General features: G+C 40.2%; 2 protein-coding genes and 1 pseudogene across 9 annotated transcripts; 1 reads left to right on the top strand and 2 right to left on the bottom strand.

Annotated features, from left to right (window-relative positions):
- Positions 1 to 11,868: 11,868 nt before the first annotated feature.
- Positions 11,869 to 52,528, bottom strand: Plag1 (PLAG1 zinc finger). 6 transcript variants are annotated; one of them, XM_040741496.1, is made up of 5 exons: positions 52,323 to 52,528; positions 29,153 to 29,256; positions 21,639 to 24,978; positions 18,459 to 18,817; positions 11,869 to 17,948 (listed from the first exon to the last, which is right to left on the bottom strand). In XM_040741496.1, the coding sequence occupies exons 4-5, from the start codon at positions 18,698 to 18,700 to the stop codon at positions 16,691 to 16,693; spliced, it is 1,500 nt and encodes a 499-aa protein (XP_040597430.1). In that variant the 5' UTR covers positions 18,701 to 18,817; positions 21,639 to 24,978; positions 29,153 to 29,256; positions 52,323 to 52,528; the 3' UTR covers positions 11,869 to 16,690. The 6 variants fall into 6 exon arrangements, with proteins under 6 accessions (XP_040597430.1, XP_040597431.1, XP_021079479.1 ...); XM_040741497.1 differs by having other exon boundaries at positions 18,668 to 18,817; XM_021223820.2 differs by having other exon boundaries at positions 21,639 to 21,737.
- A 376-nt stretch (positions 52,529 to 52,904) lies between these two features.
- On the top strand, positions 52,905 to 57,959 carry Chchd7 (coiled-coil-helix-coiled-coil-helix domain containing 7). Of its 3 annotated transcripts, XM_040741495.1 has the most exons (6): positions 52,905 to 53,046; positions 53,462 to 53,605; positions 54,200 to 54,315; positions 55,464 to 55,529; positions 56,932 to 57,030; positions 57,822 to 57,959. In XM_040741495.1, the coding sequence occupies exons 4-6, from the start codon at positions 55,476 to 55,478 to the stop codon at positions 57,924 to 57,926; spliced, it is 258 nt and encodes an 85-aa protein (XP_040597429.1). In that variant the 5' UTR covers positions 52,905 to 53,046; positions 53,462 to 53,605; positions 54,200 to 54,315; positions 55,464 to 55,475; the 3' UTR covers positions 57,927 to 57,959. The 3 variants fall into 3 exon arrangements, with proteins under 3 accessions (XP_040597429.1, XP_040597427.1, XP_040597428.1); XM_040741493.1 differs by lacking the exon at positions 54,200 to 54,315; XM_040741494.1 differs by lacking the exons at positions 52,905 to 53,046; positions 54,200 to 54,315 and adding an exon at positions 53,053 to 53,217.
- An 11,999-nt stretch (positions 57,960 to 69,958) lies between these two features.
- LOC121138788 lies at positions 69,959 to 70,577 on the bottom strand (annotated as a pseudogene).
- Between the last annotated feature and the right edge of the window lie 1,512 nt (positions 70,578 to 72,089).

Here is a 72,089-nt window from a genome sequence, read left to right as displayed (position 1 = left end):
GCACTGAAATCGGACCAATCCCTACTCTGGAAAAACTTCCCCAACCCCAGGAATCCCTATATAAACCCTGTGTATGTTCAGCTTGGCTGGTCCAGCTGTCTTCCAATAAACACCTTTGGATGAGCTTCGGGTGAAGATCTTCTTTTGCGGTGGCGACAGAGCAGAGGCGACCCTGGGCAGAGCAGAGCAGAGCAAGCAGAGGCGACCCTGGGCAGAGCAGAGCAGAGCAGAGCGAGCAGTGCTGTAACACTTGCCCCGGAAACCTTTCTTGGCAGAGCAGAGTTGTTACACTCTGCTCCCAGCTGCCTGCTCTCCGCTCTCCAGGAGCAGAGCTGAACTGTAGCAACTTCGCCCGAGAAACCTCCTGCGGAGCAAAACAGCTACACTAGGCGAACATCTCTAGCTGGAAGACCCTGTCCTGCCTGAGCGGAGCTGACACACCGGAGAAGCCTTTCTCTGAGGCAAGGCTGTAAGCTGCCAAGCTTACTGCAACCTGTGGTGGTCCTTGGCTCCCGAGCTCCAGGATACCTTTACATCTGAGCTGTGTAACACTCAGTATCCTTGGCTCCCGAGCTCCAGGATACCTTTCCACCTGAGCTGTGTAACACTGAGTATTCTGTGACTCCCGAGTGCCAGAATACCTGACCCACTCCTGTTCCATCCTGTCCTGACCCATCCCGACAAAACGCTTACAGTGTCTGCATTTGGAAACATTCAGACCAGGAATGAAGTAACATTTCCATTCCCCTGAACTCTCTCTAACATGATGTGACACAAGAAGAATAGGGATTGTTTTGTTTGATGTATTCTCAGCACTGGGAGTGTCCTGTGCACATTAGGTGGTTAACAAATGTCTGTGTATCAAAGTGGATCCTGTTTGTTTGGGGTTCCTGCTGGAACAGGAGTGCTGAGCCACACTTGTCACCAAATCCACTTCCCCAGCCTGATTGCTTTTAGTCACAGACCTACAGTGTGCTGTGGATGAAGAAACTTAGGCATCATCACCTTCCCTTACATCTTCCCAACAGCAAGGATGCTGGGGTCTATCTAGATTTGCTTACAAAGCTAAGCTTCTCCAATATAATTTTTTCTATTACTTCCTAGGGTCAAAACATTTAAGAAGCACATTCTAAATCTTCTATTCGCCCTGCATCCATCAACTCTAACTGAATTTTCCCAGTTTTAAAAAAAATGCAATGTTTTTTTAGACCTATCTATTTGCATATGAGTGTTTTGCTCAAATGTATGCTCCTATTTCATGTGTACGTCTGGTGCTTGTGGGGGAGATGAGGGCATCAGATCTCCTGGAACTAGAGCTATGGACAGCTGTGAGCCAATATGTGGGTGCTGGGAATTGTAATTTGGTCCTCTTAAAGACCCAGAAGTGCTCTTAACAGCTGGGCTTTCTTTCCAGCCCAATTTTCTAACTCTTAACTCCTTATCATCTTATGTGGGTTCATGTGTCTCCAAGAGGCTTACAGTGGCATTTACTCTTTTTCTCTGTGTGGTAGGAACTTTATGTACAACCCCAGCCACTTTCATGATTATTAAATGTATCTGAGAACATGCATATTACTTTGAAGAATACTTTTTTCCCTAGCAAATTTTCAATAATTAGATTAAATCAAGAATTTTTGGTGTCATTGTTTACCAGTTATTTTCTGCTGTTATGGTTCAAGTCGAAAATGTCCTCTATAGACTGATGTGTTTGTACACTTGGTCCACAGCCAGTAGTACCATTTGGGTGGTTGCAGAGCTGTAGAATGTAGCACCTCCCTAGTGGAAGTAGAACACTGGGAGTAGGTCTATGGCGTGTATTATCCCCGGCATGATTTCCACTTCCCAGTTGTTCAATAGGTCCAATGGCCTTATGTTTCTAACCACTGAGAGCCTCCTGTCACCATGCTTTTCCTGTCAAGGTGCATTGATGTCTCCGAAACCATAAGCCACAACAAACCCTTCTTCCCTTGTTTCTGCCAGGTATCTTGTCACAGTGACAAGAAAACTGGCTAATGCATCCACTTTCAGGAGCTAAATGAGCTGATTGTATTTTTGCATTTGTGATTTGTTTGTATCTGTCAACTAAAATAATCCAATGTGTTTTCAGAATTCTTAGGTACCTGAATCCACCTTTTGCTTGACCATCTGTTGGATGACAGAGTTTGAAAATGTTCCAATATTTTCAGCCCTTCTGTTTCAGCTAAGGCTGACACACATCTGCTTTCAAATGGCAAATATAATGAAATGTATAGATCTTTCCCTTTGTCTTCACAATTTGGAGTTGAGATTCCACAGATCTTTTGAAGTACAGTTACAAGATCTTCAAAGACTCCATTTGGTTGAAATCTGTAGTGGAAGTGTTGAGTAATTTCTGTCTGAAAAAGTGGAGCAAGGATGCAGAACTTGCTTTGATGCAGAAAGCTAGAACAAGGGGTAGTTTTGAGTAAGACCACAAGATTTGAAGTTGTAGGGAACAAAAATTTCTCTGTTAAGTCAAAGTTATTTTGCTATTTTCTAGATTCAAGTTTGAAAGAATAGATTCTTTTAGATTACTAAATCTGAAGATGGATGAGTCTTTTAGGCGAGAATTGTTATTTGCCTTTGATTCGAAAGGTAGATGCCAGTTATCTGCCTCAGGCTCAGAACTAGACAGCTTTACCTTCAGGTACTTGGGCTTTGTGGCATCTGAAGGTTAAATGATAGGTAATGTCTTGCGGGAAAGTAAGTTATCATCCAGTGGGGGAGACCAGATGCATCTTAACGGAAAAAACCGTTAGACGGTAGAAGATGAGTCAGATTTCAGGACGTGGAATTTGGGGCAGAGGAAATGAATGACATACACCCCAGGGATGGAGAACAGGCTATCTGAAGGCAAGCACAGGGTCTATAATAATGACCAAGGAGAGGAAGGCTGGAGCTTCAGGTCCAGAGCAGCATCAGTGAGAGGCTAGAATCCCAGCCCAGAGGCAGTGTCACAGGAGGGCCATGAGCTTCAGACGCAGGAGCAGCATTAGAGGGAGGCCAAAGCTTCAGGCAAAAAAAAGTCCCCTCACCACATAATAAAGCAATAAACATACAGACTAAAGAAAGAATATTAAGAGCTGCAAAGGAGAAAGGCCAGGTAGCATATAAAGGCAGACCTACCAGAATTACACCTCACTTCTCAGTGGAAACAATGAAAGCCAGAAGGTCCTGGTCAGATGTTATGTAGACAATAAGGGACCACGGATGCCAGCCCAGATTACTTTACCCAGAAAAACTTTTAATAACCATAGACGGAGAAAACAAGATATTTCATGATAAAACCAAATTTAAAAAGTACCTGTCCACAAACCCAGCCCTACAGAAAGTAAAAGAAAGAAAATGCCAACCTAAGGGAATCACCTATGTCCACAAGAACACAGAAATAGATGAGTTTACAGCACCAAACTCCAAAGAAGGGAATTGAACACACAATGCCATCACCACCAACAAAAACAAAAATAACAGGAACTAGTAACCACTGGTCATTAATATCCATTAATATGAATAGTCTCAATTCACCTATAAAAAGACACAGGCTAACAGATTGGATGCAAAAACAGAATCCATCCTTCTGCTGCATACAAAAACACACCTCAAACTCACAGACGTACACTACTTCAGAGTAAAGGGTTGGGAAAAAATTTCCAATCAAACGGATGTAAGAAACAAGCTGGTGTAGCTATCCTAATATCTAACAAGATAGACTTCAAATTAAAATCAATCAAAAAAGATAAAAAAGGGCATTTCATATTCATCACAGGAAAAATCCATCAAGAGGAAATCTCAATTCTGAACATCTATGCCCCAAACACAAGGGCTCCTGCATTTGTAAAAGAAGCATTACTAAAACTTAAATCACAAATCAAGCCCTATGCACTCTCACCACTGAACAGGTTTGCCAGACATAAGCTTAACAGAGAAATAAGGGAACAAACAGATGTAGTGATTCAAATTGACTTAACAGATATGTATAGAATATTCCACCCAAACACAAAAGAATATATTTTCTTTTCAGCACCTCATGGAACCTTCTCAAAAATAGACCACATACTCAGTAACAAAGCAAACCTCAACAGATACAAATGATTGGAATAAATCCCTGTATCCTATCAGATCACCAAGCTTAAAGTTAGAATTCAACAGCAACATTAATTTAAGAAAGCCCACAAACACATGGAAATTGAACAATGATCAACTGAGCCACCACTGGGTCAAGGAAGAAATAAAGAAAGAAACAAAAAACTTCCTAAAATTTAGTGAAAATGACCACACAACATACCCAAAAGTATGGTATACAATGAAAACAGTACTGAGAGGAAAGCTCATAGCACTAAATGCCTACAAAAAGAAGATGGAAAAAATCCCATACTAGTGAATTAACAGAACAATGGAAGCACCAGAACAGAAAGAAGCAAACTCATCCAGAAGTAGATGGTAAGACACTGTTGAATTGAGGGCTGAAATCAATAAAATAGAAACCCAGAAAACTATGCAAAGAATCAATGAGTTGGTTCTTTGAGAAATTCAACAAAATAGACAAACCTTTATCCAAACTAACCAAAAGACAGAGAGAGAATATCCAAATTAACAAAGTCAGAAATGAAAGGGGGACATAACAACAGACACTGAGAAAATCCAGAGAATCATCAGGTCATACTTCAAAAACCTGTACTCCACAAAACTGGAAAACTTTAAGGAGATGAACAATTTTCTAGATAAGTACCATATACCAAAATTAAATCAAGAACAGACAAACAATATACCTATAACTCCTAAGGAAATAGAAACGGTTATCAATGGTCCTCTCCCCCCCAAAAAAAAGCTCAGGCCCAGATGGATTCAGTGCAGAATTCTACCAGATGTTCAAAGAAGATCTAATACCAATACTCCTCAAATTACATCACACAATAGAAACAGAAGGAACATTGCCAAATGCTTTTTATGAGGCAACTAAGACACAACTAAGAAAAAGAATTACAGACCAATTTCCCTCATGAACATGGATGCAAAAATACTCAGTAAAATACTGGCAAACCAAATCCAATAACACATCAGAAAAATTATCCACCATGACCAAGTAGGATTCATCTCAGAGATGCAGGAAAATTCATCAATGTAATACATCATATAAACAAACTGAAAGAAAAAGTCACATGATCATCTCATTAGATGCTGAAAAAGCCTTTGACAAAATCCAAATGATAAAGGTCTTGGAGAGAATAGGGATACAAGGAACATACATAAACATGATAAAGGCAATATACAGTAACTCAACAGCCAACATCAAACTAAATGGAGGGAAACTGAAAGCAATCTCACTGAAATCAGGAACAAGACAAGGCTGTCCACTGCTCATATCTATTCAACATAATACTTGAAGTTCTAGCTAGAGCAATAAGACAACAAAACGAGATCAAAGGGATACAAATTAGAAAAGTAGTCAAACTCTTGCTATTTGTTGATGATATGACAGTTTACACCAAAAGTCTACCAGAGAACTCTTACAACTGATAAACACCTTCAGTAATGTAGCAGGATACACGATTAACTTTAAAAAAACATAGCCCTCCTATATAAAGAAGGCAAACAGACTGAGAAGGAAATCAGAGAAACATCATGCTTTACAAGAGCCACAAATAACATAAAATATCTTGGGGTAACTTTAACCAAACAAATGAAAGGCCTGTATGACAAGAACTTTAAGTCTTCAAAGAAAGAAATTAAAGAAGATACCAGAAAATGAAAGATCTCCCATGCTTTTGGATAGGTAGGATCAACATAGTAAAAATGGCAATCCTACCAAAAGTAATCTACAGATTGAATACAATCCCCATCAAAATTCCAGCACAATTCTTCACAGACCATGAAAGAACAATTCTCAACTTCATACGGAAAAACAAAACAAAACAAAACAAAAAAACAGGACAGCCAAAACAATCCTGTACAATAAAAGATCATCTGGAGGCATCACCATCCCTGACTTCAAGTTCTACTATAGAGTTATAGCAAAGAAAACAGCTTGGTTTTGGCATAAAAGCAGACAGGTGAACCAATGTAATCGAATAGAAGATCCTGATATCAGGCCACACCCCTATGAACACCTAACTTTTGACCAAGAAGCTAAAAGTATAAAATTGAAAATAGAAAATATATTCAACAAATGGTGCTGGCATAACTGGCTTCAACAAGTAGAAGAATGCAAATAGATCCTTATCTATTGCTATGCACAAAACTCAAGCCCAAATGGATCAAAGGCCTCAATATAAATCCATCCACACTGAGCCTCATAGAAGAGAAAGGGGGAAATACATTCGAAATACATGGGAAATACACCAGTAGCACAGACACTAAGAGCAATAATTAATAAATGGCACCTCCTGAACCTGAGAAGCTTTTGTAAAGCAAAGAACATGGTCAACAAGACATGGGAAAAGAGCTTTACTAACTCCATATCTGACAGAGGGCTGATCTCCAAAATATACACGAAAATCAGGAAACTAGAAATCAAACTACCAAATAATCCAATTAAAAAGTGGGGTACAGATCTAACTAGACCATTCTCAAGAGAACAATCTCAAATGGCAGAAAGACATTTAAGGAAATGTTCAACATCCTTAATTACCTGGGAAATACAAATCAAAAGTACTCTGAGATTCCATCTTACACCATTCAGAATGGCTAAGATAAAAAACACCAATGACAGCTTAAGTTCGAAAGGATGTGTAGAAAGGAGAACACTCCTCCATTGCTGGTGGTAGTGGAAACTTGTACTGCCACTGTGGAAATCAGTATGACGATTTCTCAGAAAATTAGGAATCAACCAACCTCAAGACCCTGCAATACCACTGTTGGGCATATACCTGAAGGAAGGACATTCACACTACAAGGACATTGGCTCAAATATACTTATAGCAACATTATTCATACTAGCCAAAACTTTGGAACAGCTTAGATGCCCCTAAGCTGAAGAATGGATAAAGAAAATGAGGTATATTACACAATGGAGTACTACTCAGAGGTAGGAAACAATGATATCCTAAAATTTACAGGCAAATGGACAGAACTAGAAAAAAAACATTCTGAGTGAGGTAACCAAAAACTAGAAAGACAAATATAGTATGTACTCACTCATAAGTGGGTATCAGACATAAAGCAAAAGATACCCAGCCTATAATCCATAACCCCAGAGAAGCTAGAACCCTCTTACAGAAACAGATGGAAGCAGATGCAGAAATCTACAACTAACCAATGGGACAAGCTCCTGGAGTACAATCAAAGTGAGGGAGGAGTGATAATATGAACAAGGGAGTCAAGACCATAATGGGGAAACCCACAGAATCAGCTGACCTGAGCTAGTGAGTGATCACTGATTCAGGTCTGACAATTGGGGAACCTGCATAAGATCAAACTAGACTCCCTTAATATTGGTAACAATGGTGGGGTTGGGACAATATATGAGGCTATGGCAGGGGGTCCAAGATCTAACTCTAATGTACAAACTGACTTAGTGGATGGAGTCCATTCTATGTCGAGAGATACCTTGCCCAGCCTAGACACAGGAGTGTGGGGGTTGGAGAGGTGCCTTGATCCTTCTTCAGTGAAATGATGGCACAGAGTAAGTTGACTTCCTAGGGAAGGCCTTACCCTCTCTGAGGATCAGATAGCAGGAGAGGGGGTTGGGAGCAGAGGGAAGAGAGGAGGGAGGGGGAACTGGGATTGGAATGTAAAAAATAAATTAATAAAAAAAATGACCAGTGGCTATCCTGTGAAATGACAGAGAAATTACAGGACACTCGACAGGAGAAATGGGCAGACATTGTTAAGAATAAAAAGGAAATTCTGGACTTATTTAAATCACTAACTTGAAACTCTGTCAACAAAGCTATAGTTTAGGAAGACACAGAGTCATGCTTTACCAAAGGGTTTATGACAGAAAATTTTCTTCACACCTAAGTAGTTCTTTACCTTTGCAAAAGGCATTGGGATTGTGTTAAAGTCATCTTTCTCAAGTCTTCAAAAAAGATTTCAGAGTTTGTGCTTGTCACAATCCTTGATTCACTCCAGGGCAGGGAGGCAGCCATGTCTTCAAATCTTTCCACAGGATGCCATAGCTGAGGCACTGCACTGCTCAGACAAAGGACATTCCCAGAGCATGAAAAGCTGCTTACATACAGGAACATGCTTCAGAAATGCCACCAGCTGTGTGTGAATACGAACTGGAGAGAATTTTGTTTTAAAAACAGCAGTTTGCTGATGTGTTCCAGTAAGATGATTGATGGCACTGACTAGATTTTGGAAGGATCCTCAAGTAAGATTAACGTTCTGTAACAATAAATGCGATAAACCAAACGTAGACTCTTTTGGAAATGTAATATTGTAAACTGAATGTCTCTGCATCTTTCACTCTCAGAGACCCTGGATCTTGACTGTGATATTTATTATTACTTATGTATGTGTGTGAGGTGTATGTTGAATGTACATGCCCATGCTTACACATGCAGAGGCCAGATGTAGATGTGAGGTGTCCCTGCTGTCTTATAGTCTTGAGACATGTCTGTGGCGGAGGCTGAATCTCAATACAGCTGTGATGACCAGTCATCGAGCTCCACCTACCACTGTTGGGGTTACAGGCACTCAGGCACAAGCAGTTAGGGTGCTTTTTTTTTTCTTTTTTCTTTTTTTTGATGTCTGTGCTAGGTATTGAACTCACCTCCTCACACTTATACAGCACATTTACATACTCTGCTATTTCTCAGCCCCTCTGACTACAGTGTTGTAATGAGTGACCTATTTGCCTGTTTTCAAAAAATGTTTGATTCCCATTCATGTTCATTTATGTAAAATAGACATTGTTGTTCATTCCAAGCACACTTCTACTTAGAAAGCAAGGCTATGATGCCCATGTTTAAAAACATGCTTATGAAGAGAAGATCGTTTAAACTGGTAGGTAGTGCATGATCAGTACAAAAAGGAATTCTAAGGATTCCTTTGTGGGTACAACCTCCAACAAACACTGTGTCTTATGTGTTTTCCAAAGGAGGCAGAACCTGAGAATTGATGTATTTTGCCACAAGCTATTAAAATCTCCATTTCCTTCACTAAAGGTCTCCTCTAAAGTGACAGTTAAAGCCAGCTGTAATAGGGGTCTAGAGAAAAACAAATGCATTGGGTTGTGGTTAAGGAACTGGCTCACTTTGGGGACTGGCAAGTACTAATTTTAGGGCAGGCAAGCAGGGTGGAGTCAAGGGAGAGCGGCTATTCCAGTTTGAGGCTCATGGCTGTCCAGGAGCAGAGTTCTCTTACTTGTGAGAACTCACTTTTCTTTGCCTTTTAGTGACTAGAAGAGGACCGCCAAAATCATGAAGTGCAATTTGCTTGAGTCTACTAATTTAAATATTGACTATATCTAAAAAATATGTTCAAAGGGACATCTAGACTGCTTGACCAAAGACTGGCTACCAAGCCTTGTCAAACTGACTAGTGAGTAGACTCCATGATTTCTTTGTGGAATAGGATACAGTTGAAGTGAAGATATTTTGATGTTTTTGCTTTAGGTTGAAATTGCAAATACTTAACTACTTTTGCTCTAGGAAAAATAAGTTAGCTCAGAATGGCTTAAAACAATGTTTTTGGTCTTGGCTTCAGTCAAGACACTGCCACTACCTGCCTCAGATACTTCATTAGGCAACATGTTTCTTCTTTTAATCAAGCTGTCTTCTTTGGAGCTCCAGGATTGGACAAAGCAGCGAGTGCCGTTGCCCGTAGGGTGTGTTTGAGTAAATGTTACTTAAGAAGACCTGCAGCTTAGCTCAAGCTGTACAACTACACTGAACTTTTCCTCCTGATGATAAGCCATGACTATGTATTTCTCATCTAGCTCTAAAGACGTGGAAATAAGAACACCACTGATCTAATAATATTTTCATAGAGCTCATATTCTAATCAAACTAATCATTTTTAAATTTAAATTAGAAGCAAGCTTGCTTCATATGTCAATCCCCGCTCCCTCTCCTTCTCCCCCCCGCCTCTCCCCAGGTCCCCCAGCCCCTTACCCAATCCCCACTCTGTTCCCCAGGGAGGGTGAGGCCCTCCAAAAGGGATCTCCAGAGTTTGTCATTTCATTCAGTGCAGGGCCTAGACCCTCCCTCAAGAGTCCAGCCTGAGAGAACATCCCTCATTGTGGGATGGGCACCCAAAGTCTATTTAGACTAATCTTAAATGTCGTTTCTCAGTATTTTCCTCTTGGGTATTATAAGAAGCCACAATTTCTCTAAGCCATCCTTGAAGCACATCACATAATCAGATTTACATAGGAATGTATCCAGTGTTAATTCTAAGGGTTAATGTGGGATACTTCCATACTTGTGGGATTAAGTGCAAAACAGAATTACAAATATGAGAGTCCCTATTTCATTTACCTGGTCAAAGCCCATTGAAAGGTGACTATAAGACACAGCATGTTACTTCCATAGCTGGCTTCTGGAAAGGTGTTAAATACATTTGCAGAAGTGTTAGTTACCTTTACTGGAAGCTGCTTTCTTGACTACTATGTTTTTAGGTGAAATGATGATGCACATGGCAACCATTCTGGCTTAATCTGAATTATCAAAACTTGATTTAATAAGACTGGTAGTGAATCAACCAACCTCAGAGGAACTTGTGAGAAGATAATTCCTATGGCTGGCAATAATGTGCTAAAGGAAGGCTTAACGTCAATTTTACCTTAATGCAAACAACTACTCGAACAACATTTGTGAATTCTAAACTCAGCCTCACTCAGGATTTGACGTTTTGTGTATGTGTGCACCTAGAGGCCAAGCTAAGCCTTCCTTAGCTACTCCCCACTTCTGAGACAGGGTCTCTCACTGAACTTGGAGCTCACTGATTGGCTAGACTGAGGACTAGTGAGCTCCAGGTATTCTCTTGTCTCTGTGTCTTTTGGGATTGAAGTCAGGTTCTCAAGTTTGCCTAGCAGGCACTTCACTGTCTGAGTCATCTCCCCAGCCCTTGAAGCTTTGGCTTTAAAAATAATACACTCTTGTCCCTTCCTCTAAAAGCTCAAAAGTCTTTTAGAAATATTTTACAGCTCTGAATGTTTTGCTCACATGCGTGTCTGTGCACCACAGGTGCTCCTGGGGCCTGTGGAGGTCCAAAAGGGCACTGGATCCCCTGGAACTGGAATTATAGACAACTGTGAGCCACTGTGTGAGTGCTGGGAATGGAACCTGGTCCTGTGGAAGAAAAAGTAATCTTGACAGTTGAGTCATAGTTCCAGCCTCTCCCAAAGCTCCAAAGTCTCACATCTCCCGGAACCTGCAGCTTCATTCATAAAACAAATGGCTTTCTGGAGGCTGCAGTTTCGGCTTTAGATTAGCAAATCAAAAAAGACACTCAGTAGTTGTTAGGTGGCCTATGCTCCCCCATCTGTGAGTCAGCTATATGGACCACACAAAATGGACTCCAGGAGCTCTTAAAAAACAAAAGGACGCAGTTGGGAGAGGGTGGGGAATGATTCTGGGAAAAATGAAGGATATATGTGCTCAAATAATTATATATGTATGTAAATTCTCAAAGAATATTGTCTAAAAACAGTAGAAGAAACATGTTACAATAGAGTGTTAACTTTGGGGATTGGGGAGGATCTGTATGATTTAAAGCATTATGTATTTCTATTCATATATTATGGGAAATTCATAAACCTTTTTCCTTACAACAGGTGCCACTGCAGCGTGGGTATCCTGACAAGCAGCAGCCTGCTTCTTGGATGTGAGTTTCTAAAGTACAGACAGTACCACTGCAGTCTCATTATGTGAAGCTGCATTACAGAAGGCACACACACAAAAATGACCTTTGTCTATATTTTATACAAATACAACAGTAGTTTGTGAATACATTTTAAGTACATGATATACATGATAAGCCACTTGATTTTCCAATATCACAGAATAGCAATTTAAAATGCAATAAAAATATACAAAATTCAGTCTGGAATGCAGATTTTTCATTTCTATTTGACTCAAAACTTTACCTTTAGAATATGTTTAGAGTACTAGTCCAAACACTTTTTCATTAGCTAAAAATACAATTTCAGCAGTCAGCTTATGTTCAGGCATGATGCAATCCATTTTCTAATGGATTCCCAGTTTTTGTTAAAATTCAAAGGGCTGTTAGTAACCTACAGCATGTTCTTCACTCCACACCCTGTGTCAAGCCCACTTTCCATTCTGAGTTACAGTCACCTTGTGGACAAAAGCTGGGTTTGTTCTGGTAACATTTGCACATCCAAGATCTCCTTTGCAAGCGCACATGAATACATTGTGGTGGTGTAAAAGTTTGTTAATGACAAATTAAGTCACAGTATAAAAATATATTGTACACCTTTACACCTATGTAGTCCTTTTCCTATGGATAAAAAAATACAACTGAATGAGACAGAAGTTTGTAGCACCATGAAGAGTTGTATCCCAAGTGACAGTAGCAGCATGATCCCATATAATGTTGAAGGAGGGTTTCTGAGAAGATAGACATTCATTCTGGTTCGTCTGTACCACTGAAGCTTATACAAAGAAGTGTCTTACACATCAGCAATATTTCTGTATCATCTGCAGAGCTAGATAACCTATCCAAAGATACTGCCTTCCATTCCCAGGGGCTGCTAACATTGGATAAAGGCATACTGGTGATCTGGGTGCTGTTACTAAGGCTGGTAGAAATATCTTGCATATAATTTCAAAGGAGCACTCTGTAAGTACAATACAACTTAGGCATTTATGTAGACAGACTACAGAATCAAGATATAAGGTGTCATAGACCTGGATGCTGACAGTGTGAGTAAAACAAGACAGATTCACTGAGGGATTCATTAGTCAGAAAAACCAGTCTGCCTTCACTAAGGATGAATATCAACATTGAAAAGATTTCCTCCAATGTCACATGGATCTCAGTAGGCTAGAAGTAACTTGGGTGAACTGGTATCTTTTAACTTACTTATGGACTGGGAAGACAGTGTGCTTTGAGATACGTAAACCTTGTAAAAAATATAAACCATTGTAAAACCATATGAAAAGACACACACTGATTCTGTGCAATTTAGCAAATCGATAAGAAAACACTGTAAAAATGTACCTGTTTAAAATACCATCTACCATTTTTTTGTACACAAAGCATTATATATCAAAGGCCTATATATATCACCTAATGGCACTTGAAACGAATATAATAAGTCTTAAAATAAAAGGCATAACCTATAAGAAAGTTTCTGTAGAAGTTTAGGTTCATTTTGAAAGTGCTATATCTTGTAGTACGTGAAGTATAGAGGTTGAGCAAGCTCTATTTTTTGAATTGGCCTATGTGTGTACTGCTCACTAGATGAAAGATCCTGAAATACGTACTCTATAACATTCATTAATAAAGCAATCAGCTCTGGCTCATGTTTCAGTCAGTATATGGTTTTAAAAAACCGTCACTGTCCAAATTAACACAATATATCACTATATTCCACAAAGGACTAGAAAAATAAAGCACAAGCAACAAATAGGCAAAAACACACAGCTTGAAAGAAACGCCGACAGAAATGAAAAAGGTGGCATACAGAATGGTGCAGGAACCACCAGATCCACCAAGACAACTTAACTTCTAGAAAACTGAACTAGGTGATAAGATTTTAAATGAAAGCTTAACAGTGACCAATAGCTACAAAGGTGGTATTGGTAAATATCAATGGATTATATTGCTTACAGAGCCTCGGTCCTTCCGCTCTCATGCTCCTGCAGCTGCTGACGCAGTCTGCACATACACGTGCAAGTCAAATTGACTGAGGCTCGGCATCTTTCTGAGGTCCAGATTTTACACTACACTATTTTAGTTAATGTTAATCCCTTTTCTTCCAGCCAATCTAAGGCACTAGCAGAAACTCCAAGGATGATGACTCTGACTGCTGGTGAATGAAAACAGCATTGGCAAGAACTACTCCTAATCATCCCTACATCACATAAAAACAAGTGACAGTATTTTCTAGGGGGAAAAAGCCAATTCTGTGTTACATCCTTGTTAAAACATTGTGCAATTAAATTAAAAGCTGCCTGATCATTAATAGAAAATCTATCAAGAAAGGGTTTAGTGACCACTGCAGTCAATTAAAAAAACAAACAAACAAACAAACAAACAAACCCAACCCAACTTGCTGAATTCCCTCTTACTTTGAAGTGTTATTCAAGTCTGTGGGGGCAGCAATAGGCAAAGAGGTGAACATACGAAGAAAATTAAGACTCTATGTTTTAACACTGGTACCCTGGAAGATGTGTATTAGAGTTCTGTGCAGGGCAAGAATTAGGATAAAAATATATTTATATATATACATATATGGCGCCATTCCCATTTCAAAATTCTTTATTTCATATATCCTGGTACTCCCTTTTTTTTCAATTAGCAGTGAAATACAGCCTATGAAGGCCAATGTCTCAGGTCATTTAATGTGACTTCTTAGCAAATTTCAGATAGGATAAACTAGTGCTTTCATATGTGATATTTGTGACCAACCTCTACATAAAAATAGGTTTTCTATTTATTTGTGCTCTGTCACCAAGTTTCTTTTCCTTTCTAAACAGTGATTAAAGCAATATTGAACACTAATCATTCAACTAGAGCTTTAGGTAAGTGATCTGTTTCATAGAAACTAAGGAAGCAGTCTTAAGCAGAGTGAAGAGCCCACTTGGAGAGTGAGTGTGCTCCCAACCACAGCTCAGGAGCAGCTTGAAGAGTTAGACATGTATTCCTTATTAACATATATCATTTTAATGCCTTTGGAACACTTTTTTAATAAAATGTAATTTTTCATAATAAAATTTAAATACATAAGTATAAAAACTATTGCTCCAGGGTTAAAGCCAGGAGCCAGAGCCCTCCAGAGAGTAACTCTGATTCTATGAAGTGCGCTAGACATGTGTGTAACATATAGCAAAGCCCCATTCACATGACATTTTACACTTCTCAATTTATACTACTCCCAGGTATTTTAAATAATGCATAATATTCGGTAATCTATACTCATGTTTAGAATTATTGGTAAACAACAAATCTGCAATGATAGTTGGCCCCAAGAAAGGGAATGAGTTTCCCCATACAGGGCTAATGAGTGCTCAGAAATTCAGAAGTGTTTTCTTCTTCTTTCTTTTTTTTTTTTTTTAAAGAGATACATACTCTTCAGTAAATTTTCCCCTACCCCTGCCCCAGCAGAAGGGGGCCTGAAACAAGTGCTTAACAGATCCATCTTGTAGGATGATGCCACAAGTAATCCTTAGGAAAATTTATACAGAACCTTTGATCAGCGCCCCGGCTGGCGTGAGGAAGCCCATCACTGCCATGTCAGTGAGCACCGCACCCTTGGTGCTTTCACACTCATTTGGTGCTTGCTTTATTTTCCTTTGTTTCCTCTACAAATTCAACTTATTTGTAACATTCCTCCCATTTCCTAAGATGTATAAAGTTTTTTTTTTAACTGTTTGGGGTTGTTTAAAACTTTGTGGAAACTCCTCAAGTAGCCTTTTAATGTGTTTAAGTTCTCCACCCAAACACAGCAGGAAAAGGTGGATGGGCACTGAGAAGGAGAGCACAGGGACAAGACTGCTGTTTTAGACGAGGTGGGACAGGCTTTTAGTTTGCCCCCAGAGGCCAGTTTCAGTTCCGGCAATAGTGGGAACTCTCTAGACAAGTTCTGAGGTTTGGCTGTATGTTTTACATCCATCTTCCTGTTGAGGAGTCTATCACCCTGGCAACTGAGGCAGCCTACTCTGGGTTTCACATATTTACTACTGTCCCAATGGCTCTAAGACTCTGGACTACCTATGGGCCAACATGCAACATAAGAACGCTGGTATGCTGAACCCATCCTGGGTACAAAAGGTGAACGATGTGAAACAGAGCATTTCTATACCGATCCTGAAGGCTGATATCACACACTGTTAACCATAAAGTATACATGGTTGTAATGTGGCAAAACAGCCTAAGGGCCAGTGCTAACACAGAACACCCTGTGACCTCTCTAGGTTTCTTTTAGAAACTGAAACTCTCTCTCTCTCTCTTTTTGCCATATGCTCATAATATTTTAGCCAGACAATAGCAGTCTTCAAAATATATTGATCTGAAATGATGGTATATTTAAGAAACCACTATAATCTCCCCAAACTGGATTCTTAATTCATTTAAAACACTTGATCATGAATCCATTTAGTGGCTAGTAAAAAATGTAAAACACTTCAGTTATTCACACACATTTCATAAGATTTCCATTGTACTGCATATTTGAAAAAAAATGAGCCAAATATCCAATGCCCATTGCTATTAGACACAAATGAAAATTTTAAGGTCTAATAGCAATTTGAACACAGGACTTTTAGAATTTAGAGATAATAATGGCGCTTCTATATGAAATAAAATTCTGAGACTATTACAACTGGCAGTAAATCAGAGAAACAGCAAATGTAAATAAAAATGAATGGTTTCAAAGCTTATTGAAGAGGCTAATTCCTATTATTTACTGGCTTCATGAAACCTGGTATTATACAAAAGCAGAAGTTTTTGTATTGTCTTAAAGTAGGCACTAAAATACAAATGGTCATTGAAGGTGGGGCTACACACGCACCTCCCTATCAGACCCGTGGCCCAGACCCTACTGAAATGCCTGGTGGAAACGGGGCAGGGTGGTGCTTGTGCTTAGGCTACTGGTGAAAGCTGCTGAGAGTGAATGCAGAGAACTGAGGCCCACAGTATTCGCAGGATCCTGGAGATCCTGTGTTTGTGTGGGCAGCTGGGAAACAGAAGAATGTGCTTCATCTTGGGAGTAGCTCATCCCAAGGCTCCCCACTGAAAGGGGATTATAAGGAGGACCATTTAATGGTATGAAATTGAACAACTGAGAAAAATCCAATGCTGGTGTGTTGAGGGGGTCATTGATAGAAATAGAGCTCTTTGACAGGGAGAGGTCACCCACACCATCATCTAGGGACCCACTTTGAGGATCTAACCCTAACTTAGATGATGATGCTTGAGAATCCTGGGATGAAGAGGGTGCACCACCTTGTAATTCCATCAGATAACTCTCAATTTCCCCCTTTAATGGCTGTTCTTTTTCAGGAATAGAGATTGCATATGAGGTAGAACTGAATGGGCATTTGAAAGCAAGATGGTGAGAGGGGTGGACAGCATCCATATCTATGGGGCATGTCACGCCCAAAGGTAAAGTTGTGATCATTTGGTGAGCAGACCCAGAGCTCGGCATGGACTGAAATGGAGTGTTGTAGAGGTTTAACTGCAACGTGTTTGTGAATGGCTTTGACAAGAGTTCACTGGAAGGTAAGGACATCACCGGCAGGAGCTCATCCTTTATAGGCACAGACATGTTACAGGTAAATGGGTCCAGAAAATCTACTGGTTCAGTTTTGACCTTCAGAAGCTCTTGATTGTGACTCTTCTTCATATGTCGAGTGAGGTGATCCTTTCGTCCAAATCTCTGTGCACAGTACTGACAGAGGAAGTCCTTTCTTCCTGTGTGCACCACCATGTGTCTCCGGACATCCTTCCGGGTGTAGAACCTGCGCTCGCAGTGCTCACACTGGTGCTTTTTCTCCTTCACGCCCCCAGATGACTTGCCTGCATGAGATTTCAGATGCTCCAAGAGCACACCTGTGCTTTCAAAAGTCTGCAAACACACCTTGCAGGTGAGATCACCACTGGTTGCAGCATGCAAGGCCAAATGTCGCTTAAAGCCAAGCTTGGTGTTGTAGCTCTTGCCACACTCTTCGCATTTAAAGGTCTCTTTGTTAGGGTCGTGTGTATGCAGGTGATTCTTCAAATGGTCTTTCCGGTGAAACATTTTCTCACAATAATTACACTTGTGGGTTTTCTCAGGAGAGTGAGTAGCCATGTGCCTTTAAACATAGACATATTCTGTGAGTGATCATCTTAGCAGAAAGGTACATATTCACTTTTCAAATGGGAAGCTAAACTACTAGTGCTAACACACAGCTCTCTTAATAAAGGGTCTACCTAACTAGCACACACCACAGCATAGTTAACACACTGCAAAACTTGAGCCATCTAAGTTGCCACTTCAGTGTTGACTGGTTTTTAGCTCTCACTACAAAAGTAAACAAGCAAGACTGAACACATTCATGTAATGTCCACACCCTTTTCATGTAGAAATTTCTCTTTACAAATGGAAATTCTACTCTCATTAAGCATTTTACTTAAAAAAATCCAGACAGTTACACAGACGTATGTGATTTAGAGTACTTCAAGCTAGTCAATGCCTAATCTACTTAACATTTCCTGTCTGCAAATCAGCCGAGCAATGTGTATACAGATACACACACTTACAATGGCTTCAGATGACCAACACAAGAGAAAGTATAATCTGAAAGACAAATAGAGTGTAGTACCTTTGTAATTTGTACTTAGAAACAAAGGCCTTGGTGCAGTCTTGTTGTGTGCACTTGTAGGGCCTCTCTCCTGTGTGAGAGTAGGAGTGAACCTTTAATTTCTCAACACTGTTAAAGGCCTTGTCACACAGTTGGCAAGGGAAGTTTTTTCTTGGTTTGGTTTCACCACGCTTACGTTTCCCTGAAGGGGCTTTCTGGGTATCTCTTACTTCTGACAAATCACCAGGAATGACAGTGGCCATCGCAGCCTAAACCAGGCCTTCTTGTTGGACACCTGGGAACTGCCCAACTCCACTAAGTGATATAGCTTTAGGTGGCTTCTCAAGTTTCATGTGGTCGTAAAAGAAAGCAAAAAGGGACTGGAAAAAAAAATAAGAAACAACTAGTTTGTAACTAAACTCAATTAAAAAATTATTTGCTTTGTGATGCTTTTGAATTAAAAAAGAAACCATAAAATGGATTCAGCTGGTCCAATGTAATATCTGTAGGTTTCTTTGTATTTTCCAAAACAGATAGATATAAATGCATTGCTCAGAATGAACAGTTCATACATACCCTGAAATTGCACCTGACAAATGCTGGACTTAGGCAGAACAGTAGTGAACTCAGGAACTCTCAGAGCATGATGCTAAAGGTGGCACCAGAAACTTCAGTTTTCAGAAGGATTAGAAAACACATACATCTACAGCTCAACGACCACTGCACTCTGTGCACATGGGCACACGAACACATGAGCACTTGGCACTTTGCAAACCCAAGTTCATGGATGAAGCACATGAAACCCAAATACTATAGGGAAGAGTTGAAAGCACCACCCGGAGTGAAAATTCACCCTTTAAACCAGTGTTAGAATACTCTAGGGAGTGTCTGAGTCAAAGGTAGAAATGATTTCTCTTCAAAACAAACAGCCTTGAAATACTAAAGCCTTTTGATACAACCTCGGGTGAAAACTGCAGATCTTGGTCTTTTGAGGAAGTATGGTTAGTTTCCCTCAACTGTCTCTACATCACAGAGAAGATTAGACTTACTGGGTGTACTAATATTAATAAGCCAGAGCCATTAGGTCTCCCAAGAGCTAAAGGCATCAGCCTTTGATACAACTGAACCCGAGTGTGGTACACCTGTTAAGAGTTCTCACAGTGTACAAGAATGCATCATCACAGAGGTGTTTCGCCCTGAGTTTCAACTCATGATCAGTAGTGAGAAAGAATGAAATATATGTGTGCAGCAAAGAGTATGTCGTCAAGTTTAAACGAAGTAATTAAAACTAAATAGAAACCTCCACAGATAAGAAATAGTTCATGTAGTTAACTCTATTTCTCAGAGTAGGAAAAGCAACCCCTCAAAGACTTTATTGCCGTGTAAGTTAAATCAGTGGTTCTCACCTTCCTAACACTGCATGCAGCCCTTTAATATGGTTCTTCATGTTGTGGTGACTCCAACCATAAAATCATTTTGTTGCTACTTTATAATTTTGCTACTGCAGTGAATCATAATGTAAACATCTGATATGGGACACCTGTGGCATCATGACCCACAGGTTAAGAATCAATGAGTTAAATGTTTCTTAAGGTAATTAGAGGGATTCTTCCAAGAGACCACAAAAATGGTAGTACCTGTAATGTCTTTTAAAAGAATCTGATTATTAACTATGGTTATATGAATTTGCCATCCTCTTGTATATTTTAAAGAAAGGAAACAACTTCCTTATCTCATCTGTGTTTTAGTAGTAGAGTGATACATGCCTCTTTACAAAATTTGGTGTGGTATATTCACTTTCACAGATTCCTGTTAGATTTTTGTTTTTAGGAACTCTAAACACCTACGTTTTGGTAACACTTAAGTGTATATCACATCTTTTTGTACATCAGCACAGAGGCCGTCCCTGTGCTAAACAGCAGTGAGCCACTATTTTGATTAAAGCAACATAGCATTCAGGTAAGCTGAGCACATACAGTTTCTTCTTTGTAAGACAGATACAGGCTTTTGCATTGCTCTAAGTATCAGGAAGTTCCTCTTGCAGTTTACAAATGATATTAATATGATACAACCTGTATCACAGTGCTGATGCAGTTGTTAGCTCTGATATCATGACACTAATGCAGCTGTTAGCTCTGATAGCACTGATGCAGCTGTTAGCTCTGACATCACAGCAATGATGCAGCTGTTAGCTTTGACATCATAGCACTGATGCAGCTGTTAGCTCTGTTATCACAGCACTAATGCAGCTGTTAGCTCTGTATCACAGCTGGTTGCAGCTATTAGCTCTGATATCACAGCACGGATGCGGCTGTTAGCTCTGACATCACAGCACTGATGTGGCTGTTAGCTCTGACATAGCACTAATGCAGTTGTTAGCGCTGACATCATAGCACTGATGCAGCAGTTAGCTCTGATAGCATGGCATGGTTGCAGCTGTTAGCTCTGACATCACAGCACTGATGCAGCTGTTAGCTATGGCAGTGGATTTTCTGAAGCTCAAAGACTTGTTCCTTTCCTGTTATGAGCTCATTCAATGGATAGATGATTTGCCTCCCTCCATGTTAGAGGTAAATAGCTACTCTGCAGACAAGTAATGACAGTAAATTAGAATAAAGCTTTAATTTTCATAGTGATTTCCTCACTTGATGCTTTCATAGATCCATTCAGACTATGAACAAGTCAATCGTTTTTCCAACTGCAGAATCTAAAAGAATGCAAGGTGTCTACATAACTAGGTCTGAAAAACTGACCATAATCACCACTATAACAGCACTGCTGTGATGCTGAGAATTCCAGAAGAGAAGAGCAACTTTAATGTAACACTCCCTGCAAAAACCTTAAGGGCACCACGAAGCAACACACAAGTATTTGAACAGATTACACTGGTGATACTCAATATGAAGTAACAAATGGATGTTTCTGCATGTACATACTGAGCAATGAGGAATTGCACTGATGCCAAATATTACACTTTACTAAGACCAGCTGAAATTTTTCATGGCTGATAATGCTATTATATTATATTACATATAATCCATTATAAAATTCAAATTACTTATCATTGGTACATTAAAAATTTTAGGACAAATATAAAGTTGTAAACTTGTTATCAAATAAAGATTATATTCATAATATGTTTATCAACCAAATACTTTAAAGGCACATGCACAGAACTAGTGATTTTTGTTTAATGCATACCTGATTAAAGATGGAAAAAGTCTCAGACTTTGATCTTAACCAGTTCCATTAACTCTTCGTGGAAGAGAGCAGAATCCAGCCCTTCCCATTTTGGCCAATCTATGAAGAAGTAAAAAACAGAATGGATTATAGTATAAGTGAAACTAGAGCGTAAATGACAGAAAATAAAGCATAAACGAGCGGCAATCTCATAGCGCATGCTGTTGATGAGTCGTGCATTAATTCCCACCAACTGCTTTTTTTGATTAGTTGTAAGCACACTTTACATGACCAAATAGATGCACAAATAAAAAGAAAAATAGTATTACCTAGAAATAGTGCCAATTTCTGATGCTGAATGATTCCCCACTTGTTAATAAAAAAGAAAACTAACCAAGAGAAATGGCTATTAGAGTTACTGACTAAATGAAATTGGTGATGATTCATTAACCTTAATATAATGGAAGACACAAACTCGCTTTTCTGCAGGAGAGAGCCTCTGGAAACCTGATCTTAGCACTGCCACCCACACTGCCCATGCTTGTGACTGCGCTACTTGCAGAAGTGCCAATTTAAACTAAAGAATGGTGTAAGGATGACTGGAATGTAGAAACCACTCTGCTGTTCAGATTCCAGGTAGACAGGAGGGAAGTTAAATATAGGTTTGCTACAGGAGGCAGGTATTGGGGGAAAAGGTGTATTTGTTGCATGAGACCATTGTTGAAAAACCTTAGGATAACTTAAAGATGTCTATTAGTAGCAAGGTCTTTAGCAGACTGACAACATAAATACAAACTGTGTTAATATTTATGAATGAAAGAAAAGGCAAGAATAACAGTAGTATAAAGTAAAAAGGACCTATAATTATTACAAAGAATATAAGGCAAACAGTGATTAGTAAGCTGTGATTATTTTTAATTAAGTACTCAGAAGTATTAATTAGAAGAACTTGAGAGATATAATAAAAATCAGTAACAAAAGGATATGTCAATGGCAGGTTAGGATAAAAAACTTTTAATGTTGTATAACAATCTACTGATATTTCTTAAAATAAAATTCTCGCACACTTTCAGAATTTGATGATATGCAAAGATGATATACAAAGAAATTATTTAATGGAGGACATTCAAGCATCATTACAAAATTACTAAGGGTATAAGAAACCAGTATTATTGTAGATAAATAAATGTATCTTTAAACGTTCAAGCAAAAGCCCCACTGTCATAAAGCACAGGACATGCACAACCGGAAGAACGTCAACATTGCAAACTTAGTTTTGTCAATACTTACTTGCCCAGGACACACATTGAATATGTGGTGAATAATTATGCAAATAAAAGATCATTTTACATACTATATCTGAACAATATACTTTATAAATAGAGTATTCTGATCTTTATCCTGTCCCTGCAGTCAATGACCCGAAATGGTTGCATGTATCACCACTGCTCCTGAGCTATGTGAAGGTGTCTGTGTGGACAAGACAGGATTTATGTCCCCAAACTGCTATTTCATTCATATTCTACTGTGATCTATGATAGGGCAGGTTAGCAAGGCAACTTGCATGTGGATAAATCCTGTCAGTACCCTTCAGAGTTCAGAAGAAGGGTCAGTGCTATCTTTTTTTCTATGAGAACTGCTAAAGAAAATCTCCAAAAGGAAGCAAGAATTAAGAAAAAAGTTACAAGGTAATTTTAAAAATAATTCATTAATCATTAAAATAATTAGCAATTCTGAGTGCATAATTTGACTAGAATTGAATCTAAAACCAAAGTTATACTAGCGAATAATAAATTTGTGCATTTTTTGTTATAAATTTTACTGCCTTCTAAACATGCTCATAAAGTTCTAGCTATGGTTAATCAGAGTAGCATTTTATAACAGAAATGCTATAGTAGTTAAGTATCTCAAACAGTCTCCAAATTATCCCACTGTACATCTTACATGCAGAAATAAAACTATAAATAAAGCCACCATGTTAATTTAGCTTATCTTAAAATTAATTTCTAAATTGTGGTTAATATCTCTAAATTCTACCCTACTTTGAATTTTTATTAGTTGCCAAATAATTTCAAAGAACTGTTCACTATTTCCCCAAACAGAAGGAAATCAGGAGTTGATTATACTTGGACTGACAGAATAAACATAAAAAAATAAATACAGCTTATATTTATGTATCCCTAACTAAAATGTTAACTAAACTTATCTGTTCTCTTTTACAGGCCCGGGTAGGGGGGGGGTAAAAGCAGTATTATTACTGCTTTAAAAGTCTGTAACCAGAAAACTTACATTCATGGTTTTCTTTTTTTCTAGTTAAAAAATTTATCAAAGACTGGTTACATTATTTGAAGTGATGGGTTCCGTTTTGCCTTTGTCTGAGGAATTGCAAAAGGAGGTGGAGAATACATGCTATTCTGCTGCACTGCCCTACAGTGAACCATTTCAGAACACAATCCCGCTTTGGATGATACCCAAGCAGACACACCTCCTCTACCCCCTCCTCCAAAGGCAATTCTGCATTCAACAGTAGTAGTTAGGGGAAAGATACATGCTTGAGCACAAAGGTTCATCTTCTTATGTTTTATTTTATTCTTAGGAAATAGTGACTCATGAAGAAATAATGGGCAAACAAATTGCACATCAGAGGGTTTACTGAAATTGATTTCTATTAGGTGTTGAACCCTGAGAGTTGCTGTTAACAGTTACGAAGCTTGAGCGACACTTACCTGCAGTAACAGTTTTTCATTTTAAAGTTAAACAGATTTTGCTAAGAGCGGATGCTATTAGTCACCAAAGCTGTGCTCTCACTTACACTAATCATAACAAACCATTAGTTCACAATGCAGAAAGATGTCAACATGTGCTTAACACATTTTCCATAGAGAACGAATAGGGTAGATCACAGAAGGAAACTCAGCAGTGATAATACTTCATATGTATGCAACACTAATAAAACCTTGAATAAGAAGGAGATGAACTAGCCTACATAACTGAATACAAATTTGAAGGAGGTATACCACTGTATTTGGAGCATTGCTTTAAAACGTCATTAATCCTTTATAGCTTGGAAATTCTTATCAGTCAACTCTCAGTCTATAGAGTCCCTTGTAGTGAAGGATAAAAACTATCTTGCAATTACAAAAACTTAAGAAAGGGTAACTGAGTGAGTATGATCAAAATGCATTCTATACATACATTATAAACTGTCAAAAAATTTAAAATTATAAAGAGAAAACAAATGCAAAAACCAATCAAACAAACAAAAAAGACCTTCAGAGAATGAACAATCAACTGTAGGCAGCTCAGGGCAGGGTCAGGCCAGTTTTACTCACTGCTGTTCCCATAAATGACAGTAAAGTAACTGTTGAATGAACAAGAAAGATTAAAACACGGTAAGTGCTTGTCACTAACATAATGACCCACAGGCTTGCTCATCATCATAGCAGACAGAAGACAGTAAATACATAGTCCAGTCCAAGATAGACACTAGCACTTATAATAATTGAAAACCTGTTCAAAACATTCATTTGCCAGCATGCTCTGACTGATGATATTCTTACAGAATTACTGGCATGAGTAGACAGCATTAATCCAGCCTCAGACTTAATAAAAATTGCTAGAGTGAAAACATGCCTGGTACCTGTGCTACCTGGCCTGAAGCAGGAAAGAGGGTCAGACACTTGGGTGGAGTTAATTATATCTACAGGGAACAGAGGAACAGAACACCCACTGCAAAGCAGAAAGCATAGCCAAGATATGTACTTAACTCACCTGAATTTTAGGTTCTCAAGAACTCAGTACTGAAACTTAGGCAAAATCATAGTATTTAATTAAGGATCCCTTGTGAAAATTTTCTACATTTGACTTTTTCTACTTGTTTTGAGTAATTTGTTAAAATTATGTAGTTCTATCATAATCATTTTCAACTTTATCGCAAAATCAGCCCTAATTATATCTATCTAGAAGTATCTTGTATTTAATATAGAGCAAAAACTTAGAAGTGAAGGAAATGGTTTATCTTTTTGTTTTTTAAGGACAAGTAGGGAAATGTCCACAGATTTCAAACTTGGTACCTCGCAAAGTTCCCAGAGACTCTACCACTAGTCTTAAAAGCTTGTTTCCAGCTCACACATGCTCCAGAGGGCCCACACAGAACACCAGCCGCCCAGGAACAAGTCAAACAAATGTGATTTTCAATGCACAAATACTTGTTTTGGTTATTTATATTATAGAGCAAAAAAGATCAGTGAGTTAAAGAGGATTAATGGGCTATAACTTAGGTGTCAGCAACGTGTGTCTTACGTGTATGGGAGATCCTCTTTATGAAAATGAAAACCAAGACACACAGAGCATACTAGGCATCTCTCTTTGTGTAGGAAAACTAGGACTTGCAAACAGGAAACAAAAGAGGAACTGTGAAAGAGGAAGTGACAATGACGAGCAGGAGGCGCATATATAACTGCGATTGTAACAATGCAAAGTTAAGTGTTCAATCAATACTAGTAACTATTTTTAGAGGATGTTCCGGGCTTCTAAAAATGCACAAAACATTTCCATAATTGTCATGCAGCTACACTAGAAAGGTGGCCCACAGCCACTTTTCTGATGTGATGAATTCATTCTAACTACTAACTGCATGAGTTGCTGGGGTGGGTACTGATCAAATACCGTAACACAATTACATCCTTAAACACTCAGAGTATGCCTCTAGAGTGAGTAGTTGCCTAATGAAATTCAAATTTCAGAAACAGAGTCCAGGTTTCATATCTGAACTCTCAGACTCTCACACCAAATCTGTAGGGAAGCTCAGGAAAAGGTGGTAATCAGATGGAACGGAAGAAAAGTGCTAAGTAAAATCTTAGTTACAAAAGTTCATGAGGAAAATCAGTTTTAAGCTATGTCAAAGTAGCATACATTCAAAGTGTAGGCCAGTGCAGTATGAGGAGGTACAGCTACTGCCCAAGCTGCATGCTGATACAGGAAACATGCATAGACACGGAACCCAGTCCTCAGGGAAGGCTCTGCATCTGTTCACCCTGTGCCACACTGTGCTAACTGTCAGGGTTAAAATCACATCTAGAAACAAGAATTCTCTTTACTCCCACATCTCTGAGGTGAACAGGGTTAGTTTTAGGCAACACTGTCAAGAGATCTGATAGTTGTATTCCTTGACTAATCACAACATGGATGAGCTTGAAAACCATCTCTATGACTGAATTCTTTTTTTTTTTTTTTTTTTTTTTTTGGTTTTATGAGACAGGGTTTCTCTGTATTGTTTTGGAGGCTGTCAGTCCAGCCCGGACTCCAACTCACAGAGATCCACCTGCCTCTGCCTCCCAAGTGCTGGGATTAAAGGCGTGTGCCACCACCGCCTGGCATATGACTGAATTCTTTACCACAGGGGCTCACGGTTATTTCTGTACTCCCAGCATCTAGCCAGTGTCCTGCTTTGGAGTAGCAACCTGCTAAACTCTGTCTGTCTGTCTGTCTGTCTGTCTGTCTGTCTGTCTGTCTGTCTGTCTGCGTGACAGGGTTTCTCTGTGTAACAGCCCTGACTGTCCTGGAACTCAATTCGTAGACCAGGCTGGCTTCCAACTTACAGAGATCCGAGTGCTGGGAGGCATGTGCCACTACCGCCTGGCTCTATCTGGTAAATATTTGTTGAGAACTGTAGTCCCTGATAATGGGATTTCAAGAATCAGAGCCATCTGCGAAATATGTTGTGAACTCTGGAAACCTCAACCAGCTGTAAAGCACGACCAGAGAAAACCCAACATGGTTAAATGGTTAATGTGGTCTGGTGGAAGGCTGAGCTTGACATGCCCAGGATGGCCAATCCCAGGATGGCCACTGGCCATCAGGGAGCCATGCTGCTTCTGCATTTCAGCAGGTGGCCCTGCCGAGACAGTGTGAAAGCAGGGGACTCAGGCACATGCTATTCAGACCAGACAGACTTGAGACTAAACGGTGGGCATTCCAGACACCATCTTCATATGTTCTGTCTGAGTAACCCTGTAAGTACATGCGCCCTGTACTGATCACAATGCATTGTTTGGAAATAAACGTATGGGAGGAAAATCATATATGCAAAATTCCAAATGCTTTAAAGAGAATATTCTTCATGTAAGGTTAAGATATGAGGATGACGCTGAAAATATCAGAGAAAAAGATTAACTGATTACAGTATGGGAAAGTCAAAAAATGTAAAATTTGTGTAAATAGAGTGTGATTCAGAAAAAGAAGTATTTTTCCTTTCTCTAGCTACTACAAATAGCACCACACTAATTGGACTCAATGGGTCCAATAACAAATAATTCTAGCCGGGCAGTGGGGGCCGCACGCCTTTGATCCCAGCACTTGGGAAACAGAGGCAGGCAGATCTCTGTGAGTTCGAGGCCAGCCTGGTCTACAAGAGCTAGTTCCAGGACAGGCTTCAAAACAAGACAGAGAAATCCTGTCTCGAAAAACCAAAAATAAATAAATAAATAAATAAATAAATAAATAAACAACAAATAATTCTAAAATGAGGACATGAGGTAGGGAAGCAGATGTAATTCAAAGTCCTAAGGGGAACTGGAATTGGGGGTGATAGATGGATATGATACATCGTGTACACATATGAAATTTTCAAAAAATAAATAAAAATTAAAAACCCTATCATTATCAATAAAAACACATTCATTAATAACAGCTTAAAAGATAAGCTCACAAAACTAAAACAATTATTAAGAATTTTATTAAGAATATCTGCAGCATAGAGTTGGCTAAATTTTTATGCTAATTCAATTTTAAGTGTTTATTCTCCAAAGAATGTTGTACTTACTAAGATTAGTTTATGGTTCTTCAATTTGATTATTAAGTGTTTTCATGTTTCTGAGAGGCTCTGTTTAGTTCTCAGCCTAAAACCTCGTTCCCCCAGGGGGTGCATTGGCCATAGATAACCAGCTTAGGCCTTTGAGCCCGCTGAGTAACCACTTTTCTAGGCTCCTTATTCTGGAGCTCTGGGGTCCCAGCCTCTAAACTCCAGCCTTGTGCTTAAGGTCCCGCTGACAGACTTACCTGGCTTAAATCCACTTGTGCTTGGGTTATACTATAGTTGGGAAATGTAGATGCTTTTATGTGTTCTCTTCCCAACAATGGTAGGAAGCTGCTCTGGTCACACTGGTCCTGTACGCTAGCATCTGCTGCATTCCAGGGGCAGACCTATCTGCTTCTCCACCTGACCCATCTGATGGAACACACAGGGGTTCTGTGGGATAGTTTACCCATCTGTGGGCTCTCTGAGAGGAGAAACAAACACACCGCACAGAGGCTTTGCATTCTGAAGCAAGAAAGCTGTTCTTTGCCTGGTACTGAACACAGGTTTACTGAAGTCAAGCAGATCACAGTGTATACACTGAGCCCTAAGATCCTAAGTGGCATGCTTATTATGTGGCATGCTTTTCAAAGCTTTTCTATTATAGCTTACATAATTAAGGATCGAGAAAAACTGCTCACTTTGAAAATCATGCCATATAATGATAAAAGCCACCTACCTGAGGCCCTGTTCCAAACTCTAGCAAGGTCACCTTATTAATAGACCATCACAGAATGAAGCATTCTGGGTGCCCAATCCCACCAAGGCAGCATGAGAGGCAACCTAGGAAGAAAAGAAGAATTAGTTTGAAATTCCAAAAGTCAGGCTCAATCTGCTTAACGGCACATGAACCAGATTATTTTTCACTCACTATCACTTATTCTTTGTATTTGACTGTGGGGGAGGACCAGTCTTAAATCCTGCTGGAAGCTGTGAGAAACAAAATATAGTATATTGGAAAGTGAAAAGTAAATAAATGAGTATCTACAACTTATATTTCCCTGTGAACCACAGTTATCCAGATTATTTATATTTCATTCAGTTATAAGTTTGATGGTATTTTTCAAACTGATCATTTATTGTTTTATATTCTAAACACATCACTCTTCCCCATAACATGGTCAAAACGATCTTTTGTCATGCTTTTCTTGTTCTGAGCAGAGACTAGGAAGAGCTGTGTCCTGTGAGTGATCTCACAATGGGTGCGAACTGCACAGCGCAGGGTGGAGGCAGAACAGAAACGCATGCTCCTTCCTCAACACAGCCACAGACTGGTATGTGCTTTAAGAGAGTTGCTTGGGCCAGACCCACCTTCAACAATATAGGAAGAAAAACCAAAATGTGTTCTCAAGTGCACCACATGTACAGTCAGCCTTGATATCCCACAGTTGCAAATCATGAAGACAGACAGACTTCCAGGAGCATATTCAAGACACTTGGGAGGCAGAGGCAGACAGGTCTCTGGGAGTTTGAGGCCAGTCTGGTCTACAGAATGAATTTCAGGACAGCTAGGACTGTTACACAGAGAAATCCTGTCTCAAAACACACACACACACACACACACACACACACACACACACACACACACACCCAAACCAACAAACAACACCAGAAAAGAAAAAAGAAAGACATTAGGTGTTTTCTAATGAAAATATATAAACTGGGGCTGGAGAGATTAATCAACCATGAAGAGTACTTGTTGCTCTTGCAAAGAATGTAAGCCTGGTTCCCAGCACCCATACAACTGCCTGTAACTTCAACTCTAGGGGATCTTGTGCCTCTTCTGACCCCTGTGGGCACCTGCACTCACATGCACATAGTTATCCATAGATAAACACACATACAGACAATTGAAAATAAAATTATTTTTTAAAAAGGAAAAATATACAGATGGCAAAAACTAACCCTACATGAATAGCTCTTTGGCACCACTGGCTATTAGGGAAATGCAAATTAACAGCAGTGAGATCATTCCATGGGTCATAAGTGGCTGACTGGGTTTGGCAGCTATTGTGCAGCAGGCCTCTATGAAATTGTATCACACAGTGGGCACACCCATAATGAAAAGAAGGTAACAATGATGCAATTCACTTTGAGAACAGTTGTGGTTTCTTAAAAAGTCAAACATGCGTCTGCCATGTGACAGCCATTTTATTTATCTACTTATGCAAGAGATAAAAGCATTCCCCCCCCTGCCATTCCCCCCATCCTCCTACCCTATTGCCAATTCCTTCCCCATAGGGGATATCTAGAGTCTATCATTTCATTCAGGGTAGGGTACAGGCACTTCCCTAAGAGTCCAGGCAGAGAAAGCAACCCTCTTTGTGTTATGGACACACGATGTCTGTTAGTAGAATGGGGGGGATGCGGGAGGAGGGGAGGGAGAGGGAACTGGGATTGACATGTAAAACAAGCTATTTTAAAAATTTAAAAACATGTTAAAAAATAAAAAAATAAAAAATAAAAAAAGAGATAAAAGCATACATCTTTACAAAGACATGTGCATGGATATCCAAAGAAACTTTGTTTTCATAGTCAAAGTTATATACAAACCACGTGCCTACTAATGTAGGCACAATTCACTAGTTAGCAGCAATAAGGAAAGAACAACAGATATTTGCAGAAATATGAATAAATCTCAAATAGTTAATTGTACTTGTTGAAACAAGCCAGGCCAGAAAAGGCACATATTGTGTGGCTCAATTCATATTAACAGATGTCTAGAAAATGTGAAATACACTACATGACCAGGTAAGAGGTAGACAGGGAAGGATCAATCACAAAGACTGTAAATAAGCCAGTAGGAATGGTAGATACGTTAAGTATGAGCTGTAGTGATGGCGTCGCAGTGGTCCAAATGGTATACTGTTGTATGTTTCATATCTGTCTACTTCATAGACACCAACTACACTGCGATAAAGCCACGAGAACAGGATGGCAGTTTTTGTACTGAAAATATCGGTGAAGGGGAAAAACAAGTCTTTCAATGAATTCCCTGAAATTTCAAGAGAAAACACTCTAAGGATGGACAATCTGGAGTCTTTACAAGGAGAATGGCTCAAAATGACTAACATCTCTCCTTCCCATTCGGAGGGGGAGACAGTATGAAGAAATTCAGTGTAGCAGTGAGAAGCCTTCGGTCCTGAGTAGGAAGGACACATCTAAGTGGTTTTAGAGCCACATTCTCAGCTGTTCTACTTGGAGGAGCCAGGGTGGCTCACCTGTTGCTTACGAATCGTCATATCACACCACATGATTTAAAGGCTCCAGGAATACACTCGAACTGGAACTGAGACTAGTGGATAATAAATAGTTCCAGGGTCTGTTGCACTTACTAAATACCAAGGAAGTATCTGCTGCAGAGTCTGGGTTCAGCTTCTACACTGCTGTTTTCATTACTAATTGTCTTGGATGTCCGATGAGTATTTGATTTTTTAAAACTTCATACTTGTACAAAAGTGCACCCATACAACCCTTCTGACTTTACTTTCAGTATTTGATCAATGACATGAGATGTTCAATACATTATTATAAAACTGGCTTTGCAAAACAAACAAACAAACCTGGTTTTGTGTTTGGTAATCCTGCTCAGCTAATGTGATGCTTGGTAGACAAGGCATAATAAACACATTTTTCTGCCACAGTGAAACACATTACTTTGTATGCTAATGTAAAAAATAAATTTGAAAAACAAATTTTAATGTGTATGACTAAAAAACATTAATCTTAATCTTACAACAGGCTTTCGACTGTGGCCCATTCACTAAAGCATGTGTATGCTCATTAGCAACAGCTTTCCAAGGAAAGACATCCATGCCTACTGGTTGACATGTTCCACAATATGTGATGTTTAATGTTCCTAAATTACACTTTTATCATTTTTATTTTGATTAGCACTAGAGCTTGGACGAGTATGACCCAAAGAACAAGTGTGAGCCATATCTGGCAGGTATTCCAGGTAGGAGGAATTAGAAGCAGGGATAGGTTACCGCAGGAGGTATGCTATATTTTAAGCAAAGTGTAAGAGTTGGAGCCTGGAGCTATGTGATTAGATGGCTAAAGGGTCATGTCACCAGACATTGAACATTTGAAAATTATCCAGATCAATTATAAACTACTCCAAATGAAGGTGCCTGTCCAGCTTCCTCTTGACACTTGTATACTGTCCCCATGCTCAGATCGTTGAGAAGGGCCCATCTTTACGTGCCTCTGTTGTTTTCTGAAACAGAACTGACTGGTCATTACCTTCTGCATTCTAACTTAGCTTTTTTTTTTTTTAAAGAAACAACCTTCTTAAGTTATAAAACTATAAACTCACTTTGTTGTGTTTGCTGACAGATGATAATCAAAGGGATCAAACCCACCAACCTAAAGCTTAGGGCTGCAGCAGCTAAGGCAGCCCCTTTTCCACCACCCTAAAACTCTTCAGCTTGCTCCATACCTCTGGGCCCTTTTTCTACTGTAACATGGGGGCATGTGATGGAGAGTCATTTCATAATCTTAGATGGCAAACAGCTGGCACTCACCTTTGCACACTGCTCCTTTAGAGGCTTACATGGAGAAGAGCCCAACAAAACTTCCTACAGGATCAGTGTAACTTTGGACAGTTTATTCTCTCTTAAAAATTGTGTGTGTGTGTATGTGGTACTTGTGGAGGTCAGAGGTCAGCTTGTGGGGATTGGTTTCCTCCTTTCACCATGTGTGTCTCGGGAGGGCACTGAACTTAGATCATCAGGATTGGTGGCAGCCATGGAAAGCTTAATGTAGTCTTTGGCATTTTCCTGAGGGCTTAATATACAGAGCTATTGCATTTAGTGCGCTACTCAGGAAACAGTGCTGTCCCACAATACCCTGTTACGTATATGTCGAGGTGGCTCAGTGAGTAATGGTGTTTGCTGAGCTCAGTCCCTAGACACTATGTAAAAGGTAGGCGCAGAGGACCAACTCCACAAAGTTGTCCTCTGACTTCCACATGTGTCATGATACATGTATGTCTCCTCTTCCAAATCATACACACAATAAAGCAAAATTATAAACATAGGAATGACCCCCACCCCCAGTATAGGCTCTTATACAGATCACAGTCAAGACAAAAAGAACATATCATATAAAAGATATAAAAGGCTTACACCCTCAAAGGGTAGAGTGGTATCTGGTGAAGCAGCATGCTTATGATCACATCTGTAGACAGGAAGGGTACATCTTGTTTTATTTTTAATGGTAATTGCCATCACAGACAGATAAACCCAAATCACAGCTAAAGAAACGCTAGGACCCTTTAATACAGCACCACATGTTGTGGTGGCCCCAACCATAAAATTGTTTTCATTGCTACTTCATAACTGTAATTTTGTTAGCTATGAATTGCAATGTAAAAATATGAAATACAGGCTAGTCTTAGGTAGCCCCTGGGAAAGGGTCATTCACCCCCAAAAGGATTACGACCCACAAGTTGAGAATCACTGACAAAGTCCATCACTCCCTCCGTACCCTGGTTGATCATCCATGGTTACCTTGTGGCTAAGGCAAGGGTTGGCCAGAGTTGTATGGAGTTAACTCCCATCCAGCACATTGAGAATGGCAGGGGTGATGTATGGAGGGAAGTCACAGGGAGAGGTGGGGTTCAATACTGAAAAAGTGTGAATTTTCAGTGAAGACTCTAATAATTTCTAGTTTTCAAACAGATAGCATGTGACATTCAATGCTTTTATTCAAACAGAAGATGTATGGCATTTGATGTTTCCAAATTTTACTATTTTTACATTCTTGTTTACTTCTCGCAAAAGACATTTCTAAACTAGATGCAATTTTAACCACGTAAGTTTATATTAGCTCTACCTTATCAAAAAGTCATTTTTAATATCAACAGTGTATGTCAAATCTATAACATCTCTGCATGTCGGCCCTATTTCTGGTCTTCTTTATCTTCTGAAATAGTTTTACTGGCTTTGATCATAAAGAAACGATATGTGAATCTCAGCATTTCTATATATTTATATCTGCATAATACTGAATGTAACATTGGGGGCTTCTAAAGTTGTAAGGAACACATTGATGATTCCTGACTAAGTGGGTAAACAGGAAGTAGAAAAAGCCACAGATAATGAGTAAACAAAAATTAATCAATGATAGATACTGATTGGTAGTTCTTTTGCATGCTGAATGAAAACTGGTTTAGATAATATAAACCTATGGTTTGATTTAGCTTGGGGAAGATGGAAAACAATGGCTTCAGAAGTAACAAGAAACAGCAGAGAAGCTCTTGGGTCTATCCCTAATGTTTTCAGTTGGCTCCAGGGATGGTCATAGAACATAAGCTCTGCCAGAGCAAGCATCTTGCCTTTCACTTCCCATTCCTTCATATTCCACATTTAGAATATGGATACATACAGGAGACACTCAAGTATTTTTTTTGAATGAATAGAAATGAGGAAGGGGAAGAGGAGGGCCCTTTCCACCCTGTTGGCCCACCAGATGATGAAGAAAACAGTTGTCTCTACAAATGACTGAGAATTGAAAATATAGAAATTCTCTGGACTGTCCATTGCATATCTAGCATTTAAGTAGATAAGGCCTTTTTCTTGTCTTGGTCCATTCTCAACGATTACCAGGAAGCTGTAGTCACTGTGCCACCTTGTGGTCATGACTAGAAAGTTCATTTTTCCTTAATGGATCAGATAGTCCCCCATTCTTGGCACAAAGGTACCAAGGAATACATTAGAAGCAACTTAGAGACAAATAAATGTCTATCATCTCTCTTAAGTTTTAAAGTGTCACTGGGAACACAACACTCTTTAGTCTACAGGGAAAGATGTGTCAAAGGGGGTACTGATGATTTATCATTACTGATAACCAAAGACAGAAGGCAGAAAACACCACAAAATACAATTTAGGTACAAAGAAAATTCACAGAAAAAACAGATCTGAGGGGTGGGTACCCCTGAGAGGAGATACAGGGGAGCAGGACCAGAGTTGGGGTGTGCTGAGCAGGATAGGTCTTAGGAAAGGAGTGTCAAGGGAGGTGGCATAGGACACAGTAGTAGCAGCAGCTAGGTTGGTAGTGGGAAAGCAGTCTCATCTGGGGCAAACCGGGGACTACGGTCTGGGTAACGGGATCAGCTTTTTTCAGCTTTAGTAGGTAGATCTCAGCCTACTGGCCTGCTGTGGGTAGTAAGTGACAGTGGATAGGAGGCACATCCTAGAATGAGGAACAGTAGCAACCAGTAGAATTTTACATAAGTCGAGCAAAAGTTAGTAAGGTGAAGACACTGAATGATAGGTCCTGGGAAACCAGCAAAGTTAATTTATAAATGCGGTAAATTCCTTTACTGTTTTCTCTCCTACCTTGATCATTTCTAAATCATTCCCCAGTCTTTCATTTCCTAACCCTTTCCTCCAAAAGGTGCAACCTCCTTCCCAGGCAATTGAGTGAGGGCACGACTATACAGTTGGCCTCATCTGTGGCTCAGCCTCCAACAGCCAGGAGGAGACACGGTGACAGAGGGATAGCATGGGGGCCCGAGAAGATCAAGAAAAGAAGTACTACTCTAGGTTGAGTGCTGTTTCTCTAGACCTGATCCCTTGCCTTGAGGAAGTCTCCCCCTCTACTCTTGTGGGTCCTGGAGGGGGCAGAAGCTTCTCAGAGAAGTTAGGGGGTGCAGTGTGGACATTCTGCTCCCCCTTGGATCAACATGCTGGGACCATGATGATCCTTACTCAGGGTCCTCTAGCAGGAGCTTGATGCTGAAACCCTTTCTGGATGGTTGTAGAATCCTGGCTGGCCGATAGGGCTGACCATGAAGTACGAAGGGGCTCAGGTTGTGGCGAAATCTCTGTGAGCCTCAGGTCTGCCATTGCTGGCACAGGGCAGTGTTCTGAAAGCATGGTATGTTTGCTGGGATCAGCCTCATGCCCACTACCCAGAAGCTGCCCTTAACCTAGGGCTTCACATGTCTTTGGGCACCTTAAGGACACAGGGGTTAGAGGAAAAGTGGCGGATGGAGTCCCTGAAGGAGAATTATCATCCTAGCTAGACCTGATGGGTAATCTGGGCCTGTGGATGGGAGGATGCCGCCTCTATTTTCAAGGTGATCATAGTCAATGAAGTGTAGGGGGTTTGTTGGGCCTCCTCTTGGGGGGGGTTTGAGGGAAACTGCTTTTGGGGTCTCAGGTGAAGCTATAAGGCCTCATGCAAGGAAGGCAGCTCTGGGTTGGGACGTGGATTAGCAGAGGGGCAGCCAGACCATGTGTGTTGGAGGGACGGGGCATTGGGTCCTAGACTGAGACCATGCTACCATCAAAGGTTTAAAGAGCAGGGTGAGGGCTAGACTGTAGCTCATTGGTCATAGATGAGACTCTGCATTCAATAGCCAGGGCCACAAAAAACATGTAACATAACAAAAATAACGTTCAGGGTGAGCATGGAGAAGGGTGGTAGTAGAGACACTTAAGACTTCAGGAGTGCCGGGCGATGGTGGCGCACGCCTTTAATCCCAGCACTCGGGAGGCAGAGGCAGGCGGATCTCTGTGAGTTCGAGGCCGGGCTGGACCGACAGCCTCCAAAACAATACAGAGAAACCCTGTCTCGTAAACACCAAAAAAAAAAAAAAAAAAAAAAAAAGACTTCAGGAGTATGGGGAGGGACCCAATACTGTGAGTAAACAGGACAGACAGACAGGCAAGGAGGTGCTACTACACAGGATAAAGCCCTAGAAGCTGTCTTGCCTCAGAGGAAAAAGGGCACACGTCAAGAAGAAGGAACTGTTCAGGGTGGTTTTCCTCAGAGTTTGTTCACTCCTTGCCACCAATGGCTCTGGCTACTGTTCCAGATGTTCCATTCCGGCAGTAGCCCTCCTTTCTCCTCCCCACCCTGGAAGATTCTTCCCTCCTTCTATGCTTTACTTGGCCCTCCATAGCTTTTAGTAACCTTGGAGAGCGCTTTCTTTAGGGGAACAGCAGAGTCCAGTCCAGAGAGGGGAGAGAATGTTCTGGGCAGAGCTGGGAAGTTCCTTAGGCCCAAACCTGACAGCACTGGACTCCCTGTCACTTCGTACTTGCTGCTTTTGTATCACCTAGTAATATCACTGTCCTTAGTCACAGGCTGGGGGTCGGGGTGGCAAAGGCGGGAGTGGTCTTCTAGGTAGGGGACAGTGAGGGCTGCAAAGAAAGCATCATGTGAATGTGTGGTATGTCTGTAGGATTGGAACTTGAGAGCACCTTGATCATGACTTGTGAATAGTCCTGCTACTTCAGATTCCTCAACTGAAATCTTTTTCAGATAGCTCAAGTGCCAATTTAAATTACTATTTTCAAATGATGATTTGGTCATGTGTAAATCTCTTTTTAATTAGTTTGCTTTGACAGGTGAGTCCTTTTCTACCTTAACATGAACCTGTAATGTCAATGTACAGTGTGGTGGAGAAACACGGGTTCTGGGAAGCCAAGCATGCCACCAGTGCACACACATCCAACGCTGCAGTGTTGGGTTCCGAGCAGTCAAGCATGTCACCAATGCACACATATCCAGCACTGCAGTGTTAAAGCATGCACCATGCACTTTCTGAGTCAGTCCTTTGAGTAAAAATAGTAAGTTGGACAATGGGATTTGGGGTACGAGGAAAATTAGCAGTTCCAGATCAATGGCAAATGTAACGATACCAAGGTGACTGTTAAGGGAAAACAGTGACAGATACGGGTGAAAAAGCAAAAGCATAAAACAATGTGAATCTTGTTGGAAGTTAAGATATAGACACTCTCATGTCCTACTTGGTCACTGAGGGTCTTTCCTAGAGGTCCAAATGGCCATGTGACTGACATGCTAACTCATTTTATACCTAAGAATTTAGTTGAAGAAAATCATGTCAGATAAACAATGACTTATGCACATGGCCACTTAGAAACTATAAACCTACCTAGCCAACAACTGGCAGAGAGCTAGACAATCATGTTTATTCACAAAGCTCTATCATTTGAGAAACAAAAGAAGAAACACATATAGATACAAGATGCTAACTTTATACAATATGTAATTTGGTTTTGTTTTTTAAAAGTGTACTATACAATAGAAGAATGTAACTCAGTTTTAAAAAAACTATTATAGGCTTTTAAAGTAAAATGCAATGAAATATCGATTCACATTTTACACGTGCTTTATGATAGGACCCTAGTGATACACTAGGAATAAGATATTCATATTTATGGTATCCTGATTGCTTATGACACTTAACATGATCTCTTCTAATTCATTCTTTTAAACTCTTTCCGCCTAAGAGATTACTGGGAAGCAAAAAATAGCCTCTGAATTTTACAAACATAGAGGAGCCATCATAGTGTGTCAAAAAAACACCACAAACCAATGAACAAAATCCAGAAGTATTGGAAATGCTTCCAGGCAAAACCAAAAACATAACTTCAACAAATATTAAGGAGGATGATGGAGAAGGAGTAATGTGTGGGCCAAAAGTGACAAGGGAATTATCAGCTAGTAGGTCTGGGCTTTACTAGGTTCTAATCATGCAATTGCTAAAAGAATAAAACACTAGTCATGAAGATGTGAATTTGGTGAGATTAAAGCTATTTGGTGAGATTGAGGAATTCCTGTTTTTCCAGTATGTAGCAGTTGCACTGTAATCACGCCTTTAGAGTCTGTACTTTTGGGAAACGCTAAAACCAATATACAAATAACATGAAACAATCTCATTTCAAATGGCCTCCAAGAGAGGGGTGTATTTGGGTGGGGCACGGCTGAAACAAGCCTAACTGTTGCACTGCTGTCAAAACTGGTTATAGGTACAAGAATTAATTCTACTACTTTCTCAAATTTTGTCTATCTGTAAAATGGCCAACAATAAAGAGTTCAAATGATCTGAAAAGGTAGCATTCTCCTTAATGCTGTACAGGGAACCTGTGTGTCTTTATGCTACAAACATTGTGGTTTTGTCCTGTAGGTTATGGACAGTGACAAAGACATTTTACATACAATGCATGATACTCACGGCTTCCAGGAGCTAAGAAATGCACACAACCAGTTTTGGGACTTTGACCCTGCTATGAGGAATTCAGGCCAGTCACCTGATATCCTGCTCTACTGAGGTTAAACACTTGTTTTCTTAGAGATGGTTATACAAGTAACATTGTAAAACACAATTTCAGCAGTCATGGCCTTCCTCCAAACATAGCTTTTGGTGTGTGTGTGGGGGCAATAATTGTTCCTGGGGATGCCTTCCTGGCAGATGACTTTTATCACATAGCTCCTAACTGCTACACATGGTTTGCTCAGACTTTCTTCATCACAACTGATTGTCTAGATTGCACCAGACGTTCACTGTATGTGTAGTTCTCAAAGAAACAAAAGATAAAGCTGGCTGCATATGCCTTGCCCTCTAATGCCAGCTCATGAGGAAAACTGGATACACACAGGATGGGACCAAGCTCTTAGGGGTAACAGTGTTGCTGTACATGATACAGTATCACTACAGCTCAAAGAACAGGCCTGGGATACAGAAGAGGGGCTCACTTGTCTCAAGGAGCTGTGCTTTTCATGGGGTTTATTCCTGAAATGTATCTTTCAAGGTTCTAGGCACAGGGCAGAAGACCACAAGGTGAGTAAGAGGACAGTAGTCATAGTCATTTTGTAAAGGGCTCGGGAGGTCCACTTACCTTTGACTGGCAGTCCCCAAGGAGAACACAAGGCTTTCAGGAAGGCAGCTCTCTAGCTGGACCCCTAACTTGTTCCCTTTGTCTCCAATGTTTGAAGTTGCCCCTACCTAGAACAGGACTGTTTACTTATCCCACTTATCCAGGCTGATCCTCATTATTAAGGTGACTATACAAAGATTCTTTTGTATTTGCTGCTGTCTCCAAGGGTCCTTGTTCACCCAGCCCCTCAGAACTATTCGTCCTTGGCTTCCTTCTTGTTGTCTTCTTACCACCAGTCAATCTGAGGAAAGCCTGCTTACAATCTGAGCAGAGGCTCTAGTGTAGCACCTGACTCAAAGCAGGCACTGCACAGTCTGCAGTCTGAATAAAACCCAGGAGGCAAACACTGAGATGGAGGGAGCTGGCTTATAAAGAAAAAAGCATGGAGTACCATGAGAGGAACCCCGTGCTCAGTGATCATGCATGCATTCATATACAGAGGTAGGAGATCAAGGAACCTGCAAGTGTCAGGAAATGCCACCATGCTGGTGATAAGGACAGTGCAAAGGAAGTGACAGGACAGCAGGAGACAGAAAAGCAAGAGGCTAGAATTTCCAGAGTGATGGCACTAAAGAACAGCCGCCTGGTGATAATAAAAAGATGCCCCTGGATTTGACTCCTGAGGGAGGGGTGCTGATCTCTTTCGTGATAGGCTGGATGACAACAGAGGGGGAGGTAAAGGAACGAGGCCACATACAAGACACAAACTGTTTACTCACCAGGTTGGCACTGCCGAAGAAAATCATACTTGGGGGTGGTGTGTGTGGTTGGAATGAAGGTTAAGATTTGGGTTTTGCTTTTTTGATGGAAGAAAATTTGAGCAGTTTATAGGCAGAGAGGAAGAATGGGAGATTCCAGTATGGGAGGGGTAACCCAAATTGGGCTGGTATAACAGGTTGTCTCCAGCAGCTCACCTCATGCCATGCACAGCCATATGGTACAACCACCTCAGCTAGATATATTCTCCCCAGGACTCTGAAGAAGTGGTGGGCAACAGTACAGAAATCCAGAAGCAAAGGAATGCCAGGCAGGGCACGGTCTGCTTTGGAAAGGCGCAGGACGGCTGTGAGTCTTAGGCAGAGGTGTCAGCAGAAGTCAAGGGTGGAGACGGCAGGGAGAGGGCTGAGCACAGGGACTGAGTACCACTGTATTACCAAAGGCCCAGCTTGAGACTCAGTGAGTCTCCCTGCCAATTAGGATAGAAACTCACTGAAGACAGGATACAGCACAGCCCTTGTCTCATTGGCTAGCCTCCCGAACTTCCTGCCCACTGCCATCTTGATACTCAGCCACAGGTCAGAACTCCACGGAGCTGTGCACCCTTGCTCTAGGACTACTCCTCTGCGAGCCTGGCTCTCTTGTCCTTCCTCCACATGTCTACTGTGACTATGGCCCTACAACAGAAGTGCACAGCTGCAATTTCTGCTCCAAGTGAGTGATCGTGAGTAGTTCTACGACTAGAAACCTGAGTCCTGGCTGATGTCTAAACTTAAAGTTGTATGGGGTGCTGAGAACCAGGTATTACTGAAAATAAATGCCCACAACTTCCTGGTGAACATGGGCCCAAGGGGAATATCTGAACCTTCCACATAGCAGAGGATCCCATGTCATAGCAGGAGTATGTCCCAGAGCTTCCTGCTCAAGGTATTCTGGATTAAGAGGCACTTTAAGTTTCCTAACTCCAAATCCTCTGCTCGAACATCTCCAAGATTTCCACAGCACATGGAGCAAACCATGAGGCTGGCCACGAGGGCCTGCCCTGGTCAGACCCAGAATACCCATCTCCTCTTGCCTTGCACAGCTCCCTCAGAAACAGCTCTCCAGTATGGCTGTCTTGGTGCACCATGCAGGAAGCTCATTTCCGCTTCTACTCCTGCTTTAACCAGTTCTTTCACTGGAATGCCATTCCCTCATTTTCCTTGCCTCGTTCTAATTCATGCCTTTCCCAAGGCCCATCTCATTTCCCTCTCCCTCCCACGAATACTGTACTGTTTGATATCTATATTACTCTCTGAACATTTAAAAATATACTACTTTTGTGTTCCTTTTGTACCCATCTAAGTGGCATGTTTAAAAGCAATCAAAAACTAAAGCAGTGAATACAGATACCTTACAAGACTGGCAGAGGACCCTTCATACTCTGACTCCCACTTAGCACAAGAATGAAGTTTAGTTGTCAGGATGCAAAGTAAAAACAAAGCCAATTTTGTCTCTCACTGTAGAATGGATGAATGTCAGATAACAACAATCGATCCTGAGCAGTGGCATGGCTCTCTGCACTTGAGTGAAGACAAGAAAGATGCAATCTATATTTTAAAATAGTATAGAATCTTGTGATTTTAGGTAAATTTGTCCAACTGTTGCTTTGCTAAAATAAGGTCAGCCGATCCAGTCTTATCTTGACGTTGCTATGAAGAGTGATAAACGAGAAGCAAATAATTTTTTTAAAAGTTTCTTCGAAAGTGATCAAACTCCAATATTGATTCAAAATTTAATCGCATTTTCATGTCAGTTATTTTTTTTTAATTTAAATGGTATTTACTGAGCTGAAAGAAATTCCCAAACCCTCCAACATGGGGACCGTTAGAAGACTAACAAAGGGAAGCTCTTGCACTTGGCCTTTTAGTTGGGGACCGCACATACACTGTAGTGGTTTCTTTTACATCTCCCAGGAGGGACGAGCCATCCATACACTTTGGTTTTAGAAGCTCAATATCTAAAATTAACCAACCTAAGCAATACTTTCCACGGCTACCATATAGAATTACAATGTTTACTGAAGCAAAACCATTCAAAACTTCTGAAGAAATGGTGACCATTCAGAAATCAGGTGGCTTGGCCATAAATCTGACTTAAAGCAACTGTGTCTGAGATCCTTCCTGTAAAACAAAGTTTAGATGTATAATATTTTAAAATCTCCTTTAACTTAGAAAGCAGATACATTTCCCACCAATCCCATATGCATATGAATGTAAATATATAACTTAATAAGCATTCATACAATAGTGAGCTAACTCAAGTTAATCAGTGTAAACTTTAAACCTAAGATTTTAATTCTTGCAACAAATTTACTACTTCATTAAGCATGTTCATCTTGGTATTGACATAATTTATGTTTATACCAACAAATTAATTTATAATCGGCTTTTATAGGCTGTCCATATTGATGTTTCCTTAATGCTTTGTTGAACACTCACTATGTTTGTACTTCCTATCCCACAGACGGCCTCGAAAATGAAGTTAGACAGGTAAAAGCAAATGAGCAATGCTGTGATCCAGGCCAAGGGTTTTATGGCTGAGGCACAGGCATTAATACTTAAATACGATGATGATATAATTTAAAAGTCATGTTGGTCAGTGATTCACAGAATTTAGCCAATCAAGTTAAGTTTCCTTTCTTTTTAAGCAGAAACAGTCTCTTTTTGTGTGATCGTTTTTGGTTTTGCTTTTACTAGGAAGAGCTTGTAATTATAACTTGGCTAAAATAAGAAATCTTATGACTTTTCTCATTCTTACATGCTCAGAACCTCTGCTTTCTTACTTGACCAGTTTCGGGCCACATTTGAAGAACTAGTTCGACACTGCTTTTTTTTTAGTGAAACGGCAGATTAGACAGACAACAGCATTTACCTTTAAAGCTTTTCCAAGGTTTCCCTTTTGGCAGCTGAGTACGGTACTTGTGGGCTGCACAGCTTTTGAGAACCTAGCTGGAGTACAGCACCGCACACAGAGGCAGAGCACACACAACACAGTCGGCGCTCATCCCACTGCACGCTCGTTTGCCACGGGTGCTCCAGAGCCTCAGCACTTGATAGCACAGCAGCAGTGTGTCTGCCGCAGCCGCACTACCATACACAGGGTGGCAGCACTGAGAGCTGAGCAGAGCAGAGCCAAGCAGCAAGCACACTTGGATGCCAATGGGAGCACACCAGTGTGTCTGAAGCCTGATTAGGAAAAAAGTTCGTAGACACACGGGCATTTTGGTTTTAATTAACAAGTTCCTTTTCATTCTGGCAGAGGAATCGTGGACTGCAGCAAGGCACTATGACTCAGCCTCGGAACGGGATCCCGTTATACTCTTTAAAGCTGATTTTTCCTATTCTTGCTGTGATCAACAAAGGGTGAACTGAGTATCATTTCATTTAAGTATGACACTGGGCCAACGTGGAGCAGAGCAGTCATATCCACAGTGCCGATTTTGAGATAACCTGAGCTACACCTAAAGGTACTTCAGAACAGGACTTTCTTTTAAGAACAGCATGCTGTGAGAACAGGGGCATGCTAAGAAATAAGAGTAGGCACGGAGAACTCCAATAAAACTGAATTAAGTTATAATATCCACAAAGAGGACTTCTGAAGAAAACATCCATAATAGTACTTTAAAAAAACCCTGAAGTAGTACTGTCAGTAAACACTTAATATTAAAGCTCCCAAACACAACAGACATGCAGCTAAATAGTAGGCTATCTGTTACCACCTTTCTTTGAAAAACAACTAATATAATTGAAGATACTAAGATCTTTGAAGTAATTTTGGCCATTTAAAATATGTTTATGAACTGTCAAAGGACAAATGCTTAAGACCTTTTGCAGAGTGCTAGACTTTAACAATACTTTGTTTACAAACCTCTGTGACTTAAAAACAGATTCAGAAACAAAAACAATTCTTCTGGTTAAAATTCTATCTATTTCAACAGTAAATCAATTTATTCAGATAAATATTTAAGTCTCTCTCTTTTTCCAACTACATTTATTATTTGATGGTTCATTTTCGCCTCAATTTGGGTAAACAATTATGGCAATACATCTTCACATCCAGTCTATTAAAACATGATGCATGACAAATTCTTTTTGAGGAATGCCTTGCTCCTTTTTAAAAAAGTCTGAGAAGGCTAACACACGCACTGTCAACAGAGTAGAATGAAATCGGTTATCTGCATGACATCAGGTCTGAGGGTACACCGGCTTTGCTAAGAGAGAGCAGAGCACACACTGTCACCAGTCCTACAGATGTGCACTGTACTCACCCGGACTTTCATTCTTTGAAAAGCTCTAAATCTTCAAAGAGCCAGCAGGGCTGCTTCCATGACTCTTGGTATAACTATTTTATCATCCGTCCAATTCTATCTTAATGCTGAGATCACATACCTTTCCAACAATTTTCAAATAAAATACTAATATTAGAAGAGAAACACAACTAAGATAGAAATTTACTCAAGTAAATTACCCCAGACAATAAAAAAAATTACCAAAACACAGGAAAACATTTTCTGACATTTACTTTAGCAATTTTAAAGGTAGTAGGAGAACAGATTTATGTCTGAGGCTGAGCTTGCAATCAGGTATACTAGATATACCGGTGCTTACTTTAAAGATATGATAGGTCTTACCCATCACTTATAAAGTAATGAACTTTCCATAAACGTACTAAAACTATAATAAGTTTCATGTCAAAGTTAATAGAGCTAATTTCCCTTCTCCAGAATGAAACACTCACAGAAACTGTACTTAGAAAATGAAAAGGTAACCCAAAGGAAGGGAATGCATTCATACAAATGCTACTTTACTTCATTGCTTTAAGATGGTACAATAGAATCTTTATTATAATTCCTTTGGGCATGAGGAGAACTAATTTGGGCTCTGTAATTATAGCATTAAGACAATACAAGAAAATAAAACTAATTTACCGAGAAAATCTAGCAGACTACAATTCAACTGGTGCTGTTTTGAACCTGCAAAGTTAAACAACCTTAAGCTTCCAGCTTTGGTTTCTTAAAATTCTCTTCATCTAGAACAACCAATTGATGGATCTTCAGAGAAACAGAACTGATGTTTAGTTTCCAAAAAACATATTTTAAAGATCCTAATGCCCACCGATCAGACATTAGATGCTTTTTTTACGATGTCAGGTGGCAGCTCTTTAATGGTAACATTTACTCTGCAAATTTCTCATACAAAGAAACTATAATATAGAAAATTACAAACAACCTACATACAGTACACCAATACTAGCATGGGAAAATAATTTAAATATCAGTAACTGAAAGGCTTAAAATGAGACTCTAATTCTCAAAAAAGGTAGACTTCAAGGGTGTGCAATGCTCTCTCACCCACCACTGGAAAGGACTTCTGCAGTCTCAGAGTAGGCTGCAAAACTAAAGGTAAATCCTGCCAGATAGCACAATAGCAGATTTCAATTCTGCTTTGGAAAAATCAATTGCTAATTCGTAAATGAGAAAGAGAAATGACTTTAATCAGTAGCACACACCTTAAACTAGCCTGAAAATTAGCAGTCTTACTAGTGAAAAACTCTTATCTGTATCATATAAACCTTATAAAGTGTTATTAAGACTGTAAAAAAATTATTCAAATTGCCCTTAAAAATCCACGGAACAAGACCATTCTTAGAGTGAGGTTTCAAAATTTATTTTACTAACCTAAAAAAGAAGTTTTAAGCTTTCCATAAACAACAAGGAAGGCAATTTTCAATGATTTCTAAAGCTGTCAGACATTTCACATAACTACATATTTAAATACTCTTTAAAAAATTTTGTTTAGAAGCAGGAGAAAATGACTTTCTCCATTTCCTTCTGCTAAAAAAAAGAATTTCAGATCATCACTACAAGTCATTCTTAGAATTTAGTTTAATCCAAATCTAAAGAGAGAAGGAGCAGAGGTTCTGTAGGTCTCATTTTAAAAGGTGGTTAGAAATCCAGCAATTTACACTAAAAATATTCTCTGATAAAATTTTCCAAATTAAAATTCAGATATCTTTTTTTGCAAACTCGTGATTGTGCTTTATGGTTGGTTATTCTTTGTTCACATAAGTTGAATTTTAAATTTATCATAACTACTATTTTATTCTGAAGTTCTTATCTCTCCAGTCTCTCATCATTATTTTTGAACATTTTAGTCTACACTGATGCTGTAGTACACTTCCACTGTTCAAAAGTCTTATCGAAACCACAGTTTTGTTCTCTAACATGTTCACATTTCTAGGTTTTCTATGATTTTAAATTAGGAAAAAGTTCCACTTAAAAAACAAGGCAAAGACCACCTTTAACAAACTGCTTTTCCTGTGAACCTAGGCTGTGAGTGCAGAAGCCCACTCCACACATATGCATACATTTCATAGGTAGTCATCTCAAATTTCCAACACACACTGTGCTTAGTTTTAAAACCAGGATCCTGCAGTGACTCTGTTTACAAGACATGCAGGGACTTTTAAACACTAACAATTTTAATAATATTACACTACTTCACTTTCTGAAAATGAGATATTATTTGTTTAGTAACATTTTTGTACTTGGATATGCGTTAAAAAAGTAAAGTTCCTTAAGAATAACAAACACTAGTACATACACAAAATCAGAACACAAAAACATTCAAATGTCTTTGATAGTCAGTATCACCATATCCTCCTGGTCAATTCTCCCCTGGTAAGGAGGACACACAGACAGGAGGACACACTAGGTAGAATGCTAACCTCAGGGAGATAGGCCAGTAATTTGAAAAGCAAAAATCAATCTATGCCTCTGTAATAATTTCTATTAGGCTTTTATACAGACATATTTCTCATAATGTCAAATGTTAACAACTACACACCAACCTTTCATAAAAATTCTAGAAATATTCATTTACTTTCTCAATTAACCTGAAATTAAATTTTCAAATGAGCTATAAAAGTTGCCCTGATGTGAAGAAAAAGCAGTAATAGTAGATTTCAGATTGGAAAGTTTCAAAAAAGTTAGCAATGATATGATTACAAAAAAGGCAACAATAAATCACTTCTGAAGAGTCTGTGTGTTGTGATGGAAAGGAGCTCTTTGCATGAGTTCTGAAATCACAGAGAACCATGTACCCTGCCCTCGAACTGAACTTGTTTGTAAACACTTTCCTAAGGCTACCTAAACACTTACTAATTGCTTAAATATGCTGGCTACATTAATTCCTGTTAAAATTAAAGCAATAAAGGGCTACCTTTGTTTCTGAGCAATGACTGACATGCTTTCAACATATTCAGTGTTTCAGAAAAAATGTTTATCAGGCTCTTGAAACACTTTAAATGATGGCTCATGAACAGATCCACTTGCTTAGCTCTTGCTCAACAGATACACTTTTCTTCTTCTGAAACCCTCCCCTCATGTGTAACAGGTTAATTTTTTACATGTTAAATTCCCAAAGAACAAAATTACAAATAATATTAAAACATTCCTAGAAGGATGAAAATTTTGATTATACAACTTGAGAAAAATAATTATTGAAGTAAACTTCAAAGACAGCCATGGACATAGGTTTTAGTTGTCTGTCTTTTAAAATCCCAGCTACAACAGGAACATGGCATTTAATTTAGAAAACAATAATTTAATCCTTAGGACAATTTCTAATATGCCATATGAAAATGTATTTAATAACAATAAAGATTATGATAATAATGAAGGAAAATTCCTATATTGATTGATATTAAAACATAAACAGCATTCTTAAAATTTCCACCTATATTGATAAAGGCAAATTCACTACTTTAGCTATAAAATGTTTGTTTATTAAAATATTTTGCTTATAATAAACACACAGATGTGGAGTTTTATCAGTACTAGCCCACACTCACTAAATCATCCACCACAGCAGAACAATTCTTTCCAGAATTTTGAAAAGCAACACTGGGCATCTAAATCTCAGGAACCTAAATCGGCGAGGTTTCTCTGACTTTGAGTAAAGTAAGAATGTAGAGCAGGAGATATCCTCAGATGATTTCTGTGAATTGGCATAACTGAATAGGACTTCTAGACAAAGGAAGTTCAACAGGTAGAATTTCTAAGGCATCGGAAAACCTTATACAACCAATTCAAACCAGCTATGGGGTACCCCCTATCTAAACAAGATTCTAAGAAGTACAGGCTTTAATCTAGGCATTTAAGAACATTTTCTAATTAAGAAAAGTAGCTGGTTGTACAAAGCCCAAACACAAAGTTTATATCACTCTATATGAGAAAAAAATAACCTTTAATAGGAGAACTTCTGTTGAGGCTGACAATAAAGAATGGAATACTATTTTTAAGTGCCCAAACAACTTAAATAGCTCAGTGAGCTAACGACTAAAAGCAAAAGTTGCCTTGATTTTGACATTGAATTTATTGGTATTAGTATTTGGTTTGTCAAAGTGGCAACTGTTCGGTATCCGAAAGTGTCATGTATTTTAAGCACAAAACATAATCCTGACTATTTACGGTCAAAACAACTATCTTAAGCCAAAAACACAATGAAAATGCAAAATAAACTTCAGAGGTCTTATAAGTAATGCTGGAATTCAGAAACCTTTGGACAGAAGGTTATAGTGGGGAGGGGTTATCTTCTTCATTGATACTTTAATCTCCTTCCAAGCCATTATGATTTAATAGTGATCTGTGACACTGTGTTTTCTTTAGTGACTTCTTAGAAAGCTGTAGCTGTTTCCAAAGTGGAAAACCACAGGATGGTGTGCTCACGGGACACTGATAGTGTTCTCTTGGAGGCATTTACAGAAAGGTGCTGAGAGAAGTTCAGTTAGAAACAGGAACTAACACACAATGGACTTTAAAATAATAATTTTTATATATTATGGCAAAAGAGAACATTGCCTAAGAAGCCCAAAAATTAAGTTCTAACTCTGATCCATTTCTACAAATTGTAAAAACAAAGCAAAATAGAGATTTATTTCCCAAATTCCATATGCCTCTGGAAACTGAATGCAAGTTGTTTCCATTCCAGATCTGTCTTAATCTCAAATACAGCACAGTTAACAATGTACACATTTTACCTTTTGAAAATATTATGGACATCTAAGACACCAAGAGCCAACAGTAGCTAATGATTAGTAAACATTTCCTGTTTACTAATCACAAATCACTTCAGCTGAAAAGATGTAAATCGATAGGTTTCAGGATTTTCAAGCATTTTCATTTCCAAAGTGTAAAGTTACACCATATGCATAGGATGGACTTTAAAAATGGATGTGTATGTAAACTTTTCCATGGTCTTCATTGAGAGCCACTCCAGCCTCCCCAGAAATGTCTACTGCTTATAATGTTAAGGAATCTTCACCACTCTGCCTGTAATTTTCAATCAGAAGTCCTCAATGTACCTGAAGCCAAACTGAATATTAGGTATTTTACAAAATGGCTGTAAACCCCCATTATGGGCATACATGGCTCTTTGATCTCACTGCACAGAATTCATAACTGTTCAATAATGCTATACCATTACACCACACACCTTCAACTATTTCCATTTTTCCACAATTCCTTCCAAAATCAGCTTCCAGAGCAAAGCAATGTAACATGAAAAGTTTCTGGGAGGGCTTGTTACATAAAAGAACAGCGTGGATGAAAACTAAGCCACACACATATCCATCTTCTGCTGGGCTTGTTTATCCCTCCTCTCCCTCCATCACTCCTAAACGTGGGTGCACTTGAGTAATGGAAAGAGAAGGCTCTTCCATCACCACACACTTCCAGCACCTCTGCCTCTGGTCCTCAGACAGTAAGTCTGCGTAGGTGATGAAAACCCTAAGAAAAGAGAAGCTGTCCCTTTAAAATGCCCTGCTCTGTCCCAGATCCCACGTGGAACCAACATCAGCAGCACTTTCCCACTAACATCAATGTGATGCAAGAGGCACCATCCTTTTATATACATAAAACCAGAAAACCTCAGTCCAACATTCCTTAGTGAGGGCGAACAGGTGAAGCAAACGTGTCAGGAAGGGAGAAGCCAAACAACTCCCCACCCCTCCCCAGAAGGTTCGCCAGTCTCGCCCTCCAGTCTCTCTGGGCAACAGCACCTTTCCACCCCTCCTCTGGAGAGCCCAGTTTAAAGAAAGGAGGGAGCCACTAACAAAACCCGAGGCATAAATGCAACGAAAATGCAATCTAAAGTCGCAAAGGTTTATTCTTCCAATCACACACATTAACTCTATTAAGAAAATGGCATCACTTTTTTCCTACCCAAAAAAAGCAAACCCCGCAAAGATAATTAAAAGGGAGTTATAAAATAGCAAATATAGTGTTTATCTTATCTCAGATCAGTCCACATTACCAATAAGTTTAGCAGTTTCTGCACTACCACCTCCCCCTCCCTCCCCCTGCTTCTCTTGCATTGGATTTTCACGTTTTCTCATTGTCGGTGGAGTTATAAAAGGCTTTTGCCCTTCGAAAGTTTTAAAAAATAAATAAATATTAACTCCTTGGTCCCTGCAAAGTCAAAATGGACTTCAGGGGAAAGGCGGTTCACACTTTTACCTTTAGCGAGAAAGGGGGGAGCATCCCGGATTTTTAGGGATTTTTTGCGATTTTTTAACAATTTTTATTTGGTTATATGCCTGAGTTCTCCCTCCATTTTGGTTGTTTATGATACTGACAACAAGCTGTCCCTGCTCCGTCCCGATCTCCTGCTTTCATTTAGCACCCCCTCCCCCTACGCCCCCGCCGCCACCCTGCTGGGTCCGGCGCCCCGCGGACCCCGCACCCCGACTCGGCTATCCCACCTGGGCAGAGGGCAAAAACAAATGCATTTCTCCAGAAAAGAAAAACCTCTTCGGTGAAGGGGGCAAAGTTACCCCAAGTCACTCCCAGTGCCCCCCAAATATTGCCGACCGCGGGTCTCCGCCAGGCCCTTTGGGAAGCGACCTTCCCCCGGGATGTTTTGGTGGAAAACGCGGAGAGTTTCCTCTCAAAACCGAATTTATATTAATTTTTCCCTTATTTTTCGGGTCTCTAATGTCTTCCGCTCTCGCTGCTGCCGCTGCCGCTGTCACAATATTCACAGCACCAGAGAGGAGGAGGAGGAGGAGGAAAACTTTTCAAACTTTCCAGACCCTGAATAAAAGGGTTTTTTTTTCCCACCGACCTCACCTTCGGGTCCCCAGCCGCGTCGCCCCCTGCCCTGTCAGCAGCGACCTCGGGAGTCCTCGCAGCCCCGCCGCACGATTTTATTTGATTTTTTATTATTATTTTTCTCTCTGGGGTCCTGAGCAGGGGCTGGGAGTAGCACAAACTTTTCCTCCTCCTGCCGCCGCCGCGGCTCCTCTGCCCCCTCGGCTAGTCCCATAATTTAAATAACCCTGATATTCCTCCCGCTAAACGCCTCCCCGCCGTCCCGGACCCCGGGAGAACTCACCGCGGGGCTTTAACATCCTCCCTCCGGCCCGTCCGCCGCCTTTACACCGCCCGCGGAATTTCTAATAATTTTTTTCTCATATTTCGGGCTGGACGCGGCGGGCCTGGAAATTGTTTCCTTACGCCTCTTTCCAGCAGCCATTGTAGTGTATGCGCTGCCCCTGCAGCTCAACTTGCAGCTGCCGCCGCCGCCGCCGCCGCCGCCGCAGCCGCCGACGTCGCGCCCACTGCCGCCTCCCCCCGCCCGCTCGGCCGCCGCCCCCGCCCCGCGCCCGCCCGCCGGCCCGCCCTGGCCCCCGCCCGCCGCGGTGCCCGCCCCCCTCACGCTCCGCCCCGGGCCCGGCCAGTCCGTGCGGTCGCCGCCAGGCTCCGGCGGGCCCATTGGTTGGCGCGGCTGCCCGTCAGGCAGAAGTGTTAAGAGTGAGGCTGCAGGGCGGGGGGCGCGGCGGGGCGGGGAGAGGGCGGGGTCTCACAGCGTCCCACCTACTCCTCCTGCCTGGGCCCTCCTCCCGCTGCCCGAGGGCGGAGCTAACAGGGCCCGCCCCCACCGCACAGGGTCCCGCGCGCCTGTCAATCGGGCAGCAACGCGCGAGGATTGGACGGGCTGAAACGGGGGGCGCGGGGGCAGCACGTTGGGGTGCGCGCTACTTAAGGTCCTGCTGCGTGAGCCACTGACGTGTTTGGAGCTGGAGCCGGCTCGGGTGCTGGTGGAGAGGCGACCGGTGGTGAGTGGTCTCCGGCCCCTCCCTCTCTCCCTCTACGGCAGGCCCCGGACTACACTAGCCGAGGAACCCGACCCTAGTTCGGGGCGTCAGATCGTCCGCGGCGCGCCCCGCGGTCGCTGCTCGCACTACGCGATTCTTCGGGCCAGGGCAGCGGAAGGTGACCCCATGCAGGTCTGGGCACCCCGGATTGGGTCATTCCCTGTCCTGCCCTCCCCGGCTTCCCGCGCTCTGCTGCCCTTCCCCTCCCCGCCCCTGGGTCGTGTTCACCTGTGCCCACTGTCTGCTGTCTCATACTTGGGAGCGGCACCCCGGAAGGCATGCGGTCCCGGAGTCGCATCCTTTGGGAGTCTCCCCCGACCACCTAGCTCCCGGTGGTGTGTACTTTGACTTTTTGTCCCTGGTCCTCTTCACCCAGGTTTACGGCGTGGTGTTTCTGCTTCCGGATTGAACACTCACACCAGACTGTGAGCAGCCTGGGGGCCTGGACGTGTTCAGTAACGTGCCCTTCCCCGACCACGGATCAAAGCTACGAGGAGAGTAGGAATCCGGAACTTCTTTGGTAAGCAGTTTGCCCCTTAGAGTAGATTTTGTAGTTATTCCTCAGATGTGCTGTAGGTTTTCAGTCTTCCCTCAAATCTGTGATTTTCTTTCCGAGTATCCTCTTGGAAGTAGTGGAGCATTGTAATAGTTGTTCACTGCTGAATCTTCAAAGAGTCAGCAGATAAGGCCTCTTTAGCAGGGCACTCCATCCTGCACTTCAGCCCCACTCCTCCATGTAAATTGACATTTCCTCTTCCTGAACAGTTAACACGGGGACTCATTCATACGAATGAGGTGGCATTCGGAAATTCATGTTTACAGTGACTTGTATTTAGAATCCAGAATAAAAGACAATAAATGGGAATAGTTTGGAGCAGCAAACTTGATGCCTCTGTTGTGTAGGTATTTTTAAAGAATTTCTGGCTGATGATAATGAAATAGAACAGAATTCCTTCATGATTAGGACTCAGCTTGAATTATGTTTGTGTCTGATTGTTGCTGAGATTATTGTACGTCTGGTGTATGAACAATCAAGCAGAGTTCTGTGAAGACATGACAGGATAGATATGAAACAGTAGCTTATAAATTTTCTTAGTCCCATTACTTCTCTTAGGAAGAAGCAATCCTGTAAAATCCTGTCTTCCGAGGACGAAAAGCTTCTAGATGCAGTTGGACTCTGTACTGAGTTTCCATCAAGATGCTTCTGTTAGCTGGATATTTTCAATGAAGGTCATGAAATAAAATAATTATTTAGTGGTTACTGCAAGTTAAAGGACTGAAGAATAATCATATCCATCCTTTGTATCCCATGGAAGAGTTGGGTTCCTTTGGCCTGCTCATCCTAATCCTTCTCAGAATAGAAGGAACTGGACAGGGTGACCATTGACTGAGAATACATTCACTTATGAAGAGTTCATGGACTTGATTTAGTTTTTATGAATATACATTGTTTCTTTTAACTTTTTTTGTGACTTTTCATACAAAAATTCTGACTTCTGAAAAGGCCCATGTATGTTTGTTTTTTTAATTCAGTGGAAGTGTGTATGTTATACTGTGTTATTTCTCTGGATTCTACTTTGATTTTTAGGTAGAAAAATGATTAAACTAGAGCAGGATTTGGGCGTGTAAGCCAGATTAGTCCCTTACGCTTGGTGTAGGGATTTTTCTTTTAAAGAGTGGGTGGTTCATCAATGCTATATCAATATATTGAAACAAATAAAGACCATTCTGAAATAACTATGACTATTGCTTTTTACACCCTGCCCCCTTCTTTGAAGATAATTGTCACCAGTTCCACTTGAATTGAAGTTTGAAGAACAGTTGTCCTGAACCAGGACTTATAGACTGCATGAAACAACTAACTGGCTCTTAGGGAAATGTGGTGTCTTTAATCAATATAGACTTTTTGCACAGCTGTATTTTTCTGTTTTGTTTTGTTTTACGAGACAGGGTTTCTCTGTATTGTTTCGGAGGCTGTCGGTCCAGCCTGGCCTCGAACTCACAGAGATCCGCCTGCCTCTGCCTCCCAAGTGCTGGGATTAAAGGCGTGCGTGCCCCGCCACCACCCCGCGCACAGCTGTATTTTTAAGACTCAATTGGAAAATTACTGAACTACACTAGGATACCCTGACTCCCTTCAATCCAGGGACATGTTATTTAAGTAGAAGGTAGTGCTGGAATAAAACTTGTAATTGTTTTTTAAACTGTGGCCTTTCAGAACGTTAACTAAGCAGTTACTTGGCTTTTTGATACACTCACTGTGTTCCATTGTTTCCTAGACTACCTTCTACTTTGAGAACTAAGTTTTCTATGCTTGTAGAATGATAACATTTTCTGGTCATTTCCTTCTGACCTGTTTTTCTCCCATCTCTCTTCAGTGAGAAGACAAGATGCCCATAGTTACACGGAGGCTGAGAGATCCTGACATAAACCCTTGCTTGTCGGTAGGGTGGTTTGTTTTTCATTGTCAATGGGTGTTAACTTGGGAAAACCACTCTTAATTTTGTGGGCATCTGTTTTATACAGTTACTGAATAAAGTATTATTCTGTGAAAAAGATATTCCTGGCCAGTGTATTTTATTTCACTCTTAGCATTTTAAAATGACCAAAATGTAGCTAACAAAGACTCTTTTCTTCAGTTTTGCTTAGTTGTGAAAGAAGCAGTGTTTGGTTGTCACTGTAAAACTTGACAAGCATATGAAATGCTAAGGAAAATCCTGAATCTAAACATGGTACAAATACAGCAAATTAAAAAACAATGGGTTTAATCACAGCAAGTATTTAATCTTATTTGATACATCCTGGCTGAGTCATGGGTTGACAGTGTGATTATCTTATTTTAAGGTTAATGGTTCTCACAAAGGTATCATATAAACAACATTGTGTTGAAATAGTAAGCTTTTGTTGACATTAATTGGGTATAGCATGTAACACTTGGTTGTGGCCTTGCCACTTCTGAGACATACAATATAAAAGTTACCATATTGTTGCCATGCTGAGCACTAATCCAATATCCTGTATGGATTTTTCAAAAATACACATACAGTATATGTCTATTGGTTTGTATATTCTGTTTTCAACAAATAAGGTATGTTTCTTAGATATGTGAAGCAAATTCCCTGCCTATTTGAATCTTTGTTTTAGATGACTTCTCATAGTCATACCTTTCACTTTGAAGCTTGTTGTCCAAACTGCTGCTAGTTCAGACAGCTTAAGTTTAATTACCAGTGGTACCTACTTCATTTTAAACTCATGGCCCTGTGTTGCTAACTTTCTTTTTGAAGTCACATTAATGATAACTATTAAAATTGCATATGTAATAGTATGCTTGCATAAAGTAGCGAATGATAGCCAAAAATGCATCTAGATGAATGCTGTTAATGTAGGTTGCCTTGATGTAGATCACTTACTCGTGTAATTTACTTGGCATCTGAGAACGAGCATTGAGATCAAACATCAAGTCAACATGAGACCTGGGGAAAGCCAGGAGACCTGCGCTGGGAGCTGGGAGACAGGTTTCTCCCGCTTGTAGAGCAGTGCTCAGCATGGTCTACCTTGCTCCAACTTCTGGAACAAATGACCACAATCAGTGCTTTGGCTCAAACTCATCTCATCAGATACTTAGAAAACTGGCCCAGACTGGAAAAAAAGGTGACTTTTTAAGTTGAGTGATTTCTGGAATAGTTGACTATATTATTTGGGTTTTATAAGTCTACCCACTAAAATGAACAAAAATAAACCATTTCACATCTGCTCAGAGGGGAGGCAGATTCAGAAGCCTTTGTGTTTGGGTCTTTCTCAGATCACATTCCACATTTTAAATGATGGCTCTCTTACATATTTAAGGAATCTGATGCGTCTACCAGATGTATGGATGAAAATAACTATGACAGGGAGAGATGTTCCAATTACTTCTTGAAGTACAAAAACTGCCGGCGATTCTGGGTAAGCCCATCTTGGCACACTTCTTGTAAAACTCTGCTCTTGGCTCTTACCTGAAGCTGGTATCAATCAATAACCCGCAGTCTTCCCAATGATGGCCGTAGGGAAATTTAACCTTCAAACTCATCATCTGTGTGGTATTTCAGCTCTATGGGGTCCTTGAGAGAGTGTTTCATTCTAAGGATTAATGCCTCAGTTTTAATATAAAGTCTTCCTAGGGAAGTATCTGTAGTCACACAATAGCCTTGTGATAATTTTGTGTTTCCTGAAGAAGAGGGGAAAGTACAGGTTACCCTGATGTCATACATCTCCTTAGACTTCCGTTTCTGTCGCCTTTCCCACAGGCAAAGTACAGGTTACCCTGATGTCATACATCTCCTTAGACTTCCGTTTCTGTCGCCTTTCCCACAGGCAGTCACAGTTGTTAAAATGTGTTGAATACATTGATAATTCACTTTTGCTTCCCTGAGTTCCCTGTCTAGCTCCTGCTCCTTTTCTAATAATTAGTCTCACTTAATAATCATGCATAGCTTTCGTAGGTGGACCATATCTACTATTATATGTACTTCACAGGATATTCCTATCCCAACTGCTGCTAATGTGTCCTGTGGGGATAATCACTAAAGTGTAAATGTTAATAGATTGAAACATCTGGAGTTCCAGAAGTAGGTTTTGGAGTTTTAAAACTTAGGTTTTAGAATTTCCTTTTTGAGGAAACAATCGAAAATCACTGGCAAATTATTGCCACTTAATACATGACTGATTTTGATGTTTTCTTTTATGCCCATGTACAGAATTCTGTCATGATCCAAAGAAGAAGAAATGGAGTTCAGCCATCTATGCCTACAGCAGCAGAAAGAGATGAAATTTTGAGAGCAATGCAAAAGATGCCCTATTGAGTATTTGCATTAAAATTGTTTCTATAACTTGAAGCAGATGGCTTTTTTTTTTAAATATCAATGATTACTGAAATCTTAACACTTTACTGGTTTCATCCAGGCAATTTTGAGTTGTACAAGATAAGAGACAATTCAGTTAGCCTTAAGTCTTTGGTGTTTGCTTTCAGTGCTGTGACAAGAATATGTTATTACCTTCTATGAAGGACAGCAGTGTTAGGAAGGGCTGTGGGAATTGAGCTCTCTTGGGCCTAGAAAGAGACTTAACCTGAGAACAGACTCCCAGGGCTGTTAACAAAGGTAGTGTTTCTCAGGAAGGAAATAATGCAAGCAACACTATTGTGGAAGAAAAGGGAGCAGTGATTGTGTTGAAGAATATCCTTTGTTTAAAATGAGTGAAGATGCGGTGGAGAGACACTTGGCAAGGTGAGTTGTGGGTAGATGTGTGGTGGGCTGCAGACCTGGGCTTCTTCCCTGAAGTCCTTGTCCTGCTGCATTCACTGTCTTTAAAATTAGTACATTCACTGGGAGGGAGTGGGCATGGGGAATCTGCTAAATAATGGCATATATAAGAACTGTTACTTCTTTAAAGAAACACTTGAGATTCTGGCTAACATTCATGAATATTTGGATCACCTAAAGCCATAGCACCAGTTCTTGAACCAAAGTAATAGGCAAAAAACAAAACAAAACAAAACAACAAAAAAAGCATTTCTAGTTTCAGGATGAGAACACACGAAGCATGTGGAGTTTATTGGATGATTCAACGTGGGTGAGCTTTACTTCATTTAAACAAACAATGGGGGTGCTTGCTATGGTGACTGGATGGTACAGGAGCTCTCCTTATTCCAGCTGCTTTTTCATAGTTTGTTTTGTATTTAATAAGAATGTGTTCTAGGAAGTCAAGGCAAACTGTTGTGTCCCTTTCTGTCACCTGGTCCTGAATCAAGAGTATCAGTGGCTCTTGAAAATGAACTCACCAGTCACCCAGCTTGGCAGTGTTTAAACCAGATAACATTATTTTATTTTGTCTTTGAGATGAGTTCTTGCTATGTAGTTCAACCTGGCCTGGAACTTGGTGGTCCTCACATCTCAGCCTCCTGAACAGTGGGTTCACATCTGCGACCACATCTGACTTGACCTGATTGTTGGATGTGATTCTATCTGAATAAAATAATATATATTGAAAATATTTTGTAGCGCAGAACTTGTGGGAGTGGCCAACCAATGTTTAGTTTAACTTGAGTCCCATACCAGGAGCCCATTTCCTATACTGCCTGGATGGCCAGAAGCCAGAGACTGGATATAGCCCAGAGACCTAGGATTGGTGCCTTGTCCAGTCATCATCAGAGAGGCTTCCTCTAACAGCAAATGGGAGCAGGTGCAGAGACCCAGAGCCACACATTATGAAAAGAGAGAGTCTAAATTGGAGATTCCCATCAGGTCCCTCTCCTCAGAGATTAGTGAACCCTGTGGAAGAGGTGGAGTTAGAGAGGATGGGGGCCACTTGGAGAACATGCCCCTCCAAATTAACTAAGCAGGGCTCACGTGGGCTTACATTGGTTCACAGAGACTAAAATGGCAAGCACAGGGCTTACATGGGTCTCCATTACATCCTCTGCATATATGTTATGGCTGTTAACTTGGTGTTCTTGTGAGACTCCTAACAGTCTCTGCTTCTTTTGCCTGTTCTTGAGACTTTTTCTCCAATTGGATTGCCTTGTTCAGCCTCAATATGAAGGCTTTCATCTTGTCTTATTGTATCTTGTTTTATCTGTCATCTCTTTGAGACGTGCTCTTTTCTGAAGAGGACACAGGGGAGAGTATCTGGAAGAGGGGAGGTTGGGGTGGGAGCTAAAAGTAGTGGAGGGAGGGGAAATTGTGATTGCTATGTATTGTGAGAGAAGACTATTTTTCAATTTAAAAGACATTTTGGGTTGATTTCTGTGAAAGTGATGAATTCAGGTAGGATTTCAGATTTATTACATACTTGTATGAGCATAGTCCCTAGTTTGGAATTTTAATGTCACCTCTACATACTTGTTAGATCTCAAACCCCAGATGAATGGCTGAGGTACCTACTTAACATATCAAAACAGACCTGGCTGCCCAGGTTCTCCCAGCATCTCTCAGTCCCTACCCATTACAGGGTCCTTTTGGTGGGTATATGTCATTCCCTACCCTAAACTTCTCCAGCCCAGGTATTTGGTTAGACTTCACTCCCGAAGCTGCCCTTCCTGATATAATCCAACCATTTTGGTTACTTGGTCCTGTGGTCTACCCTTTACCTGCATGGACTCTTGGTTCTCTTCTCCTCACTCCCCCTCCCATCTCCCCCATTCTTTCTCCCTCCTCTGTCCTCTCTCCCCTTTACTGTCTCCTCCCATGGCCCTGGTCAGTCTGGTCATGTTCACTCTGGACTCTCCCAGATGTCTCTGCCTCTGGCTATACTTTCCCTTTTATCTACAATAAACTTTCTCCTCCATTATACACAGTCATGTCTTTATTTTTTTATTTCTTTTTTTTTTTCATTCATCTGGCAATGAAATCCAGGAGTGGTATAAATGAGTTCCCTTCCAAGGGACTTGGCCTCTCCAAAGCAAGCTACTGATTTGACTCTTAAGAGGTACATATGGATCATTGGTTTCCGTTGGCTTCTGCTACCCACAAAATTTGGTTCCAAATTCTAGAGTCCAATTCTTCAGCTTCTGCCTCCCTCTACCTGTTTTCTAACCATTTGTCTCTTGTCTAAGTGTGTCTCTGACCTGCTATGCCCTACATGTTTCTCCTGCTCCTGAAGCCTGCTGTGACTCTGGCCTACTACACCCATGTGGATATCTCCCTTTTCTCCTGCTGTCTCCTCTCTCATTTTCTACTGTATAAGTGTGGTGATATATTGTTTATGATTTAGTAAAGCCACTGGAGATCAGAATGCAAAGCTAGTCACACCAGTTAGCCATAGAAGCTGGGCAGTGGTGGCACATACCTTTAATTCCAGTACTCAGGAGACAGAAGCAGATGGATCTCTGTGAGTTCAAGGCCACCCAGGGCTACATGAAAGTGAATCAGTCTAAAAGAGAAATAGAGCTCATGCATTTTGTCCCAGCACTGGAGAGGTGTATAAGGAAGAAGCAAAGAGTATCATGTGAGATTCAGTTTTCAGTCACAGGGAAGACAGCATCTCCATTTCAGCCTTGGTAGAGGTAAGAGCAACTGGTTGGGCTGCTTTGATTTTCTGAGATTCAGCTTGAACCCTAGTATCTGTCTCTGTGTTTTTATTATTCATGCTACAAATTGGCATCAATGGAAAGGTATGAATTAATGAAAAAAACCACTTGCCTGTGGCTTTGAAGCCCAGGCCTGAGCTACACACAGTGCTCCCTCTGGGGTCTCTGCCCAGCTAGCTAGGTTTTCCTTTCTTTTTCTCAAGCCCTCTGAGCTGGCCTGGGATTTTTCTGTTGCAGCCTCTCCTGCAACAAACTCTGCAGGCCTTTGGGTTGGAAATGCTGCAGCAGATAGCTGCTTTCACACCTCCCCCATTCAGGCTGCTGCTCTTTGGCTTCTTTTCTCTCAGTGGGTTGTGGTCTTTCCCTGGATCCCTGGACTCCTTTCCTGCCAAACTAGGTATCTACCTTGAAACCTGCTTGGGCTTCTACTGTTCTACACAGCAGCAGTCAGCTTCTCACTCACTGTCATCTGAATTGTCATTGCCAGCAGATTTGGTGTGACAATTGGGAATTCTTTTTTTTTTAATTTAAATTTAAATTAGAAACAAGGTTGCTTCACATGTCAATTCCAGGTCCCTCTCCCTTTCCCTCCCCTCCTCCCACACTCTCCCACCAACCCCTCGAATATCCCCTCATTTCCCCAGGGAGGGTGAGGCCCTCCATGAGGGTGTCCATAGTCTGTCATTTCATCCAGGCCAGGGCCTAGACCCTCCCCCGAGAGTCCAGGGTGAGAGTGCATCTCTCATTGTTGGATGGGAGCCCAAAGTCCATTTGTATACCAGGGATAAATACTGATCTATTACCCAAGGCTCAATGGATTACCTAGGCCTCCTCATTGACACCCACATTCAGGGGGTCTTGATCAGTCCCATGCTGGATTCCCAGGCTTCAGTCTGGGATTCAAGAGCTAACCCTTGTCAGGTCAGCTGTTTCTGAGGGTTAAACCAGCCCAGTCTTAATCCCTTTGCTCATCAGACCTCCCTCTCTGTCACTGGATTCCTTGAGTTCAGCACAGTGTTTAGCTGTGGGAGTCTGCCTCTGCTTCCATCAGCCATTGAATGAAGGTTCTGTTTCCCAGACACTCTGGCCATGGGATTGTAGGCTGGCACTCCCCAGATCTATGTCTAAAATCCATATATGAGAGAGTACATGCCATGTTTTTCTTTTTGTGACTGGGTTACCTCACTCAGGATGGTTTCTTCTAGTGCCATCCATTTGCCTGCAAATTTCAGGATTGACAATTGGGAATTCTTAAAGGGAGGAATTAGTTAAGAGGTTTTCCCACATTAAAAGATGGGAGACACTATTACAATGAAGAGAGTTAGGTCTCTATGATTATGAAATGCCTGATTTAAAAATGGAACAATTAAATAAAGGAATAATAAACTTGACCAGGATTACCATACTATTAATTGTCATGTTGATAATCTTTGTTGTCGGTTTGATAATTCTTGGTTTATCTCTAAAAAAGTTGGTTGCTATGAGTGCCTAGACACAGGCCTTAGAAAAACTTATTAAAGCAGATCATAAAGATATTCAAATCCAGACAGGAATTTAATGGAGAACCAATTTCAACACTTAATTATAAGGTTAGAGACGAACAGCCTAACTTTTCAGACAACCCATGGTAATATATCCAATAACCTTACAGGAATTACCAAATGATAGAGGCTCTGTAAGAGCTAATTGGACCCCTGTGCCAATGTTAGATTTAAAGGAATTCAAGGAAATGGTAGTTTCATATGGCACACATTCACTGTTTGTGAAAGAGACATTAAACTCATGGTAAGTTTGTAATAGAATTATCCCTAAAGACTGGGTAGACTTGGTTAATGCTGTCTTAGAGCCTGGGCCACAAGTACAATGGGTACCTGGTTTAAAGAAGAGGCTAAGACTATTAACAATGGTGTAAAGCTAGAGGGAAATCTCCCAAGATCAAATTCTCAGAGAAGGAGGTTATGTTACTATAGAAAGGCAATCTCTATATGATGACCACACCTTGGCTTTATGCCAGGCAGCAGCTTCGAATGCTTGGGACTGAATTAGAGAAGTAGGAAAGAAAATTGAGTCATTTACTAAAGTTATACAGGGCCCAAAGGAAACCTTCACAGATATCTTACAAAGACCATCATCAGCAGTAAAGAGAACAATATCAGATTCAGAAGTTAGAAAAATAATAGTTAAAACTCTGGCTTTTGAAAATGCAAATTGTCAATGCAAAAGGATAACTAGGCCTTTAAACGCAAGGTCAGCACCTTTGGAAGAATGGATCTGAGATACAGTTAATATTGAATCTTATGACTATGATGATGACACATGGATAGGAGAGGTGATTTCAAGAGGTCTGAAGAAAAATTGAAATGTCAAGGTCACCTTCAAAGGGATTGCAAACAGGGCATTCCTAGAAACTGCTGTTTATAAACATATGCAAGTAGAATGCCCCTCCCAGATTATGCCGAAGGTGTGGCAAAGGCAGGCATTGGACAAATGAATGTAGATCAATAAGAGACATTCAAGGAAATACTTTGCTGTCAGGAAACTCTCGCAGGCCCTTATGCCAAATCTGGCTCAGTCATTTCCTGTCACTGTGGAAACTCCTTCCCAGAGCAGTTAAAAAACCTAATGCCTATTGTTAAAAAAAATAATACTGCTCTAGATAATAAAACACCTTTAGGAGATAAAACAAAAACTTCAGGAAAAACCATAAATCAAATTTGATAAAGATTAGGTTAGGAGCCTCTCCAAAGTAAGAGTTGGGGAAGAGTTTTGTTTTTGTCTTTTCAGGAAAATAAAAACATCCATCTTGAAACATTTACGATCTTTGGATAAGTAAACATCCAAAGAAAAAAGGAGAACTACTCAGAAAAAATTACCAAGAAAAGAAATAATCTAATCTAATGCAATCTCTAAAGTCACCAAAAAGATGATGGAACCCCATAATGACGATTCCACCAGCATATAACACACTAAGCTGAACAATACCAACTAAAAATCAGCTTTGAACTACAAACTGCTCATAACAATTTCAAGGTGACTTGCTGAGATGGTCCAACTTCACAGACACTGCTCAGTACAATTTGATGATCCAGCCTCACAGATGACTCTAGCCAGGATGTGAGACAAGCCCTGCACTTTCCCATTACACAGATATTGGATAGCAAACAATACTTGACAATTAACCCAAAATTTTCTTTTCAGGATCCCCTAAAGATGCTATAATCCCCAGACAGCAGAAAGTAACTTTAAGAACACAACACCAATATTTTTTTTGCATTTTAAAATTTAAATTAGAAACAAGTTTGTTTTACATGTCAATCCAAGTTCCCTTTCCCTCCTCCCCTACCTCTCCCACTAACTCCCTATCCTATCCCCTTTCTGCTCCCCAGGGAAGGTGAGGCCTTCCATAACACTAATATTCTTAATGTAGTGGGAGGTTTTTCGGTAATTCAATAGGTTATGGATGTTTGTCATTGTTTCATGGGATTGGTTATTATTAGTAATGGTCAGGAAAATAGCCTAAACACAGGAGATTAGATTCAAGATTCTTGTTTTGAAAAGAAAAGAGGGGGGATACAGATACGATAGGATAAAAGGGTAGATTATTGAATCTACTCTGAAAAAAAAGGGAGTATAAGATTAAAAGGTAGATTATTGAATCCACTTCTAAAAAGAAACTACTAGTTTTAAATATTTTACATTGGATTGAACTTTTTTATGTATATAAATTTTGTATATTGATACAAATTTGAGATTAATTTTGTTAAAACATACTGTACATAATGTTTCTAATCCTCTTCAAGGTATTGTACCTATACAGTTCATTTAACAATGTAATGCAAATTTCTATTCCTTTAAAGTTATTATTACCAATTATATAGGATTATAAGAAAATGCAGGGTAGTAATTAGACCTATTATAATCGAACTCATAGTCAGGGATATGTTTTCAAGGTCAAACAGAGATATTCTTTAGATAGACAGTTTGTGTTCAAACACTTCAGAGTTCTACAGAATATAGCATATAAGATGTTTTAATAACTTGGTTCTTTTTTCTTATGACAATGAGGCATGTCTTCTCCTGGTAGCACCAGTCTACTTCAGAGAAGATGATAGGCACTGAAGAAATTCTACACGGAGTTTACTTCTTTTTGTGGCAAAAGTAAACAACTGGGCAAGAAGTGCCCTTGCTTCAACTGCTGACAGTATACAGTTCAAATTGGACAAGCAGGACACAAGAAAGTGACTGCAAAACCTTGGCAAGACAAGGTGGCATGGTTATTCAAAAGTCCTACTTCAAAGAAAAGTCAGTCTGCTATGCTGGACTTAATAGGCCAAAGATGGATGTCCCAACCTTGCAGAAGAACCTTGGGTGACTGTCCAGGATGTTTTTGTCATTTCTCACATTTTTTGGAAGTTCCTTGGTTGTACTTCCTGCTTACTCAGTTAAAATTATTTCCTTCTCTGGTCTCTGAGGGAGTTGAAGACTAGATAGTGATAGTTTTAATTTTCCTTGTTTACCAGACTCAGAAAAGAAACTAACTAAAGAGGTATAAAGTTTAAAAGTTTGCAAGATATTAAAAGATAATTTGATAATGCAAATTAGAATAGAAAGTGACTTAGGTACAACACTTTGGACTCATTAAGATAGGATAGATAATAGAATATTTTCTCTGAATTTGTCAAATGCAAATGGATATTGTTGATGTACTTATTGCCTGTACATATTGTATATACTTATTGTATATAGTTTTTCTTATATTAGTTGTAACCTTCCTTTTTTATTAGACAAAAAAGGGGAATTGTGGTGATATATTGTTTATGATTTAGTAAAGCCACTGGAGATCAGAATGCAAAGCTAGCCACACTAGTTAGCCATAGAAACTGGGCAGTGGTGGCACATACCTTTAATTCCAGTACTCAGGAGACAGAAGCAGATGGATCTCTGTGAGTTCAAGGCCACCCAGGGCTACATGAAAGTGAATCAGTCTAAAAGAGAAATAGAGCTTATGTATTTTGTTCCAGCACTGGTGAGGTATATAAGGAAGAAGCAAAGGGTCTCATGTGAGATTTAGTTTCCTATCACAGGGAAGACAGGATCTTCTTTTCAGTCTTGTTAGTGGTAAGAGCTACTAACTGACTGTTTTGCTTCTTTGATCTTCAACTTGAGCCCCAATATCTGTCTCTGTGTTTTTATTATTCATGCTACAGATAAGTGCCACTGTGGAGCTCCCTGTTTTGTCTACTTTTACTAAGAATCACACCGGTGTTCTAGGAAGGCCTTTTTGCCCCCACTGGGCTCACAGGACAATGGATGCCTTTCTGTTGTAGAATATTATTTTAAAATGTGTTATATTTGTTTACACTGTAAAAAATTTACTCAATGATGCAAAGATGTGTTGCATTCTTTTATGTTGCATTTGTTTAACTCTGAAGCTGTGTTACTTTGCCTGTCTAAAACACCTGATTGGTCTAATAAAGAGCTGAACGGCCAATAGCAAGGCAGAAGAAAGGATAGGGTGGGGCTGGCAGGCAGAGAGAATAAATGAGAGAAGAGATCAAGGAGTGACAGTTGTAGGACTCAAGGGGCCAGCCACCCAGCCAGATACAGGGTAAGAAGTAAAGAAAGGTATACAGAAATAGAGAAAGATAAAACCCCAGAGACAAAGACAGAAGGGACAATTTAAGTTAAGAAAAACTAGCTAGAAAAAAGCTAAGGCTGGGCATTCATAATGAAGAATAAGCCTCCTTGTGTGTATTTATTTGGGAGCTGGGTGGCAGGCCCTCAAAAGAGTAAAGAGTAAATAACAATAAACTATGCCTCTCCTCTGTGATTTGGAACATTTTTCTCTCTGACAAGTTTCCCATTTCACTAGGGGATGTGTTGAATAGGAATTCTTGTCACAATGATACTTTATCCACTAATGCTAGCTTGCTCTCTCTCAACTTCCCCTAGGAACTGCAGGCCCACTACAGTATCTCTCAGCTCCTGCCTGCCAATCCCACAGCTCCTCTCTCAGTTCCTTCTTGGAGCTTAGAGGAACACACCCCTACCTCACGCCCACCTCAGTGTTGTCCTGTTTTGCAACTCTTCCTCTCTTATTCCATGGACTCAGATTTTGTTACAACAACTTGGTCTTAGTACAGATTAGTGGCCAAAAATTGGCACGTTGATTTCCAAATTCTCCTGAATCATAATAACTGCCACTGCATAAGCAAATGATCCCCACATCTCTCTAATCTAAGCTTGCTCTGTCTACACTTCCAAAAGTCTCTCATCTCTAAGGTTTACTCCCCACTCTTAAAAATCCTTCATCTCTATGACTTCTCTATGATATGCTCTCACAGAATCTCTTAAGATTATGCCGTAAACTCTATTTGAGGATTTATAAGTTCATTAGCTATGGTTAAAAAAAACCTATAACAAAAATTTGGCTGGGCAGTTGTGGAGCACGCCTTTAGTCCCAGCACTCAGGAGGTGGAGGCAGGTGGATCTCTGTGAGTTTGAGGTCAGCCTAGTCCACAGAGCAAGTTCCAGGACAGGCTTCAATACTACAGAGAGAAACCCTGTCTCAAAAAACCAAAAATAAATAAATAAAAAAATTATAACAAAAGTTTGGTTTTAAACTTACAACAAAAGTTTATAATTAAAATCTACATATATGTACGTAATTCAGCTCTTGTTTAGAATATACTATATTTGTAATTTAGATTCAACTCTTACTTAAGAAAATAGGTATTTTTAAATAGCAACTATATGGCTCTCCTCCATCATGGCTGATGACCTCATCAAGATGGAAGCACCCTCATGGCAGCCATATTCACTAAGGTTAAGAGTACATGCTATGTGACTTTACCATCATTTTGATTAAGAGGACCACATAGCATAAAGCAATAATTATAAAACATCTTAGTCCTATTGAGCCCTCTGCTTATCATGAAACAACAACGGGTCTCCAATATTTTGGATTGGTATGGAGTTTTGTATGATGATAAAATTTTAATGTTAACAAAAGCTGATTTAAGATGTATATCTATCTACTTATGTCTTTGCTAACTTTGTTCAACAGCAGGCTTCTTAAAATTAAGATAAATAACAACATGCGTTTGATAAATAAGGTTTGTAAATTCTTAACGTTTATTCAGTTCACAGTAATATTTGTCTAGCTTCATTGTCTTTGCTTATTTTGTTAAGCTTTAGTATTTGGATGACATATGCACACACACAACTGATTCTAAAATGGTACACTATAAAAGGATCGGAAAAGTTCCCAGTCTCCCTATATACTACATTTATGGTTTATTTGGATGCTAAAGGATCTTCAATTAAATCTTTAACTCAAATTTTAAGGCTCAAACTTAGCAGGAGAGAATCTGTAAATTCCTAATCTTATATTCACTGTCTATCTTTAACAGCAGCAAGCTAACCAGCTCCTCTTAATGTATCAAAGTGGACGTGGCTGCCAGGTTCTCCCAGCATCCTTCAGTCCCTGTCTGTTACAGGGTCCTCCTGGCTGGCATACCTTGCCCTCAACCCTAAACTTCTCCAACCAAGGCCTTGTTGGGCTGCCCTCCCCACAGATATCCTTTCCAAACATTTTGATTACGGGGCACCACTGGTCCATCCTTTTACCCTCATGGCCTCTGTCTAGCTCCTTTCCTCTCAGGACCGGGGTCAGTCTGGTCATATTCACTCTGAACTTCTCCTAGATACCTGTCTTCTGGCTACATTCCCCCTTTATCTACAATAAACTTTCTTTTCCAACATATGCAGTCATGCCCTTTTTTACTTCTTCTTTTATACAATAGTAATATAAGCATTCATTTTGCAGCTATTTGTCTTGATATAACCCTTTAAAGTTTTTCATTTACTATTTTTACCATTTCTGCTTTATTACTGCCTTTATTGCCTCTTAACCTCCAGTGCCTTCATCTGAGCATTTCTCCCTGATACCAAGTTGACTTTCTGAATTATGCTGTGACCGTTAACTTTTCATTCCTAGCATCAGAGTTCCAGTTTTCACATCCTCAACACCTTTAATCCTTTTGGCAGCCATCCTAATGGGTACTAATGACTTGCTATCCTTGGAGTTTGATTGTGGGTCTTCTCATATAGGCATTAGTGTGTACCCAAGGCTCGGGAGAGGCTCTGGTGTGGTTACAAGACTGCCTGGTATCTAATGCATTAACCGTTATGTTAGGGTATTTACCTGCAAAATGCCTTTCTTCCTTTTGTTACCACACTGAAAAAAGTATTCCCTAATGTACGGTCATGAAGATTTACATGTATATTTCTGTTTTCTTTTAGGTCTATGTTTTACATCCAAGCACCGTTCCACTTTGAGTTACTTTTTATGTATGGTCTTAGGTAACTGTCTACTTTCGCCTTTTACCTGTGGCTATCCAGTTTTCTCAATGCTATCTATTAAAAAGACATTCTTTGTCCCATTGAATTAGCATCTTGGTTTCAAAGCATTGATTAAAAATGTAAGTGAGTGGTTCATTCTCTGCACTTTATTCTGGGGATGCATATATGTCTGTCTTTGGGCCAACAGATTATCTTGATTATTTTTAGTTTTGTATTAGTAACATTATTATTTGATGGCTGGCATCTGTTTTGTGTATTTTCTATAAAGTGCTTTGATGACAAGCTTATATGTTACTGAGCACTCTACCATCATTGGCCAGTCTGGCGTCTCTGTGTTAATTGCCATCTACTGCAAGGAGAAGCTTCTCTTGATAATGGTTGAAAGATGATATGATCTATGGTGTTAATTAAAAATTAGGAGTCATTTTATTTTTTTTTACTTTGATCTGCATTTATTTTATGCTCAATTTATTCCCGTGCCATAAGTTTCTGCTTCTTCAGTTTCTTCTGGGATATCTTTTTCTTCTGTGCAACCTCCTCTTCTGGCTTTGGAACAATCTGTTCCTTTTCGTGAGGATCATCTCGATGTGGCAGGGAGAGCTCATGTATGGGTTAATCCGGCCGTGAGCTCTGTAAGTTCGTCGACGCATCTTAGGTGCTTTGTTCACCTGGATGTGCTCGATGACTAGAGAATCTACATCTAGACCCTTAAGCTCAGCATTACTCTCTGCATTTTTAAGCATGTGCAGCAAAAATTCAGCACTCTTTTTTGGCCACCGACCCTGTGTCCAGCCCCACTGTTTGGCCTGGGCGCACCTGCCCACTCCACCATTGTACCGCCAGAACGGCACGCATTGCTTCTTCAAAGTGACATCCTTCAGGTATTTGGTGGCTTTTCGGATGTGCATACCTTTGATGGCCTGGGCAGTTTCACGGGTATTCTTAAAGTGAACCCGGAGATTTGAACCTCTTGACTTGCATGATTTTGTAGGGTTTTCCGGGTCGAGAGAGTAGCGAACCATCTTCGCAGGTTACCTCAGGTCGCTTACAGGAAGAGCAGGAGTCATTTTAATATATCCATTTTATTCCTTGTTTATTTAATTTGATTCAGAACTTTCTTTTCTTTTTCTTTTTTTTTTTTTTTTTTTTTTTTGGTTTTTACGAGACAGGGTTTCTGTATTGTTTTGGAGAATGTCGGTCTAGCCCGGCCACGAACTCACAGAGATCACCTGCCTCTGCCTCCCAAGTGCTGGGATTAAAGGCATGCACCACCACCGCCCGGCCAGAACTTTCTTATTACCAGTGATTTGTTGTTGTTTTTCTTTCCTTTTCTGGTTTCTTGATCTTTTCTGTTTAACTCCATGATCTTGTTCTCTTATTTTTCTTTCACTTATTTAGCCTTGCTCCCTCTAATTTCTCTTAGTCCTTAATTTTATTTACTATTTCTATATTTATCATAAATAAAATTTAAATTTATTCTGTATCTGTATTCTACCATTTCTAGTTTCATGATCATTGATTATACATTGGAGGACTTTACTTGATTAAATGTGTTTTTATGTCTTACAAAATTTGATGTTGCAGCTATCAGGTTTTTTTCTCCTTTTAAGTGATACTAGGGAATACCTCTCAAGAGATTGACCTGCTCAATTAGATCTCCAGACAAATAAAATTAGAAGAGATATCAAGACCAACAGAACAGTGGATCATTGAACAAATCATGGAGGAAATTTTAAAATTCCCAGACAAATGAAGACAAAAACAAAGCTTCCCAGAATCTCTGGGACCTAGTGAAGCTGGAAAGTTTACAGCTCTGATTGCTTACAGTTAAAACCAATAAAGTTACCTCCTGAATAACCTGATGCCTCCTCTCACAGGCTTAGAAAAACAAGAACAATCCAAACCTCTAAGCAGTTGGCAGCAAGAAATAACAAAGGTTGGGGAGGGATTGATGACAGAGACTGAAAGAACAACATGTAGACTCAAACAGTTGGTTCTCTGAAAAGACAACCAAGATTGAGAAGATCTCAGTTAATAAATGAGAGATGATACAGCAGAGCCCAGTAATTTTTAAAGGACATTAGGGAATCTTTTGGCCACTTTTCCCAATAAGATGGAAATCTAGAAGAAGTGAATATATTCCTAGACACATTATGAATTACCAGAATTAGGAAGATAGAAACAGCTTAAATAGAGACACAGCAAGCACCGAGTGTAAAGCAGCATTTTAAAGCCTCGTCACAGAAAATGCCAGGATGAACAGACATGTCAAGTTGTACCAAACTTCACAGGAAGAGCTAATGCCAACACCTCTCACACTGTTTCACAAAAGACAGGGAGGAAAGGGTGTCATTGCCACTGTTGGACGCATCACTGTTACATTTCTCCAACATCATGTTTTATGAGAAGTGGAGCTGGTTAAGTTGATAATTAAATGTCAGGATGTCAGTGATACTTCAAGGAATATTTATGTAAGATAAGTTATCAACTATCCAAGAACAATCTGCATGCATATGCATTTGAACGTATGTGTGTGTGTGTGTGTGTGTGTGTGTATCATTTTAACACATTCGTG

Source organism: Mesocricetus auratus, unplaced genomic scaffold (genome assembly GCF_017639785.1).
Source record: "Mesocricetus auratus isolate SY011 unplaced genomic scaffold, BCM_Maur_2.0 Super-Scaffold_6730, whole genome shotgun sequence".
In the NCBI taxonomy this organism is placed as follows: domain Eukaryota; kingdom Metazoa; phylum Chordata; class Mammalia; order Rodentia; family Cricetidae; genus Mesocricetus; species Mesocricetus auratus.
Note: the sequence above shows the minus strand (reverse complement) of the source record. Positions and strands in the feature narration are given on the sequence as shown.

Coding starts and splice junctions, on each gene's coding strand:
- Plag1 (XM_040741496.1), bottom strand. CDS start 18,700: ATGGCCACTGTCATTCCTGGTGATTTGTCAGAAGTAAGAGATACCCAG. Junction 17,949..18,458: donor TCTAAGTACAAATTACAAAG/GTACTACACTCT, acceptor CTATGTTTAAAG/GCACATGGCTACTCACTCTC.
- Chchd7 (XM_040741493.1), top strand. CDS start 55,476: ATGCCCATAGTTACACGGAGGCTGAGAGATCCTGACATAAACCCTTGC. Junction 55,530..56,931: donor ACATAAACCCTTGCTTGTCG/GTAGGGTGGTTT, acceptor TACATATTTAAG/GAATCTGATGCGTCTACCAG. Junction 57,031..57,821: donor AAAACTGCCGGCGATTCTGG/GTAAGCCCATCT, acceptor GCCCATGTACAG/AATTCTGTCATGATCCAAAG.